The sequence below is a fragment of the Balaenoptera acutorostrata genome, chromosome 5 (genome assembly GCF_949987535.1).
Source record: "Balaenoptera acutorostrata chromosome 5, mBalAcu1.1, whole genome shotgun sequence".
In the NCBI taxonomy this organism is placed as follows: Eukaryota; Metazoa; Chordata; class Mammalia; order Artiodactyla; family Balaenopteridae; genus Balaenoptera; species Balaenoptera acutorostrata.
In genome coordinates this window covers 100,541,265-100,613,353 of record NC_080068.1, presented here as the reverse complement: position 1 = coordinate 100,613,353, position 72,089 = coordinate 100,541,265, and the positions used below count along the sequence as shown (strand labels likewise).

At 41.6% G+C, this 72,089-nt stretch overlaps 1 protein-coding gene and 1 long non-coding RNA gene across 2 annotated transcripts; one reads left to right on the top strand and one right to left on the bottom strand.

The window, feature by feature from the left end:
* Positions 1 to 19,255: 19,255 nt before the first annotated feature.
* Positions 19,256 to 31,078, bottom strand: LOC103020821 (uncharacterized). Its single transcript, XR_449760.2, has 3 exons — positions 30,990 to 31,078; positions 21,112 to 21,223; positions 19,256 to 19,746 (listed from the first exon to the last, which is right to left on the bottom strand). It is a non-coding gene; the product is annotated as an uncharacterized LOC103020821 (long non-coding RNA).
* A 455-nt stretch (positions 31,079 to 31,533) lies between these two features.
* CD38 (CD38 molecule) lies at positions 31,534 to 68,082 on the top strand. The gene is made up of 8 exons (XM_007167331.2): positions 31,534 to 31,777; positions 50,335 to 50,464; positions 52,136 to 52,271; positions 58,126 to 58,211; positions 61,134 to 61,207; positions 63,418 to 63,510; positions 63,864 to 63,950; positions 67,251 to 68,082. Exons 1-8 carry the CDS (start codon positions 31,563 to 31,565, stop codon positions 67,303 to 67,305), a joined length of 876 nt encoding a protein of 291 aa, XP_007167393.2. The 5' UTR covers positions 31,534 to 31,562; the 3' UTR covers positions 67,306 to 68,082.
* The last annotated feature ends 4,007 nt before the right edge of the window (positions 68,083 to 72,089 follow it).

The following is a 72,089-nucleotide window of genomic DNA, read 5'->3' as shown; positions in this document are numbered from 1 at the left end:
GGGATTACCACTTGATTAAATATATAATAGCCTACTGCCTTCTGACATAATCCATCTAGTGTTTGGTTTTTGCAGGGGCTAGACTGAATTAAATGAGGATATGGTGGAATAATCCGCCCTGCTTTATTTTTTTGAGTCTTTGAGGGTGGTCTTAAGCTCTTGCATTGCACCTGGGATGTGGTCCTGCTTCTGGAATGGGGGTCAGTTTCAGAGGCTTCCATTTGGTCTTTCCTACTGTAATAGCGATTACAGGTCAAGGAACCAATGCGAGAAGGGCTAGGGAAATGACCACTGGATGGGTCCCTGGACAGTGGGACCCACTGTGATAAACTTTGGCCAGGTGTCCATTAGTTACCTGGCCTCAGTAAGCCCTTATTTAACTAAGGGGGGCCATGACTGTGTTTTAGGTCTTCTAGTTGTGACAGTCCAAACTTTATAGTCAGTGGTCATAAGAAGGTCAGAATATTTCCATTCTTGTAATGTGCAATAACTCAGATAAATGACCATAGGTCATTTTGAAGGATAGGTTGAGAGAATCACTATTTTATAGGCTTGCTGTGGCATTGCAGGGCACTTCCTCCCCCTTAAATGATTGGATCTAGGTCTGAGATTCCAGATACAGGTCTGGGGATTGGGTGAAGGATTGTGGTCCTCCACTGTAATAGTGGACATCAGCCTTTGGCTCATTTGCTCTTTATCACTTTTGAATGTAAAGGTCAAGCAACATCCTCATTGATTGCCCACAGCCATATCTTGCTCTAAGGAACTATAGGATCTATTAGCCTCTGTCTCAGATTCCTGCCTGCCAGGCCCCCATTTGCCATGTCAACTCATTGCCATATGGCAGTCATATCTGCCTTGCCTATGCCAGTTAAGTGTTGCCTCCCAGTCTCTGCAATTCTGGAATCCTATTTTTCCTCTTGGCACTAGGAAGCACAATCCCATGGCAACATCACTCCCACCATCCCTGGCCTTCAGAACACAGCCACTTATGAGCTTCTCCGTGAGGACAGCACCCCCATCACTAGCACATTCTTTACTGTTTTAACAAAGCGCGTTTCTGGGCCCTCTGAGGGAACATAGTCCGCTGGATGTGTTACACATTCTTTCCAGCATGCCCATCTCTCTGAGCCTTTAACCCCTTTCTTACTACTCTGCCAAAGTAAAGTAATAAATAAATCTTATCTCATTTACTTCAGGGCATCTTTTATTCCAGATTTCAAAGAACCATTCCAACAATGTTATTAGGACTAGGTCCTAGGTGTCCTTGTCAGATTGTTAAATTTTGAATTATGGGAGAGTGGCCCCTTATCAATACATTCTTTTTTTTTCTTTTTTAATTAATTAATTAATTAATTAATTTTATTTGTTTTTGGCTGCGTTGGGTCTTCGTTGCTGCGCCCGGGCTTTCTCTAGTTGCAGTGAGCAGGGGCTACTCTTCGTTGTGGTGCACAGGCTTCTCACTGCAGTGGCTTCCCTTGTTGCGGAGCACGGGCTCTAGGGCGCTTGGGCTTCAGCAGTTGTGGCACACGGGCTCAGTAGTTGTGGCTCATGGGCTCCAGAGTGCAGGCTCAGTACTTGTGGCACACGGGCTTATTTGCTCCTCGGCATGTGGGATCTTCCCGGACCAAGGCTCCAACCCATGTCTCCTGCATTGGCAGGCGTATTCTTAACCACTGTGCCACCAGGGAAGCCCCGAACCTAGTTATGATCTAAAAGCAACGAAGGGAGGCAGGTCCTGAAGAGGGCAAGAATCATCCTGCCATGTGAAGCCTGTGCACATCTTCAGGCAAAGGGAGCTGCTGTCCTCCAGAAAGGAGGAGAAAGCCAGTCCTACCAACTCTGGGGGTTCAAGGTTTTCAATCACATATACAAAGATGTGCCCATCCTGAGTCTCAGGGTCTCACTCCTTCCCTAGAAGGGATGTAGACCTACCAGGGCTATGAATTCAGATTTCTTGTCACTCTGCTCTGCTCACAGTGAACATACTGGGCCCGCATGATGTTCAGCACAGTCTGCCCTGCAGCTGCAGGAGGTGAGTGTCTCCTTAAATGCACCATAGAGGTCTTCTAGCCTCCCACCATACCTTAGTTGATAGCTGGCTGACCTGATTCTGTCATTTTCTTCCCTTAGCACTTTGGGGGTAGCAGAAAGCAACAACCTACTCCACATTCCTTATAATACTATTTTCCTTACATCTCTCAGTGGCTCAGATAGTATATAAATGGATGTATCCATTTCCCTGAGCCCATGAGCTTCCCTCCTGTGATGGTCCTAGTGATTGTAATGCCACTGTATGTCAGGGGAGGGGGACATTGAGACCAGGGAGGGAAGAAGCCAATAAACGGTGGATTTCCAGGCAAATTGTCACTGAGGGCAACTGGAACTTAATCCTGCAGGCAGCTTTGGGTTGACAGGGTAGAACACTTCAGAGGCACATGTGAGCTGAGGTCTTTATTCTTCATTCCAGTCAGTCATTGGTTGAGGGTTGCTCCCAGGGAGGGTGTGAATTCCTGGGCACTTTCAGGCTACCCTGTGTGTGGATAGAGCAGGTATTGGAAGTCAGAGAAAGCTCCCAGACAAAGAGTTGCAGGTGCCTCCCCTGGGCAGTTGGACAAGTGCCCAGAAACTGGCCAAGGGGGTAAGCATCATGCACCAGCATTATCTGCTAGGGTTGGGTTTTTTTCTCACTTGATTTAAATACTTCCCAGTTGAGATAATGGATTTTATTCAGGGATTCTTTCTGGGATCCTTTCAATTTTGCCTCTGCCTCAAAATCTCTTCTTGCTACAGTACTGTCTAATTCATGGCAGACTTCCTACTCTATCACTTTCCTGGTCACTTTCTTATTTTTCAAAGCAAAGGATACCTTTGAAAATAAAGGTATTTATTTCATTAAAATGACGGAGCTTCCTTGTTTAAAACCAAAACAAACCCAAAATGTAGCAGATGTGGCTTTCTGTAGCAAATGACAGTGAGGAGTAGTTAGCAATCCATTCCTACCCCTTCCGGTGAAAGAATTTTAATATGTATCTCTGCTCAAAACTAGAGAGAGGTTCATTTATTATTTGTAAAAGACAGCAGGATGAAGAAGATACAGATCTTAACCTCAAGGAACTACTATTCAGAACTGTGCTGTCCAATATGGTAGCCACTAGCCCCTTGTGTCTACTGAGCATTCCAACTGAGATGGTGTTATAAATATAAAATAAACGCCATATGTCAGAAACTTAGTACAAAGAAAAAAGAATGTAAGCAATCACATTAATAATTCTTATATTCATTGTATGTTGAAATGATGTTTTGGATTGGTTGAGTTAAATAAAATATATTATTAAAATTAATTATGCCTGTTTCCTTTTGCTTTTTTAAAAAATATGGCTACTGGAAAAATTAAAATTACATCTATGGCTTACATTATATTTCTACTGGACAGTGCTGATCTAGAAAGAATTATCACATGGCCCGCCATGAACTACAATGTGAGTCAAAAGTCCACAAATTTGAGCCCTCAGGACAGTTAAGCTATTTCTGAATTCTTGAAGAGGGAACAATTAATTAAAAAATGAAACCATTGTGCACTTCTCACCAATTTACCTGTCACAGCAAATTATTTGATTCACCAATTAGGGCAAGTCATGTAATCTCACCAAATCTGTGTCCTAATTGAAAGGGAACAAAATCCAGTATTAAAGATTGGTGACATGTTGATAACTGTTTAAGTCAGATGAAAGGTGTAGGGAGGGTTCATTCCTGGTCTCTCTACTTTTGTGTGTTTGAAAAACTAAGTAAAATCTAAAAAGAAGCAAACAAACAAACAAAACAAAACACCAAAACAAAATGAAACAACAACATAAAACCCCAGCAGGGTATTAATTACCGTCCTAAGAGCTCCAGTTATATTGCTATAAAAATCCCAGCCCTCTATCCTAAAGGTTTTGTGAATAAGCTAGAAGACCAGAAATGACTGGACAATATTAGCTAACAATGATGAAGTATTTGCTGTGCGTCTGGAGCAGTTCTAAGTGTTTTCCATGCAGTACCTCATTTACGCCTCGCACTGCAATTTATAGTTAATAATATCCCCCCCCCCCCTTTTTAAGGTGAGAAAACTCAGGAGTGTAGAGCAGGAAAATAAGTCAGCGAGATACCACATCTAGGAAATTACAGAGCCAGGACTCAAACCCAGCGAAGTAACTCTAGAACTTGTACTCTTAACAACTATGTTGGATCGTCCGTGTAGTTACTATTTGCCAGAATCATCATCATCATTATCAACTTCTATCTGCAGGCTCTAATTAATGTATTTCTTTAATTGCCAAAAAATTAAGAAATGTATTAAGTGAAAGTACCTTTGCCACATTTCATTCACTAGAGATAACTGGTCTGAGTGTAGTGGATATTTTTCCAAATTTTTTCTATTTACACATAGCTTATATTCGAGTGCTTGCTCAGTGCCAGACAGAGTTCTAACTGCTTTACATGTATTAACTCATTAATCCCCACATACATGTTGATTTCAGGGGTGAAGGTCTGAGACTTTCGTTAGTGACCAGTTAGTGTGAACCCTGGCTGCAAGATTCCAGAAACCTGTACTGGGGCTCAAGTGCTGCCCTGCAGCCCTGGTCTGCTCCCTCTTGGTGTGGACTTTCAGGGACGGGCTGGGGCCCAGGGAGAACAGTCCCAGCATCCCACACAGCCCCTCCCAGGGCTCCAGGAGACCAAGCAGCCCCATGTCCTCAGCTTTAGGTCCCCGATTTCAGGAGCTTCCTTCCAAGCAGTGAGACTGACTTCACCTGGTGAATAACTTGCCTGTGAAACCACATGGCTTATTTCCTCCTGCTGACCCTGCCCAGAGACTCTGGGAGAAGCATCTGACCAGTGACAAAGATTCTCCTTGACCTCACTCTAGTGAAGCTCCTCTAAACTCTCAAGACCCTGACCTTGTGCTCTGTTTATGAACTCTGTTCAGTCCAGTTTGAGCAAAGACTCTTTTTTTTTTTTTAATTAATGATACTAATATGTTATTATTTCTGCTTTTAATTTAATTTATTTATTTGTTTATTTATTTATGGCTGTGTTGGGTCTTTGTTTCTGTGCGAGGACTTTCTCTAGTTGTGGCAAGCGGGGGCCACTCTTCATCGCGGTGCGCGGGCCTCTCACCATCGCGGCCTCTCTTGTTGCGGAGCACAGGCTCCAGACGCGCAGGCTCAGTAATTGTGGCTCACGGGCCTTTTTGCTCCGCGGCATGTGGGATCTTCCCAGACCAGGGCTCAAACCCGTGTGCCCTGCATTGGCAGGCAGATTCTCAACCACTGCGCCACCAGGGAAGCCCCTGAGCAAAGACTCTTGCTAAAGCAGAATGCCGCCGGGTCAGTTTAGCCAAAGTCCCCCACCTTTGATGGATGGTCAAGTTCATCGTCCCCCACCCTCAAAATCTTATCACCCTACCCTGTGAAGGGGAGTAGAATATGTCACCCCAAAATATGCCTCTTGGGGCAAAGGATTACTTTGAGCTGATTAAGAAACAGCAGACGCTTGAGAAGCTCTGAAAACTGAGGGTTTAATTACCCTTTTGTAAGGGAAATTTACATTTATAAAGGAAATCTCCACTTGTAAGGGTGTCTCCCACTCTGTACCAGGAAGAGAAAAGCTATATCTTTGGTTTAAGAGAAAAAGGATTAAAAAAAAAAAAAAACACAAGAGTTTTTAATACCACCAGGAATATTTACTATTTGTTCCAGCTGAAATCTGATAATTAGATATTTGAAAGAATTTTTAAAAATAGCTCTATGGGGGCTTCCCTGGTGGCGCAGTGGTTGGGAATCTGCCTGCCAATGCAGGGGACACGGGTTCGAGCCCTGGTCTGGGAAGATCCCACGTGCCGTGGAGCAGCTGGGCCCGTGAGCCACAATTACTGAGCCTGCGCTTCTGGAGCCTGTGCTCCGCAACAAGAGAGGCCGCGATAATGAGAGGCCCGCGCACAGCGATGAAGAGTGGCCCCCGCTTGCCGCAACTAGAGAAAGCCCTCGCACAGAAACGAAGACCCAACACAACCATAAAAAAAAAAAAAAAAAAAAATAGCTCTATGGTCAGAAGTTAGCCACATTGGAAGTTGATATTCAGAGGCTGATAGGAGCTATTTTTTAAAGGTCTCTGTTCTGCCTGTTTTATTTGATGCTGCTCCTCCCATGGGAACTTCTCAGTCGGGAACCCCTTCTCAAACTCCTGCTGACTCTATGCTCCGTCAACTCTGTCCAGCTCATTGTTAGCCTGATTTTGCTGAGGATAATTAGGAACTCCCTTGACCTCTTTGGGAAACTTAAGTGCTCCCCAGAGTGGCTCCTCTAAACATCCTTCCTCTGATGTCACCTTCTGTCTTCCATCCAGCTCCCTCGAGTCGTTTGATACAGGTCTGTTCAAGTGAGGCAGGAGATAGACGTGCCCCTGGCTGAGCAGCTGGAGTCCGTCCCCTGTGGATAATGGGGACATTATCTACGATAAGGATAATGGCAGGAGCAAGGAGGAGCTGAGTCCTCCCCAGATAAGAGAGAAAGAGTCCAAATATGTCTCACTCTTGAGGTCAAGGAGACCTCCCAAACTACGCATGCACAGAAAGGTTCCTCAGAGGTCAGAGAAGGGGGGGGGTGCCAGACCATAATATGTTCTGCCAACTTCCCAGAAACCCTTGCACTGGAATCCATCTTGGCTAAGAGATGTGCGTGCCCACAGGGGAGGACCAAAAATGGACTCAGAGCCAGACAAAGCAAGATGATTGGCCAGAGGAAACCCAGAAGAACTGCCCCCGCATAAGTGATTTAAACAGTTCTCTCTCTGAGCCTGACCGTGTGTGTCTATCCACACATACTTTTTTCCTCCTAATGAACATTTTACTTGTTTCACTACTTTCCATCTCTTTGTTGAAACTCCTTTTTCTCCAAAGCCGACGAGCCAGGGCCTTGTTGCTGGCCGCCGGCCCTGGTCTAGTGATTAGCATTAGGTGCCCTCACTGCTTCGGCCTGGCTTCAACCTCTGGTCAAGGAACTGAGATCCTGCTTCAAGCCGCCACAGGCCCAGGCCACCAAAAATCACAGCCTCCTCCATCCTCCTGTCCACGCCTCCCAGACTTTTCCTTCTCCAGCCCCTCAATTCCTACAGTCACTTGAACTTTGGCCCCCATTCTCCACTGGGAGCAAATGAAAGCAAATGAAACATCTTAAAAATTGAACCCACCAGCTCGGCTTAGCTAGGTCACCTTGCCCGAGAAAATGGGACCTGGAGTCGTCTAAGGAAATCCCTGACCTCCTAGCCAATCATGCCCTGTTTCCATGTTGCCTCTTCTAATATTGTGTAAAACTTCCTCTTGCCCAAGATTTTTAGAGAAGATTGCTCCACAGCTTGTGAGGCACAGCAGTCTCCCAATCCATGGATTGTCTTCCCTTGATAAAAAGACATCAAACTCCTTACTAAAGTGTATTATTTTTGTTATTTGACAAGGTCCTTGCCACAAATATTAGTTAAAAGTTTTGGCCATCTGAGTGGGTAAACTTAACATGGTCCATCTGCCAGAATCACAGTTTGGATCTAACTGTTCTTTTATAAATCAGTGACTTTTGTATCATTGTACCTGTCTCATGACCAAAATTTTAGAACGAAAGCTGTAGTATCTCTGTGTCTGTCTTTATATGTATGTTATAGATGTGTGGTGTTTTTCTACCTCCAGATGATGTTGCTGGTTCTTTAATGTTTTACATTACTTTAAGGAAGCATTTTTCTCTTTTCTCTTAAGCTATCTATAACTTACATTAACTTGGTAAATCGTACCTCTGTAAAAAGAAATAGAAAGCAGAAAAGTGGTTGCCAGGGGCTGGGGGGAGGGGAAAACAGGAAGAGGTTGGTAAAGGGGTACAAATTTTCGGTTTTAGGATGACTATGATCTGAGGTGACTATAGCTGATAACACTGTATTGAATAATTAAAATTTGCTAAGAGAATGGAACTTAAATGTTCTCACTGGAAAAAAAAAAGGGAAATTTGTGAGGTAATGGTGTGTTAATTAACTTGATGGGGGGAATCCCTTTACAATGTATATCAAATTATCAGGTTGTACACTTTAAATATCTTACAATTTGTCAATTATACCTCAATATAGCTGAAAACAAAATCACAAGAGAATCTTATCAGTGGAGAAGGCACTGACTTAAATCTGCACAACAAACCTTGCCCTTGTTTACCATGTTTTTCCTGATAACCTCCCAGAACTGTCTCCCCTTGACTCCCCTTTCCCTATTAAGGTAGAATTTAATCCTGAATGCTAAGCCACCTCAGGGAGTTACTCATTTTTTTCTCTGGGTATCTCCCATGTATACATGAGGTATACATGTTAATAAATCTGTTTGTTTTTCTCTGTCTTTTATTACAGGGACCTCAGACAAAAACTTAAAGGGGTAGAGGCAAAATTATTTTTTCCTCCTCTGCACCTGCCTTTAGCAAAACCCCTAAAGTCAGTTTAGCCACAACCTCCCCCATTCTTGATGTCTCCTGTTGGTAATTTTCCACTCACTGACCTCCCCCTATGCCTTGGCTATAAGTCTCTACTTGTCCATGTTCTATTCAGATTGGAGCCAGCTCTATACCAAGCTCTCTTTTTCCCATACTATAATAGTTCCTGAATAAAATTTGCCATTGCTGTTTTAACTTCTGTCTGATTCTGGTTTTCTTTGAACCCAGTAACATCTGGAAGTACTCTCTTTCCTTCTCCCCAAGATCCATTGACTGTCTTTTTTTTCTCCTGAATTTACTCATTTAACTTTTTCTATTTCCAATTGTGCTGTTTCCCCTCACTCATTCAGCAAATATTTTCTTTTTAATTTTTATTGGAGTATAGTTGATTTACAATGTTGTGTAATTTCAGGTATACAGCAAAGTTAATCAGTTATACATATACATATATCCACTCTTTTTTAGATTCTTTTCCCATATAGGTCATTATAGAGTATTAAGTAGAGTTCCCTGTGCTATACAGTAGGTCCTTGTTAGTTATCTATTTTATATATAGTAGTGTGTATATGTCAATCCCTATCTCCCAATTTATCCCTCCCTCCCTTTCCCCCCTGGTAACCATAAGTTTGTTTTTTCTACATCTGTGACTCTATTTCTGTTTTGCAAATAAGTTAATTTGTACCGTTTTTTTAGATTCCACATGTAATATTTTTATATTTCACATATAATATTTTCTATTCAGAAGAGAAAAAGCAATGCTTTAGAAGAAAGGTCGTGCTGGTCCAGGAAGGGAGGAGTGCTGAGTAAACTAAATAATACATGGACCATTCCATGTATTATTATGTATATAACGGTGAATATTATAAATAATGCTCACCATTTCCTTAGTCATGTTATGTTTACATCCTTGCTTCTCTTTTCTCAACACAACACTGAAAACCCAGAATTTCTCACTTTTCACAGATCATCCTAGTTCTTCTCTTACAACAACTCATGGCAATGGGGGAGGGAGGCTTGTGTAAGACCAGAAGTGAATTGCTGCCAGTTTACAAGTATGCTAAAAAGCTTTAGTTTTGTCCTTAGAGAAATGTGGAACTATTGAAGATTGAAAAACTTGGACAAGGGAGATGGATGATCAGATCTGTGCTCCAATCATGAACTCATCCAACAAATATTGTGTGTCTATAGGTTCCAAGCACTAACTGCTAAGATTACTTCAGTGAGCAGACAAAAATCCGTGCCTTCTTGGAGTGCATATTCTAGTAGGTGGGGGAGATGAACAATAAGTAGTCTTTATAAAGAAGTAAATTGTATTTTAGAAGGTGATACATGCTATCAAGAAAAATATAGCAGAGAAGGATGATAGAAAGTGTTGGGCTGGGGGTTACTGTTTTATATAAGGAGGTCTAGAAAAGCCTCCCTGAGAGGATGCTATTTGAACAAAGATTTGAAGGAGCGGAGGGATTAAGCCAAGCTGATCTCTGTGGAAAGAACATTTCAGGCAAGATCCTCAGGAGCAAAGGCCCTGGGGGGCTGTGTCTGCATTACTCGAGGAAATGCAAGGAGACCAGGATGGTGGGATCAGTGTGACAGAAGGAAAGAGGCCAAATTGGGTTGGATCTTGCAGGCCATTTTGCAGACTTTTCTCTGAATATGATGAAAAGCCATTGGAGGCCTGTTGGAAAGAGCCTTCTGGCCACAGCATACTGATGTCCCAAAATACTGGTTGAGGATATCAATCAAATACCAATCCCTAAGGAGGTGACGTGCTATTCTGGTAGAGTTTCATCTGACAATGGATTACTCTCTACCTCTGTGTCTTTGAAATAATGTCATATCTAAAATACAAGACACTCTACTCTTCTTCTAAAATGTCAGATTACATGTTTTCGAGCTTTTGTCAAAGCTGTGTCTATCCCTGGGGTTCAGATAGGTCTGGGCTGATGGCATGGGGCTTTTGGAAATCCACTGTGGGAGGGGTTATCAGGTAACAAAGGAATTCTGGAAAGTGGAGAAGAATTAGAAGGTTATCATTATATCTGTAGTAGAGATTTGTTGTGTGTGTGTGTGTGGACATCATACATCCTGTTTGGCCCGCAGTGCCAATTGGTTTCCTTTGTCCTGGTGTAATTATTTAACAGCATCTCTCTCTGGGAGGGAGAGCCTTAGGGACAGAACGCACTGTGAGACACAGAGCCACGAATAGCATCGTGGGGGGACCGAGCTACCAAAGAGTGACCCAACTATGGCATAGATGCAGGTTGCCAGTGAGAGTGGTCATCAAAAGCAACGATGGGGCAGAATCAAAGTGCTTTGCAGGCAGGGCCAGTCTACTCCCACAGGGTCCTAGCAGGACCCAGATGACACTCAAATTTGGATAATTTGGGGAAAGTTTAACAAAGGACCATTTACAAAGATATTGAGAGTGCTCAGAAACACTGCCTAAAGGGACCAGCGGATGAAGTGGCCACAAGAATCTGGAAGGAAGGAGTCCCATGGAGAGGTCACCTTGAGAGCAGCAGTGACCTTCTGTCAATGAATCTGGCAGGTGTGAGGTCACCCTGCAAGGAGGGAGCCAGCTGGGGTAATGGCTGTGGTCTGAATGTTTGTGTGCCCCCAATTCATATGTTGAAATCCTAACCCCCAGAGATGGTAGTAATAGGAGGTGGGGCTGGTGGGAGGTGCTTAACCATGAAGGTGGGGCCTGATGAATGGGATCAGTGCTTTATGAAAAAGACCCCACAGAGATCTCGCTCCCCTTCTGCCATGTAAGGACACAGCGAGAAGGTGCCATCTGTGAGCCAGGAGGAGGGACCCCACCTGAACACGGCCATGCTGGTGCCTTGATCTTGGACTTCCCAGGCTCCAGAACTGAGAAAGAAATTTCTGTTGTTTAGAAGCTACCCGGTCTTTGTGTTTTGTTATAGTAGCCAAATGAACTAAGACAGGAAATACATAGCTTTCTACTTCCTCCCTCTGGGAGAGCCTGCTGGGGTAGGATGGGGGCAGAGAGCCAAATGGAAGTGGGTGGAGAACCTGGAGGATCAAGTGGGAGGTGTCCAGCCCTCAGCCTTTTCAGTACATGTCACCAGTGGGGGCTGAGCAAGAAAGGAAAATCCTGACAGAAGCCACCGGCTGTAGGCAGACATTGTGACCAGAGATGCAGTATTCCCCATGAGGACCCATAGAGAGAGTGAGGTGGAGACTCTTGGAAAGGAGCTGATATTCTGCAAAATACATGGAGGCTTCAAAAGGCACTGAGATAGAGGTTCTTAAGGTTACGGTGACCCCACTGTGAACTCTGGCCTCAAGAGACCCTGGGAAATGGTCATGTGTAGCTTGGAAAGATTTCTGAATTTCCAAATAGTCTTTTAGTCATGCATACATCTACCAGGGCTGCTCTCTAAGAGCACTTCCGGTCTGCTGGCTCTGTTCTCAGGGTCCCTGGGGTGGGTGTGGAGGGGCCAATGCCTAGAGGAAGGATGTTGTCATTTACTCTGTGTGGTTTTGAGTCATATGAAGAAACAACAAAGGATGCAGCTGTGTACAAAATTTTGTTGATTTCTCAACTGGAGGGTGATTTGATAAGCATGCTTGATGAGAAACACATGCTGCCTCAAGGGTCCATTTTTCTAATATATTATAAGTTGTTTTAGATTACATTGGGTGATTTTTATGTTATTCCTGAAAAGGCAATACTTACACATAGTTCAAAAATAAAAACAACATAAAAAGCCTCACTCCCACCCTTGTCACCTGTTTTGTCCCCTTCCTTTCACTCTGATAACCACTTGTTTCTTTGTAAAAATACAAGAACATATGAATGAATATTATTACTCTCTACCTTTTCTTACACAAAAGGGAGTGTTCCATAAATAATACCTTGTATCTTGCGTTTTTCTGCTTACTAATATATCCTAGAGATTACTTTATATCAGCACATACAGCAATTCCTCACTATTTTTTTTTTACAGCTACATAATATTCCATGGGAGAGATGTTTCATAATTTATTTAACCCATCCCCTGTTGGGGACATCATTTGGTTTGTTTGCAGTCATTTCTCTTATTAACAGTGTTTCAGTGAGTAATCTGGTATACCCATCATTTCTTATGTGGGCAGGGATATTTGCAAGATAAATTCCTAGAAATGGAGTCAGTGCATTTGTAAGACTGATGTATTGATATATTAATTCTTTGCTGGCTATGGTCTAGCAGTGAATTGAACAACCACATATTATTTCCAAATGAAAAGTTCCAAAGATGAAAATAAATGCTGAGTCCAGATAGAAACTTCAGTCAGTGTAGAGTGCTGCTTCTTAAGAAGGATGAACATCTCAGAGTGTTTATGTGTCCTTGAATGCAAACTTGGTGTGTACTCCGAGAATCCAATTTGAAGAAAATCTAGACATTTGGTTATTACTGCAGATAAACAGTACACCCCACCTCCAAAGAAACAAATTTCTTAATTATTTAAAAGGCTCCAGCTTTTAATTCCAATGGTCTAGAGGTTTCAGAGGACAAAGGTAAGGTAATTTGAGAGCTGGGAATTCCTCCATCAGGGCAAGTATTGTGTTGATTGATAGATGCCCTAGGGTTCCAAAGATAGTCTGAAAAATCCTCTCATTCCTTGCAACAGAGGCATACACTTCAAAATTACACAGTAAAATAAATCTTTATTTTGCAAGTAACCATGGACTTTGAAAAAAAAAAAAAAAAGGAAATCCAAACAAAACATACCACTAACAATAACAACCAAATGTGAAAAAAAATCACTTTCCAGTGTTTTTGCTAATACACAGCAAGGTGGGTTTTTAAACGACCATGGGACCTTCTCAGGACAGACACCCCAGTCCCACCCCCCCACCATGTTCTCTGCCTGCCTCTTGTTTGTAGAACACCTTTAGCTTCCTAGGCCTTCTTCAAGTTCCAAAGAGTAAATTTAATCAGGGAAGTGAGAAAATGCAGAAACAGAGGAAAACACTCAAGCGAGACAAAATAAAAACAGTTTAGCCATTAAACAAAGTCGAGCATATTTAGTTCCTCTCCAGGGGCTCTAGATAATATTCTGAGCCATGTCCTTTGAGCTGTTTTGCAGAGACTGAAACCCCCACCAGGTGGAAGAAGTTAACTGTATGCTGCCCACAAGCCCATTGACCCCAAACCAGTTGGAACCAGAAGGTTGATGATATTGACTCCCGATTACCTCACCTCCAACCAATCAGAAGAATGTCCATGAGCTGATCACATACCCTGCAACCTCCTCCCTCAATCTGTCCTTAAAAACCTTTCCCTGACAACCATCAGGGTGTTTGGTTCTTTTGAATATTAGCCACCCAGATTCCTTGTTTGGTGCTTACAATAAATGCTGAACTTTCCTTCACCACAACCCAGAGTCAGTAAATTTGGTTTTGCTGCACAAAGGTGAGTGGATCCAAGTTTTGTTCATAACAAGTCGAGGGAAGTTTTTCTCATAAAAGAAAAACACAAGAAGTCCTGGCCTTTTAAAGGTTGTGAAAATAGACTGTGCAGTAAAACTTAGCTATTAAAGACCCTCAGGAGAAGAATGGGTTTAGCCCCATGAAACACCCAGTTAGCTGAGAACTTTTCTTACCAATCTCCAATATTTTGGTTTTAGCCATTTTTGTTTGTAGCTAAAGGTTTGCACTTCAGGGCAGGGCTGGTGTTGGGATGTATTTGAAAAAAACATATTGAAGTTATATTTTGAGTACAAGCTACACCCAGGAAGTGACAGTCAACCATTTTCTGCAGCTGAGTGGAGATGTGGTGAGAATGTGGTGGATAGTTTAAGAAAGACTGAAAACCATTCTGACTTAAGAGTGTGTTATGTACTTCCTGGCCTTGTGAAGCTGGTACCCTGAATAGAATGTGAATCCTTTCTGGATGAGTCAGGCCATCACCATGAACTTGGGTTATTGTAACGTCCTGCAGGTGTGTCAGGTTGTTATTCCTGTTGGTGGCCTCAGAGGATGAGGTTTGGAGTGAATTTCACAGTTTTTCTGTGTGATATACAGTTGTGCAGTGGCTGATCAGGTCTCTTTCCATGATGGTCCGTCTTCACAGTGCCTTTCTGGACCCCAAGATCCACCCCAGTTCCACTATGTCTCTGTCTTGTAACCTTAGCTAACAAGATGGAGCTTCTCCTGTCTGTCAGAGGACAAAGCACACAGCTCCAGGACTGTTGTAAACAGTGGTCCTCCTGTTAAAACATCTCCGCAATCTCACCCTCTTTTCAACACTTCTTCCTGTTAATATTAATATTACAGAGAATCATTTTCATTTACAGGGAATTCATTAGAGAGTAAATGTTCAATTTTTAAAAATATAATAGTACCAGCATTTTGATTAATTATATTCAATATCAATTAATGGTTTTAATATGTATAAGGTATTTGGTGTCATTCTTATAATGAAACAGAACAAAGTGTTTCCCACCTGAGTCATGTATTGTCCATCGCAAGTGGTATGCTGGTCTTCACTGTGGGTGGCACCATGGAGCTACAGTCTTCGCAGTTCAATGACTTTTGTACCGTATTGTCTATAGGAGTCAATGCCTTGAACTGGATGGGTCTTAAGTTACTTGGTCTCTGCCACAGTCAGCGTTCTTAGATATGTAAAACAGAACTATCTCCCAATAGTACATTATAAGAAATTAAGTTCCAGAATTTCTAGGAGGGTGAAGGAATTAAGAAAGAACCAGGAATAATATCCAGATTACACCACTGGTCCAGTAGAGAGCTTACTGCCCAGATTTCTGCACAAAGGAACTGAAACCTGGACCATGAGGTATGAAATGGGCTGGCTTCATATCAGATCCAGGAGCAATGGGAGGAAGCTGCACTAGAGAATGTAAATGCCATGGGGGGCAGGTTTTTTTCAAAACATTTTTATTGAGATATAATTCACATATCATAAAATTAATCCTTCTAAAGTATACAATTCAATGGATATTTTTAGTATATTCACAGTTTTGCAGCAACCTCAAAATCTAAGTTTAGAACATTTTTATCAGCCCCAAAAGAAACCTCACACCCATTGGCAGTCACTCCCCATCGTCCCTACAATCCAGCCCTAAGCAACTGAAATGAAGCACGACCCTGCGGGACCCTCCCTGGTACAAATCTTTTCCATGTCCCCTGTCTCTTGTTTGTAGGAAATAGGCTTCATTCGGCCTCCTTGACCTTCCCTGAGTTCCAAAGGGCGGATTCAAATAGTTGCTAATCAGGGAAGGGAAGGAATGCAGAAACAAGGGAGGAACAGTCAAGAAAAAATAGTACAACCTTGGGGCAGGGTCCTGGTTCCTCCTCAAGGAATGTGTCTAACAATACCTTTGAGTTATTCTGCTGGAAACAAGGCCCCCACCCAGGTGGAGGATGGTGACTTCAGGCTGAGCACAAGATTCCTGGACCACCACCCTGTTACCTCCCCACCAACCAATCAGAAGAAAGTCACTACCCTGCAGCCCTCACCCCAAATTTTGCCTATAAAAACTTCTCCCCGAAAACCATCAGAGAGTTCAGGTTATTTGAGCACGAGCCACCTTTTCACCTTGCTTGGTCCTGCAATAAACCTTTTTCTGCTCCAAACTCTGACGTTTTGGTTTGGCCTCACTGAGCATGGGGCACACAAACTGGCGTTTGGTAACACAACCACTAATCTACTTTCTGTTTCTATAGATTTGCTTGTTCTGGACGTTTCATATAAATGGAATTATACAATATACGGTCTTTTGTGACTGGCTTTTTTCACTTAGCATAATGTTTTCAGGGTTCAACAATGTTATAGCATGTGTTAGTACTTCATTCCTTTTTATGGCTGAACATTATCCCATTTCATGGGTATGAAACCGAACAGGACACTGTGGGACTCCTGGGCATAGAAGCCTTTCTGTGTCCCCCATTTCTTGTTTGTAGGGAACAGCCTTCAGCCTCCATGACCTTCCCGGAGTTCACAGGGCAGGTCCAAACAGTTGCTAACCAGGGAAGGGAGGGGATGCAGAGATAAGGGAGGAGTGGCCAGGAAACAATAGTGCAGCCTTGGGGCAGGATCCTGGTTCTGCCTCAAGGGATACACAGAACAATATCTCTGAGCTCTTTACAGAACTAAAATCCTCAACAAATGGAAGATGTTAGCATTCTTCACTCCAGAGAAGACCACCTGAGGCCAGATTAAAGGAGTGCAGGCCCTGCACGCACCCTAATCCTTATCAGCAACCCCACCCTTGAACAACTGCCATAAAACTCCTCACCAAATCCTCCCGGGTTGGGACACACAATTTTGAGGGGCACGAGTCTTCGGTGTCCCCCTTTGCCTGGCAAAGCAATAAAGGTATTCTTTTCTCCTTCACCCAAACTTTGTCTCCAAGATTCAATTTGGCACCAGTGCACAGAGACCAAGTTTTCAGCATCAGGTACATGACATTTTGTTTATTACATTCATTAGTTGATGGACATTTGGGTTGTTTCTACTTTTTGGTTATTATGATAATGCTGCTATGAACATTGGCTGGGCAGGGATTTTCATCTGGTTTGTTCACTGCTGATATAGTAGTGCTGGCATATGGTAAACGCAACACAGGTATTAATTAAGCAAATTGAAAAAATGAATGGATAGTTGTCTGATGAAGACATAAGTTTTCCTTATGTAGTAAGCATGCATAAAATATTTTTGTTTGAACATTAAATATGGCATACAGTTTCTTTCTTCTTTCCCTTCCTTCCTTCCTTCCTTCCTTCCTTCCTTCCTTCCTTCCTTCCCTCCTCTCTTTCTGTCTCTCTGTCTCACTCTCTTTCTTTCTTACTGAAAAAAAAGACCCCTATCTTACACTACTCACAAAAATTAATTCAAAATAGATTAAAAACTTAAGTGTAAGACCTGAAACCATGAAGCACCTAGAAGAAAACGTAGGAAAAGGGCTCCTTGACATGTGTCTTGGCAACGATATTTTAGATATAGTACCTAAAGCACAAGCAACAACAACAAAAATAAGCAAATGCAGCTACATCAAACTAAAAAGCTTTTGCACAGCAAAAGAATCAATCAACAAAGTGACAAAAAACCCTATGGAATGGGAAAAAATATTGGCAAACCATATATCTGATAAGGGGTTAATATCTAAAATGTATAAATAAGTCATACAACTCAACAGCAAAAAAAAAATCAAATAATCCAATTTAAAATGATTTCACTTGTATGTGGAATCTAAAAACAAAAATAATAAACTCATAGAAGAAGAGATTAGATTTATGGTTACTAGAGGCAGGGTTTGGGGGGAGAGGGAATTGGAGAAAGGTGGTCAAAAGGTACAAAATTCCAGTTACAAGGTAAATAAGTACAGTTGACCCTTGAACAGCATGGGTTTGAACTGTGAGGGTCCACTTATATGCAGATTTTTTTCAATAAATATAGTACCTATATTTTCATTTTACAGATCTTTAAATTAACTACGTATGGGGAAAATTTGTGTTCAGAGACCACAGTATGGAGAATAGAAAGAACCAGGGTTTGAGTGCTGATTCTATCCAAACTATTTCAGCTTCCTGCCATTGGGTGAGTCTTTTATCAGTTCATTTGTTTTACTTCAGAGATAGCAGTATGTGGTTTTTTGACTACATGGCAGTTGATCCCTAACCTCCACGTTGTTCAAGTGTCAACTATACTAGGGTTGTAATGTGCAGCATGATGACAATAGTTAGCACTGCTGTATGATATACATGAAACTCCTAAGAGTTCTCATCACGAGGAAATATTTTTTCTCTTTTTGCTTTCTCTCTCTTTTTTTTGTATCTGTATGAGATGATGGAAGCTAACTAAACTTACTGTGGCAGTCATTCTGTAATATATGTAAGTCAGACCATTATGCTGTACACCTTAAATGTATACAGTGATGTATGCCAATTATATCTCAATAAAACTGGGAAAAATAAAGACAAACACACTGAAAAAAAATGGGATTTTGAAATTCCACTCTGGCTTGTGTAATTCTGAGCAAGAGCTTTTTTTTTGGTGTCCAGTGTGCCACCCTATCATTCTAAAAGGAAAAACAATTAACTGAGTGTGAAATTTAAATGAGATAATACTGCATATAATAATGCACGTATGGGATAATATAGGCACACATTAAAGTGCTAAAAAAAAAAACGGAGGTAGTTTCTTTACTCTTACCTTTAGGCTGTTCATAGCTGGTAGCTGGAAAACCAAGCTCTAGGACTGTATGTAAAATATGATAAAATAATTTATGAGTGAGGACCTAGTGAAATTCTAATTTTAGTTTATTCACTATTCACTCACTCCTGCTACTACACTTCTGTCAATGAGCTTGTATCATGATGTGCATAACAATCAATTATCCTTAGTTAATAAGAATGCTTTCTCCAGAATAGAATATAGACCTGTACAGGGCAGACACCTTGGCTTTAAAGTCTTTATATTCTTAGAATATAGTCCACAGCCAGGTGCATAGAGTAGGTTCAATGCATAGTTTTGAAGTTTGAACATGAATGAACAAGTAAATTTTTGTGACATTAACTTTAGTGTTTATAGACCATTTTCTTTTTTGTGAATCGTTTTGACTAAATTATAAACTATGCATTTATATATATGTGTGTGTATATATACAACTGTATATATTTTGTCTGCATCATATATACAAAAACATATGTACAATCTGCTCAATATATATATGATTGTACCTGTACTTTTAGCAGAAGACTTAAAGCAAGCAGTGATACATGTCATAAGTAGTTTAATAGCTAGGAAAAGATAGTAATACATACTATGACAATGACAATCATCTATAAAGCAAAGCAGAAAAAATTGTCTATTCCTGAGGGGAGCTAACTGAACAGATCATTTAAAGGGTCAGTTTGTCTTACATCTTGTAACCATTTTATCTTTTGGGAAATTTTTTCTAGGTGAATTTCAACTTCTCCAGAGGTATGGATACAAATGCAACAAGTAATATGAGCAATAGCACAAACAACTGCTTGTTTAGCCAGCATAGAATCTAAGGCAACCTTGTTATCTAATATTACTTGGGCTAAGGAGTTTAGGCATGTCTGTTGTGCTGCAATGCTTTTTGCAGTCTTCTTGGCTATTTGACCAATGGTGATGATAGATTTCTAATCATATTTTTCTTTACACATACTCCTGCACTAGGAACCAAGATTCTCAAAAGACTTTGCCACCAGGTATCTTGGTGTCCTGCTAACATGGATCTCTTGACTCTGTAATGAAGAGAAAAAGGAGGTTAATCTGTTTCCTTATATACAGACAATGCATAACATAAACCCAATAAAAATAAACCTTCTATTTTCCAGCTGTGAAGACATTTATGTGCCCATCCTTGGGAAGGTGTGTCAATTTCAGTATCACACGTGAAGACAAAATCTGGGGAAGTGCAGTGACCCCTCCCAAAGTGCTCTTATTGGAAGTTTTGTCAACACAACATCAAACCATGGGTCATTTCTCTTGCAAGCTTTCCAAAAGTCATTTGTGCGGTATTTAACATGCGGGAGTTGCTGGCATGATTTACTCACGTTTTACTCTTTAAGACTTTATTCAGTTTAAGTAAGGGAAAGAACAAAGTAGTCTGGGATTATTGTGCTTGGTCTCTAAGGATTGGGGATGGTATCAGACAAGGACTGGACATATTAATCTGTTGAAAAATTTGAACCTGAAAGGTTAGGGAGGTCGGTCTAGGTGCATGGTAACATTAGGAAGACCTGAAAATTTGGTGACAGGTATTATGAGAGGCTTATATCAGTCTTGTATTGACCTGGGAATTTGATGACAGATCTAACAATTGGTTAGACTGCCCTCAGTAGCTATACTTTGTGACAACGTTACTAAAGAATTTTCTTTCCATCCTGTATATTGGGGCAAGAGTTAGCTAGAAGTAAAACAATAGCTTTCAATTTTGATAGGGAGACAAACATTTGGTAAACAGTTCAACTGAACTGGTAGGATGGATCATAAAGGCCTGGCCCAGATTCTTGGGTTACAGTTGTCTACTACTGCTGTCGCCTTCTCATCTTGTGATCCTTAAAAAAAATTAGGCTACTTCATGTTACGTTTAGAAATATTTAATTCGTAAGCACTTGTTTTTAATTCAATCAAATACAGCTCTTTTACCATCCAGAGGTAGAAACATATATTTGTAACTTACATACATACATCTAGATAGACATAGAGATCACATAGTTTTCATTTTAAAACTTAGTCATGAATCACGCTTTACAATATATAAAACTCATTTGCTCATAAATAATAGTAAGAATAAGTTTACTTGCTTGAGTTTTCAAAGCCCTCCCCCAACCCCCGCCTTTTTTTTCTTTTAGTTTTAGGTTCTACTAATTGAGTCAAAGCCATAGTCTCAGGCAATGTGGGATGTGTTTACATTTCAAGGACATGATAAAAGAGTTACAGCTTTAATCTTTCTCCTAGGAATAGTTTTGTTCTCTCAGGGTGAGAAGTTTGAAAAACTGTTTTATCAAGCTAACTTTCTCTAACTGCATACACAAAAACCAGTTTGGGAATATCAAAAGAGCCCCATCTTGGCCATTTCAGGGTGAGAGAATTATTGTACTTACAAGTATTGGGTCCATCTCAATTGTACATGAATTCATCTGGAGTTCCAGTGGGTGGCTGGGAGATGGTAGGCTTTAGAAACACAATTTTCCATTTTCTTTCCGTTTCATTTTGCTGTAAAGTACAAATCCTTCCAATTTTAAGCCACATTAAAAAGGATTAGCCAACTCAGTTCACTCCAAAGTTCCCTCTAGGTCTTTCCTGCCTAGAAATGCCCTCTAGGTTCCTTGTTTAGAAATTCCCTTTACATCCTCTGCCTAAGAACTTCCTCCGAGGTCCCCTGCTAGGAACTCCCCTCTAGGTCCTCTGCTTAGGAAATTCCCCCTAGGTCCCTTTCACCTAGGAAATATACTGGTACCCCCTTAAGACTCTAAGTCTTAAGATAATAGCTCAAATAAAAGTTTTGGAACATTACCCAATACAAGGAGATCCAGATATCAGGAAAACCTCACTGAAGCACCTGAAGAGTGATGTGAAGCTGGGGGTAGGAGGGGCAGGGGTGCTCACAAGGGGCCCATGCTTGGTACCAAAGTAGACTCCAAGTGAGTTTTTCTGATAAGCAGCAGACTGTATCAAACAATGTCTATGGAAATAGGCAATAAACAATCTATAATAGGAATAGGAAAGAGTCTTATTTGAGCCAAACTGAGGACTATAGCCCAGGAGACTCAGGCTCAAGAAGTAGTTGAATTGTGTTCCATTGGACTGCAAAATGGGGGAGTCTTATAAAGGCAAACCCCCCCAAATTACATGTCATTTGTCAAGAATCATAATTGGAGCTGGCAAGAAGTAAGGATGCTTGATAAGTAAGGATTGGTTGGGGTCTGAAATGGTTGCATAGTTACAAGGGGAGACCTTGAGATCATAAATTTGCAGTTGGCAGCTGGCAGCAGATGTTGTTTTGAGAATAGTTGGTGGTGTCCTTGAGTCTGAATCCGTTCAGAAAATTCAGTTCTCAGTGTTGCAGGACTGTGTCTGAAACCACAGTGGCCACCAAGCTTCATTTTGGATGCCTGGACCACAGTTATTCCATTTTGATTTTTAAATGCATTCTTTTCTTTAATGGTTAAAGCAAATGTACAATGTATGTTATGATAGGCCACAAAACAGGCTGTTCTAGTTAGCATAAAGTTTAAGTTAAATCGTGTATAAGACAGAATGACTTCCTCATACCTTGATATGGGAAAATTTCTTCCAACCAGTTTTAATGATTATAGGTTTAAAATATGTCGTAATTCCCAGTTCTTCGGATTTTTGTCCTTTATCTTCCAACATCAAGAATAATATTTTATTCAAATTCCAGAAGTTATTGTAAGAAAATCTTAAGAGATGTGCCCAGAGGACTTTTTTTTATCATAGCATAGCAAAAGATTGGAAATAGTTGAAATTGAGATAATGATCAAATAAACTATGGTAGGACAATACTATGGAAGACTATGCATTATTAGAAATACTACTTATGAAGAATTTTTGGTTTTATTTTTATTATTTTTAATTTTGTGGCCGCACTGCGCGGCTTGAGGGGATCTTAGTTCCCTGACCAGGGATCAAACCCACGCCCTTGGCAGTGAGAGTTCAGAGTCCTCATCACTGGACCGCCAGGGAATTCCCTGAAGAATTTTTAAAGAGGGTAAAGTATCTGTGTTAAAATCCTAGGGTATAAATGTTAGGAAAATCATATATATATATATATATATATATATATATATATATGTATACATATACATAACAACAAATTGTTAATATTAATGATATTTATTTCTGAGTGAAGTTATGAGTAATTTTATTTTTGTCTTCATAGTCTTCTTAATTTAGAAAATTACATATGAGCACAAAGTTGATATTATAAAAAAAATTATTTGTAGAGCTGTTACTTTTCAAGAAGGGATATCTTTCTAAAAGATAAATTTGAACTTTGCTTAGACTACTAATTATTAAGTAAAATAATCAGAATTTTACAATTTATTAGGTTGAAATAAATTTAGTCTCAGAAAACAAAACAACCAAGATGTTCTTCAGTAGTGGAATGGAAAAATAAACTGTGGTACATCCAGACAATGGAATATTATTCAGTGCTAATAGCAAATGAGCTATCAAGCCATGAGAAGACATGGAGGAAACTTAAATGGAGGTTATTAAGTGGAAAAAAAATAATAATCTGAAACGTCTATAAGCTGTATGATTCCAACTATATGGCATTATGGAGAAGAGAAAACTATGGAGACAGTAAAAAGATCAGTGGTTGCCAGAGGTTAGGGGGAAAGGAATGACGAATAGGGGAGCACAGAGGATTTTTAGAGCAGTGAAATTATTCTGTATGATACTATGATGGTGGTTACATGTCATGTATTTGTCAAAACCTGTTCAGTATACAACACCAAGTATCAATCTTAATGTAAACAATGGCCTTTGGGTGATTATAATGTGTCAATGTAGGTTTCTGGATTGTAACAAATGTGTCACACTGGTGGTGGAGGTTGAGGGTGGGCAAGACAGTGGATGTGTGGGAGAAGGGGGTATATGGGAATTCATTCTTTTCTGCTCAGTTTTGCTGTGAATCTAAAACGGCTCTAAAGACTCGTTTATTAAAACAAAACAAAACAAAATTAGAAAATCAGTGAATGATTTTCAGTACCCTTACTTTCAATGAATTCTATTTGGTGCTTTCTTTTGAGTGTTTTGTTTATTTTGTTTTTAGCCTGCTCTGAAAAATGCTAGATTGAGAAAACATCATTTCACAGTTGCCTCTTAGATATTCAAGAATGTGTTCCTCCTCCCAGCTGAGATATTTGACCTTTAGCCTCTCTGTGTTGGAATATAAGAATGGAAAGCACAAGTGTCCCAGGGAATCAAGTAAACATCTTATAAGAAAATCCGTTGAGAAAATTTTGGCATGACTTTTGGGGTATTCTGGGTGGTTTGAAATGCATATGCGGAATGACTAATGTATAAACTTCGCCCAAGTTGCTATGAGTGGGCTAAATTTGACACCAATGAGTGTGCTTTCCTGTTGTCTTCGAAATTCAGCATCTATTCACCCTTCTTCTGGGGATGATATCCTGATTGTCCTGTGGAGAACTTCCCCTCATGTGGGGCTCTACCCCCCCAGTTCAGGCAGCAGGAGATTCAGACCTAGTCTAATAAGAGCATGCCAGGCCCTGGCCACAGTGATCAGTTCAGAGCTAATGGCAAGGATTTTCTTAAGTGATTGGAATGAGGGATGTGTGTGTGTGTGTGTGTGTGTTTTCTCAGCTAAGAGGCAGTATGGTGTAGAAGAGCATGCATTCTGCACCCCATGGCTTGGGTTTGAATCCCAGTTGCCCAGTTCCACTACCCCCTGGCTTGGTGACCTTGGGTAAGTCACTCATTCTTTCTGAGTCTCAGTCTTCCCCTGTAAAATGGGGCCAAGAATGCTCCCTATCTCATGGATTGTTACGGGGATTGAATGGGTTAATATTTGTAAAGCCTGGCATGATGTTTGTCTCCTCGATGTTTTCACTTGGGCATGTGATGGGCATCTCAAATTTAACACTCTCCAAATGAATTCTTCTTTCATTGTCTTCTGCAGCTCAGTGAATGACATCTCCAGCCTTCCTGCTGCTCAAGCCAAGAATCCTTGGAGTTGTCTTTGACCTCTCTCTTTTTCTCTCTTTCTCTTTTTTTTTTTTTCAGCTGCACTGCACGGCATGTGGGATCTTAGTTCCCTGACCAGGGATCAAACCTGTAACCCCTGCAGTGGAAGTGCAGAGTCTTAACCACTGGACTGCCAAGAAAGTCCCTCTCTTCGTCTCTTTACTCCATAAACAATTCTCAGTTCTGCCTTCAAAATATATCCACAATTCAACCAACATCCGCTGAAGTCAACCTGGTTCAAGCCACCATCATCTCCCGTCTGGATTACGGCATCATAGCCTCCTAAACGTTCTCCCTGCTTCTGCTCTCACCCACTTTAGTTTATTCTCAGCAAGCAGCCAGAGTAAGCCTGATAAAAACCAAGTCAGATAATGTCACTCTTCTGCACCGTGAGTGTCCATCTACCCCCCTACCCCACACACATGCCATCACATCTCCAGCCTCTTCTCCCACTTCCTCCCACCTTGCTCTCTCTGCACCTGGCACCTCTTATCTGACCTTGATCTTTTCTTCCCTCTGCTGGGACCCTATTTCCCCCCATATCATGTGGCTACCCCACCTTCTTCAGATCCTTACTCAGATATCATCTTCTCAGTGAGACTTTCCTTAGTCATCATTCCAATGTTGCAATCCTTCCTCCCACCTCCCTTGTCCTTATCTCATTCCCTGATTATTTTGTTTCCTAGCTCTCATCGTTACTTCACATGCCTTATGGTTTACTTACAGATTTTGTCCATTATATGCCTGCCCCCTCCCGTTAGAATATAAGTTCCATAAGGATTGAATTTTTTAAACTGCTGTATACCCAGTACCTCAGACAGTTCATGGAAATGCCTTCAACGTATACAGTGATGTATGTCAATTATTTCTCAATAAAACTGGGGAAAAGAGGTAAAAAAAATGAAACAGTTCATGGAACATAGTAGGTGCTCGGTGAATATTTAATGCATGAATGGATGAATATATGAATGAACGAAGAAAGATTTGCACTGAAGTGTGATATTCATCAACATGCAGTTTTGTAGTGTCTACTAGGCCTCAGAGACTTGCTAGTCATTGGGATCATACCTGAGAAAAAGACTGCTTCGAATTAAAGTCTAGTGTAGGGCAAGAGGAATGAGGAAACTGACCCAAAACAAACAAATGAACAGAAAAAACAACCAGGAAGTGTAGGGTGCATATGGAAACTCATGACAGGAATGTGAGAGCTTGTAAAAGACTCTAGACATGGGGTGTGTAAGCTGTCATCTGAAAGTTCAGGAAACAGCAAGGAACGAGATGAAGGAGGTGGAGTGTGGGGAGAGCTGAGAAACTGCCGAATCTGTTAGGCTAAGGTTAGCCCTAACTGAGGAAGTGGCTGTGTTGATTTATCATAACAAGCCAGCCAGGGCACTACAAGAAGAGCAGACAGCTCAAGTGAATTAAAAGCAATCCAAGGCATTCTGCCAAGTCTTATTAAATCCGTTTCATTGAAAATACAGAATAAAGAGTGAATGACGTGGCCTTGTTATGTTTCAAGATATGGGAGGAGAAATCATGCAGCTTTCCTTTTCGCAAGACTACGAGAAGAAAAAAAACCCAGATGACAGGCTGTGCTGTGTTTGACATCAATGAGTGGGCGTTTCTGTTTTTGACATTCAGCATCTATTCACCCTTCTTCTGACTTGAAAACACGTTAGGGAGACAAACGCCTTCCTAGGAAAACAAGTCCACCCTGAGCTTCCTGGAGATGCTCAGAGCCTCATGGCTGCCATGGATGCATGCCCAAGAACATGCTTCCAGAAGTTCTCACGCTGGACCACAAATCCTCTGTGAGAACAAGTTGAGTCTGTCAACTCTGGGCCAGCACAGAGTGAGAACCCATTAACTATCTGCTGCCTAAGGACATAGAGGTAGGGTTGGTAGGACAGGCTTGAAATGAGATTGTCTCGGTTCAAAACCCTTCTTGCTTAACTAACTTTGGCCAAATTGCTTACCTTTCTAAGGCTCCGATTCCTCATCTGCAATATGGGAATAATAAAATATTTACATGATGACAATACTGTAGGCTATTGTACACAAAGTATTCGACACTAATTGATGTTGGTAATTATTACTGAAGGAGGAAAAAGAAGAATTATGTAATTAATCATAGCCTCTCCCCTCCCCTCCCTTCAACACTGCACTTTACTTCTCAGATGAACAACAGATGCCCACTGATGGGTGGGTTTTAGCTGGTGAATCTGATGGAGAGGGAGTTGTTCATTTTGCAGGCATTGCTTGAGTGCCAACTGCATACTAGGCATTGTCCTGGTGCTAGGACAAAACATGGGCTCTTGTGGAGCTGGGCTTGTGGTGAGAGGCGTGGGGAGAGGAGGAAGCCCCTTTTCTAGAGGCTGTACCGCGCGGAAGTTGGCTGCTCTTTGCTTTATGCGTACACTCCCAGGTTCTTACAGCCAGCTGAACACTGGGAGAGTACCAGATAAGATGTGCAGCTCCAAGAGCTACCTAGGGATGGAGAGTTGGGATTTGAGCCTGGGCTTAGTGTTTTGGGAAAGGATATATATGGCCTGCCAGGGACCACATTTGCACAGTGAGGAGGAAAGAGAAGAAATTTAAATAAATAAATAAATAAATATATATAAAATATAATATATAATTATATAATATATAATATATATATATTAATATATATATTAATAAGATTAATATATATCTTAATATATAATATATATATATAATTATATATATAATATATAATTAATATATATCTTAATATATATATATTAATAAGATTAATATATATCTTAATATATAATATATAATTATATTATAACTACTTTTAAAGCTGTCAGAGATTAGTAAAAAAGGCTGGAAGGAGAAATACCAAAATGCTAATGGTTGTTGGGTTAGGATTTTGGAATGGGAGTAGAGGCAATGTTCTTCTTTTCTCTATTTCCAATTTTTAAAATGTGATTGTATTACTTGCATGATTTAAAAATGACTAATGAATCTGACCAAGGAAAAAAAGAACTTGAAACCCACATTCTAGGACCAGCACTTCCACTAACCAGGTGTGTGGCCTGGGGGTGGTCACTCCTCTGGTGCCCCAGACATCCCAACGTCTGCCCCCAGTTCACCCTACAGCTCTGTTTCCATGTCTCTCCCCCTTTTGCAAACCTTCCTTGCCCTTCCACAGCCTCATCTAGTGTCACTGTCTCTCCAAAGCCTTCCGAATATCTACTCTGACTCACCGCCATCCTTCCTGTCCGCACGCAGCTCCCCTCTTATTAGTGCTTCTTTGTTGAATACTTGCTAAGGGGTCACTCAGCTATTCTCTCTATATGTTACCTGATTCAATGCTCAAAATAATTCAGTGATGCATGCAGATAATTTTAAGCTGACTCTATAGAAGAGGAACTTGTCCTTCAGAGAAGTTTTGTTACTTGCCCATGTGGCAGGGATCGCTCAGGTCTACCTGATCAGAGAGACTGTGTTCTTTTTTTCTTTTTATAAAATTAACTTTTTGATCATGATTTCTATTGTTATAATATTATGGTTGAAGAATATGGGCAATTAAATTTCCACTTCGGGAAATATGTTGAGGCTTTTTTTTTTATTGAAATACAGTTGATTTACAATTTTGTGTTAGTTTCAGGTGTATAGCAAAGTGATTTGGTTATGTATATGTATTTCTTTCAGATTATTTTCCATTATAGATTATTACAAGGTATTGAATATTGTTCCTTGTGTTAATTGTTAATCCTCATTGCTTATCTATTTTATATATATGTAAGTATGTATCTGTTAATCTGTAACAGTATGTATCTGTCAATCCCATACTCCTAATTTATCTCTCCCCCCTCCCTTTCCCCTTTGGTAACCATAAGTTTTGTTTTTGATGTCTTAATTCCTGCAGACCTAGTCTCAAGCAAACCCTGGTCTAGTTGGAGAGGACACATTGAAGAAATTCTCTGGTCTGGGTGATCCACACCAGAGCTTTTGGGTTCTGTATTGTCCCAGGAGATCCACTGGCATCTGTGTTCTTCTGCTAGGAAAGTGTACAACTTGGAGACCTAACTCAGTTTGGGAGCTCAATGGGGTCAGGAAAGGCTTTCTGAGGAAGTCACATTGAAGGAGATCAGCAGGGGTTGGGTAGGGGTGGGGACGAGTTGCGGAGGTAATGGCATCTGTGAAGGCTCAGCATCAGGGAAGAGCTTGGGTTGGTTGGAGACAGAGAGAAGGGCCCCAGGACTGGAGTGCCATAGGGGCTGGGGGGCGAGGTGCCCCTGGAGGCTGGAGGCTTCCATGCCTGCTTTCTGTGTCTAGAGCAAGCAGGGAGTTGGTGTGGGTAAAGTATCCAGAGTTAGGTTTCAAAAGCTACATCTTCACAAAGCGTGGCTTAAAAGAAGGAAACCCTCGCTGACTGGCCTCTTTTTAGATTCCTGACCCCTTAACAACACCCTGGGAACCTCTGATGTCCCCACCCCATCCTCCCTCCTGATCTCCTGAGCTGCACTGGCCCCACCCACTTTCAGCAGGTGACTTTCTCTATTCACTGAGAAGCAGTCAGAAGCAACTGTCCACGCGTCGTCGCTGTCAGCAAATCCACCAGCCCTCCTCCCGTAAAGCCATGTCCTCTACCTTCCTTCCTTGAGGGTGGAGCACCTGCCACACCAGCTCATGCCTGGGATTCCTCTCACCTACACGCGAACTTTTCTGCTCCAGCAATTTCCCCTCTCCTGCATTATCAGTTGCCTGTTCACTGGGTTATACTGTCATCCTACAAACACATTATACAGGTCTCTGCTCAATATCATGTCCTCAGTTCCTTTCGACAAAAAAGGCTCTTCCAAAAAAAGTCAACCAACTTACTGAAGCCACCTTCTCTTCTCACATACTCTCATCAACCTACCCGCATCCGGCTTTGTCCTTGACATTCCTCTAAAACTGCTCTTGCCAACTGCACCAGTAACTCCCAAGTGGCCCTCCCTCTGGTGTCAGGGGTCGCTCCGCCCAGTTCTTTTTGCAGGAGCTCTCCTCATCTTTCTGACCTCTCTACACACATGCCCCATGGTGGAACCCTTTCCTTCTGTGTCTGCAGACACTCTCTACATGATCTCATTTATCCTCTTGGCTTTAAAAACTAATTATATGTGAAAGGCTCCCTTATTTTTGTCTCCAGGGCTGACCTCTTGCCTGAATACGAGATACTTATACCCAATTAGCTACTCAGTGTCTCCTCTTGGGAATCTAATAGGCATCTCAAACTTAACACCTCCAAAACCAAATTCTTGCTTCATGCCTTTTCCCCCAAACCAAATCTATTTCACCCCTAATTCTCTCTTTGCTATACATGGCAATGCTGTCCTTTCTCTGGTCAGTTACTCAAGCCAAAATTCCTGACATCATCTTAGACCCCTCTCTTTCTGGTAAACCCCACATCCAACTCATCGGTAAATGCCATTGCTTATGCTTTCAAACTACATCAAGAATCCAACTTCCTTTTTTCTTTGTTGCTCTTATTACTACTCTCCTGGTTAAAGTCATCATAACTGGTCTCCATCTTTCTATCCTTGCTTTCCCACATTTCGTCCTCAATGCAGAAGCCAGATTGAGCCTTTAAAATGTCATGCCTGATCAAGTCACTCAGTGACCTTGAATAGGTTAAAAATAAAATTCACAGTCCAAGAAGTCCTATCTTGTCCTACAGGGCCATGGGTGACCTGGCCTCCTCCTACCCTCTGAACTTCTCTCCTGCTCTGCCTCGCTCACTCTTGCATCCCAGCTCCAATGGCATGCTTGCTGCTCCTGGAACAGGCCAAGGGCTTTTCTGCCTCAGGGTATTTGCACCTGCTCTCCCCTCTGTCTGGAAACTGTTTGCCCCAAGAAGTCTCTTGGCTTGATCTTCCACTTGCCCTAGGTCTCTGCTGAAATGTCACAGATGCTCCTAGTGCGAGGAAACCCTGAGAGAGGAGATGCAGGGGGCATCTGGGAAAAGCTACTGGATTATTTATTCAACCACTACTTTGAGTACTTACTGCATGCCAGACACTTCCCAGCAACACCTCATGGATTACAAAACTGCATCCCCTCCGCAGCCTCAGGGAGCAGGTAGGAATAGCTAACACTTAGTGAGTGCTCACCACGTGCCAGGCTAAACACTTCCTAAATATGAGCTCATTTAATCCTCCTAACAACCCCATGAAGTGAGTACTGCTATGGTGTCCACTTTACATCTGAAGCACAGAGAGGTCAAGTAACTTACCCCACATCACCCAGCCAGAGCTCAGTTTGAACCCATAGCTTAATCTGATGCCGATGGAGAGAAGGCATAAGGCTTAAGTAGAGCCTTTACAGGGGGCTGAGCTGGTCTTCCTCAACGTTATAAGTAGAGGTAGAGCCTTTCTTTGCGGGCAGAAGGCATTGCATGTACACAGGTGCGGAGGCAGACGGTCGCCTTGACGCTGTCCAGGAAGCAGGTGTGGGTAAAGTGTGAAGTGCGGCTTGATCAAGGGAGCCAGCTGAGGAGTACAAGGCTGCACTCCCGCTGTTCTTCGAGCGCCTGCCAAGTAAGGTCAAGGTGGTGGCTCTCTGCTCAGTGAGCGGCTGTAGTAGGTGCTGAAGGCTTTTGAAGACCTTGAAATCCTTGTTGGTCGAGCGACCGCGATCGAAGAACTTTGAAGGGGGGGATAGGGGTGGGAAAGGAAGCGGAGGAAAGGCAAGTGAGAGATAAAGGGGAAGTGCAGTTTCAGAACCGGGCTAGCTCTCTCCTCCCTGCCTGCCCAGCCTCCAGCAGCCTCTTCTCCAACTTCCCCCCGGGCGACCCGCGTTGGACCCCATGGCCGACCCCAGACCCAAGAAAGCCAAGATCTGTCTCTGCGTGTTTCTATGTCTTCTGGCGGCGGGGGTCATCGCGGTGGTGGTCGGAATCCGGATGCGGCGCCGCTCGTCCGAGCACATGAAGTGGAACGGGACGGGCAGCACTGCCCATTTTCAAGAAATCGTCCTGGAGCGATGCTACAACTACACGCAGCTGGTGCAGCCGGCGCTCAGGTGGGTTGGCGTCTTCGGCGCATGGCGGGGCACCGCGCGCGGTGGTGGCCGGGCACAGCCGCGCACAGCCGCCCAGGGCGCTCCGAGTAGCCGTCTGGATTGCCTGAAACAAAGCATCGAGTGTTGCGAGGCAGCTGAGAGCCCGCGGGGCAGTGCTGAGTAGGGACCCCGGGCTCGCGACTCCGCGCGCCAGTCCCCAGAGGTGCGGGCGGGCGGGGGCGAGCGCGCCGCTCCTTGGCCCTTCCGCTCAACTGGCGGACACCTGCCAGAGACGCCCGGCCCCCGGCCCCATGTGGGACCGCAGCCCCACTCGGCCGGGAAGCCGGGGAGTTGCTGGCGTTTCCTACATTTCATGGGGTTTGCGTTCGCCATCTCTGACCCAAAAGTGCCCCGGACAGTTACAGACAGCTGGTGAAGTGGCTTGCGGAGCCTGAGGTGGGAGGATGATGTCTGAAGGGCCCGATCACTGAAAGTAGTTTCATTCATTACTATAAAACAGCATCCCGATTCTTTTTGTGGCCCTGAAATGAATGTGACCACAGCATCCAATAACAAATCAAAACAAAGCTGTAACAACTTAACATTTTTTTAAAGATAAAACACACGGTAAAGCGCATCTGCTTAATGAATCCGTTCAGAGCCTAGAAACACCACCCACATCAGTCTACGGAACCTTTCCGGAAGGTTCCTCGGGCCCTCTCCCTCCTAGCTTCTAATCTCTCCCCATAGTGAACCGCTTTCTTGACTTCCGTTCTCAGGGCTTGGTTTCACCCGGAAAACTCATTTTTCGAAGTTGTACATAAAGCAGAATAAGCTGGGAAGTAAAAAGTTGCTTCTCAGGCTGTCAAAGGCGGGCAGGGGAGCCGTGATTTTCATCTGTGTGCCTGAGATCAGTTCCGCCTCCAAACACCCGCGATCCCAGGGGATGAGCCCTGAGACGCATCAGGGAATTCCTAAATTTTATGTTTGTATCTCTTTTCTCTGACACTAAAAAGCTTGGTTCCTAATAACATTAATATAATTATGTGTTCGCTTTCATATATACAAATAATTATAGGTATGTATGATTATTATTATTATTATTATTATTATTATTACTAACAAAATGTCTAAATGTCTTTATGGTTCTTTTTGTCCTTAAGATATAGGATATATCCACTAGTAATGAATAAGGATGTATAGAGCATGTACCACTGTCTGACACCTTATTTAAGGGATCCTTCTGGCTGCGGGGTTGAAAATAGATGGTAGTGGGGCAAGGACAGAAGCATGGAGGCCATTTAGAGTTCTTGTAGCAGTTCAGGTGAGAGGTGATTGCGACTTGGATAGTGATGGATGGTGATGAGAAGGAGAAATATTCTGGATACATTTTGAAAGTAGATTCCTTGTGATTTGCTATGGACTTGTGTATGGGATGTTAGAGAAAAAGAAGAAACAACAAAAACTCCAAGATTTGTGGGCTGAGTTACCAGAAAAATGAATTTCCCTTTCCCTTTTGTCAGAAAGGGAAAGACAGGGATGAAACAAGTTGGGAAAGGAACCACTGGTTTGGCTTTGTACATATTAGTTTTGCAATGTCCATTGTCATTCAAGTGCAGGTATTGAATAGGAAGCTGGTTTCTATGAGTCTAGGGTACTAGGGAGAGGTCTGGGCTGGAGATATAAATGTGGAAGTCAACTGTGCATAGAAATTCAAGCAGATGTTTCATAAGGAGGAAGTGTTAATTGTCTTATTCAAGTGATTCCGACTGGTTAAGTAAGATGGAAACTGAAAATTGACCAATGGATTGATGACTTTGACAAAATCAGTTTTAGAAGAGTGGTCATGGTGAAAGCCTGCCTGGAATGGATTCAAGAAAAAGATGGGAAGAGAGGAATTGGAGACTGTACATAGACAGCTCTCGCCAGGGGTCTTGCTGGAAAGGAGAGCAGAAATAGTGTGCTGGTTGGATGGATAAGGAGGGATTCAAGATGGAAGAAATTGGGGCTTGAGAGCCAGCTTCTTTAAAGTCCACTGAGAAGTTGTCTAAGTAAAGAATGCTTCCTGGGCTTCCCTGGTGATGCAGTGGTTAGGAATTTGCCTGCCTGGGCAGGAGACATGGGTTCGAGCCCTGGTCCGGGAAGATCCCACATGCTGCAGAGCAACTAAGCCCGTGTACCACAACTACTGAGCCTGCGCTCTAGAGCCCGTGAGCCACAACTACTAAGCCCGCGTGCCACAGCTACTGAAGCCCGTGTGCCTAGAGCCCTTGCTCCTCAACAAGGGAAGCCACCGTGATAAGAAGCCCGCGCACCACAACGAAGAGTAGCCCCCGCTCGCAGCAACTAGAGAAGGACCAACTAGAGAAAGCCTGCATGTGACAATGAAGACCCAACGCAGCCAAAAATAAAATAAATAAATTTATATATATATATATAAAAAGAATGCTTCTAGATTTCTACAGTTTCCTAAGGTCTTTGACAATTGTCCTACCAATATCAAATTCAGAAACATTTTTAAAGTGACTACCTGGGTCATTTTTACCAAAAAATTCAACTTAGTTTTCATAGAAAACATGTTTTTTCTTTTTCCACTTATCCAATTTATTTATGAACAATTTAATGAAAGCATATAATTAAAGCAAAAACAACAAGCATAAACATATTCAAGAATAGGTAAATAAACAACCAAGTGAGTGAAAATGAAAGTTCTTGGGGATACTAGAAGTAGCCTATTAATTGTGTAGAAGATAGGCAACTTGTACAGAGAGAACAGAAAGTGGTTCAGTTAAATACTGGTCAGTTAAGAGATTTTTTGCAATAAATGAATTTAGAAGTGGTCGTGCATTTTTTCTTGCCGTTAAAGATCTATTTCTTGCCTTAGACCTAGATCAGGTTAGAAAACAACCAGGACAAAATTTTCTTTAAATGAGCTGTGGTGGAAAGAACAGATGCAAGATGGTGAGAACAAAACAGGAAACTGAATGAGAGATGAATCAAGAATTGTTTTCCTGTGTGTTTGTTTGTGTGTGTGTGTGTGTGTGTGTGTGTGTGTTTCAAAGACTAAGGGCTTGGAAGGGAAGGATTGATTATATTCACGAGTTTTCATAGATGATATGAGTGGGGAATAGGGGCTCATCTTTTTCAAAAAAATATCACTAGTAAATACCTGCTCTGGAAGTGGGGGGATGATGAGAATCTTGTTATTAAAGACAAAAAAGAAAGTGAAAACTGAGGTCAGAAACTTGAAGAATAAATTGAGCGTGAGAATGACATTCTTTTTTCTTCCAATGACATTTTTTTCTAATTATAAAAATAAAACATGCCCATTTTAGAATACTTGGAAAAATACTTTTAAAATATAGCAAAGAATACAAAATCACTTACCCCCCCAAGTGGAATTCTAAACAGTGGGGCATACCACATTTAAAAAAAAAAAAGTAAGGAGCTTCACAAAAGAAAGCTATATACCTGCTTAAATGAATGGCTTCAGCTTATTAGTTTTATAGACATAATTCAAATTTCTTCTACAATGAGGCATTTCAAGAATTGCTAAATTTAGTTCTCCACTTCTTACCTGCTGTATCAAACATGACATATCCACATAGCAGAAAGCTGCCTACATCTTTAGTCTTTGGATGTTTTGAAGCAATTAGTAAAGCTTGATTTGACGAGATATTAACAATTCCCCCAACACAGTTACTTGGCCATGGTCCATATTTGTCTTGATATAGTTCAAAGGTTTGTTTTCTCTTATTATGACTAATAAGCCAATGTTATAAAGTCATTTCTGGTTTTGGTACCTCATGGTGTAAATATTGTGAAATTCATAATAAAATTGCTTCCTGCATTATCTTGGTTTCTAGGAGTAAACATCTGTTTATGAATTAAGTTGTCTAGAGCAGTAATGAGATCTCCTTGGGGATTCTTTAAGAGTAAAGAAAGACGGAAGACATACAGTTGAAACTGGGAGAGATTTAAAACTACAAAGGAATATGTGAGACTTAGATGAAAGACAATTAATCGCATTTTGGGGATGTGATTTCATGTTTTAATACTTCTTGGTAAAAATTTTAAAAGGTGCTTTGGAAACCAAGGTTATGAACATATCCCTTTACAGCTAAAAATTGTACTTTTTGTATTTGACAGGTCTAGTTTTCTTCATTCTTCCTATTCAAGGGACCACTTTCTCCTTCTTCAATATTCCTTATTCCCCAGTTCATATCTCCTCTCCATTCTTTTCTTTAAAAAAATTAAACGTGTTAAATTATGAAAGTGTTAAATGCACTGAAGTATTCATGGAACAATGTTACAACTAGCCATTTACACATTGTGCAGAATTAACAGACAATAAAACTTTTGTCATATTTCTGTCAGATCTTTTATTCCCTAGTTTTTAAAGAAATAACATGCTATAGATAAAAATCAAAATACCTCTCCCCTCAATTTTCTTTTCTTCTTTCTCAGAGGCAAATACTACTTGTTTCACTTGTATCTTTCTAGAAATGTTCTCTGACTGTATAAGCCTATATTCATATATTCTTTTTTTCTATACACATCCTCTCTTCTCTGTCTCACTTTTTTTTCACTTAACAGTTTATCTTGATTATCAGTGTAGTTCTGTCTCATTCTAATAATATTCCACTGTATAGATTTACCATATTCTAGACTTGTACTGATGGACATTTAGGTTGTTTTAAAACTTTTGCAATATATTTCAAACCATGCTGCAATAAAATACTTGGAGATGTAAGATAGAATCCTAGAAGCAAATCACTAAGTCAAAAAATATGCCATTTTACATTTTGAAAACGTAGCCAGATTTCTCTTTATGAGGCAATTCTCTTCATGAGGCAATGAGAGTTTATTTCCTCATACATTCACTACACAGGATGTTTTCAAACTTTCTGATTTTTGCCAATCTGATAAGGGAAGATGTTACTGAATTTTAATTTTAATTTGTATTTATTTTGTGTTTTTGCCCTGTAGAATAAACTTTGCTTTTTCCACTTACCAATATGTTTTGGTGATTTTGATTACATTATTTTAGAGATTTATTCATGTTGCTATATAAGCACTAGTTCATTAATTTTAACTGCTGTATAGTACCCTGCTGAATGACCGTATCCTACTTATTAATAGATTCCCTTATTCTCAGTTTTTGCTGACATAAACGTTGCTAAAACATACATGTCTACTTGTGCTTATGATTTTTTTCTAAGATGTTTACCTAGAGGCAGAATTCATAATTCTAATTCATAGAGTATGTCATTTTCACCTTTACTGGGTGTATTAATTTGCTAGAGCTGCCACAACAAAGTACCACAAACTGGGTGGCTTAAACAGTGGGAATTTATTGTCTCACAGTTCTGGAGGCCAGAAGTCTGAAATCAAGGTGTCAGAAGTGTTGACTCTTTCTGAGGGCTGTGAGGAAGACTCTGTTACCTGACTCTCTCATTTCTAGAAGCCTTGCGCATTCCTTGCCTAGCAGATGATGTTCTCTCTGTGTCTTCACGTGTTCTTCCTTCTGTGTGTGTCTGTCTCTGGGTCCAAGTTTCCTCCCTTTCTAAGGACCCTGGTCATATTGGATTAAGGGTCACCCTTACTCTCACCTTAACTTGATCTTCTGCAAAGATCTTATTTCCAAATAAAGTCACATTCTGAGGGACTGGGAGTTAGGACTTCAACACCTTTTAGGGGACACAATTTAGCCCATAACAATGGGTGTACCAATTAAGATGCTTTTGGCTGCAAGTAAAAGAATACTCAACTGTAAGAGGTTTAAAGCAAGAGATTTTTTATATATACACATAACAAGCTATCAGAAGTGGGGTGGTCCTTGGGTAGGTTCAGCAGCTCACTGATGGCCCAGGACCTTTCACTCCTCCATCTCCCTAGGGTGGCTTTCATCCTTGAACTTCTTGTCACAAGATGGCATCTGCAGTTCCAGGCATTATGTCCTTAGAGAGTGATACCCAGGAACAGAGAGCAGGAGAATGGGCAAGAGTGCCCTCCTTGCAAGTCTCTTTATCAGGAAATAGCATCTTTCCCAGAAGCCCTTCCTCAACTGCCTCTGTGCTTCCCCTTGAATCTCATTAGCCAGAATTGGCTCACATGGCTGCCCAAACTGTAGAGGAGGCTTGCGAAGTGAGTATTTGATATTTGGAATCACTATGATAGGAGACATGCTTTGCCAGTAGGGAAGAAGGGTGAGGAATATCTATTTGGGTTGGGAAGCAACAGTGTCTGTCACATTACATATGGCCAAACAGGTCTCCAAATTTGTGGTATCAATTTCCTTTCACAAAAGCAGTGTGAATTTACTTGTTACTGTACACCCTCACCAGCACTTGGAATTGTCAAACAATTTTGCTCATCTCTTTGTGGCTCTAATTTTTGTTTCCCTGATTACTAACATAATTGATCATTTTTTTAATGCATTTATTGGTATTCTGGTTTCCTCTGCGAATTGCCTATTTTTGTCTTTTGCCTTTTTTTGTATTGAATTGTTTTTCTTCTTTATACGTTCAGGATTCTAATTTTTTGTCAGTTATGTGGATTGCAAATATGTTCTCCCAATCTGCGGTGTGACTCTTGACTTTATTTATTGGGTCTTTTGTCTTAAAGAAGATTTTAATGTAATCATATTTATCTTTTATAGTTGTGCCTTTTGTGTGTTATTTAAGAACTTATTTTCTACCAGAGGTCACAAAAGTATCACATATAATCTAAAAATTTGTTTGATTTTCATTAAGCGTTTTATCCATATGGAATATATTTTTGTGTGTGGTATAAAGTAGGAACCTAATTTCATTTTTTTCCCTACAGATGGATAGTCAGTTGTGCGAGTACTAATTGTCAAATAATCCATCCCTTATCAAGGGCTTTATAATGCCATTTCTGCTGCATATCAGGTTTATCAGTTCATTTCTGGGCTCTAATCTGTTTTATGATCTATTTTTCTCTATATCACTCCACATTGTTTAAATTACTGACGTCTTGACATTGAGTAGGGTACCTCTACATTCTGTTAGTAGACATTAGTTTACAGTTTTTTGGAAGTTTATATAAACAGAATCACATACTATATACTCTTTTGTCTCCGGCTTCTTTCATGGTTTTAGCATAATATTTTTGAATTCACCCATGTTGTTGTATGTATTAATAGTTCCTTCCCTTTTATTGCTGAAGAGTAGTCCATTGTGTGTATATACCACAAGTTGTTTATCCATTCATCTGTTGATGGGCATTTGGCTTGTATTCACTTTTTGGATACAGTATTATGAATAAAGCTCCTATGAATATTAGTATACAAGTTACTGTGTGGACACGTGGTTTCATTTTTCCTGGGTAAATGTCCAAAAATGAAATAGCTGAACCATGTAGTTTAGCTATTTAAGAAACTACTAAACTGTTTCACAAGGTAATTGTATAGTTTTATGTGTTCATTATCAGGGTATGAATATTCTAGTTGTTACACTTCCCTGCTAGAAGTGTTCTGATGGGTTTGCAGTGGTATTTTAATGGTGGTTTTAATTTGCATTTTCCTCATGGCTAGTGATGTTGAACATTATCTCATGGGCTTAGTGAAGTATGTATTCAAATCTTTTCCCAATCTTTAAAAAATTAGGTTTTTGTTCTTATCATTGAGTTGTAGGTGGTTTATGTATTCTGAATACAAGTCCTTTATCAGATGTATCCTGAAAATATTTACTTCCACTTTATGACTTGCCTTTTCCTCTTCTTAAATGGAGTCTTTTAAAAAGCAAAGTTTGTTTTTTAAATCTTTATACGGTCCAACTTGTTCATTTTTTCTTATATAACTGTGCTTTAGGTCTTTGATCCATTTCCAGTTAATTTTGTGTATGGTGTGAAATAAGGGTCAATTTCATTTTTTTCACATATGAAAAACCTATTTGCTGTAGTATCATTTATTGAAAAAGCTTTCTCTTCCCCACTGAATCTCTTTGACTCCTTTCCTGAAAGTCAGTTGACCATGTCTGAGTCAATTCCAGGTGCCATAACAGAACACCACACACTGGGTGGCTTATGAACAACAAATTTATTTCTCACAGTTCTGGAGGCTGAAAGTCCAAGATCAAGATGCCAGCACATTCAGTGTCTGCTGAGAACCTACTTCCTAGTTCAAAGGTGGCCACCTTCTCTCTGGGTCTTCACATGGAGGAAGGGAGGAGGGAACTCTCTGGGTCTCTTTTATAAGGATGCTAATCCCATTCATGATGGCTCCACTCTCATAACCTAATTACCCCAAATGCCTCATCTCCAAATGCTATCACCTTGGGAAATAGATTTTCAACTTACAAATTTTGGGACCCACAAAATTCACTCTACAGTACCATGTATGTATGGGTTTCTTTCTGAACCCTCTGCTCTATTTCCTTGATCTGTAGCTATCCTTTCACAACTCTTATATTGTCTAGATCACTGAAGCTCTTTAGCAAGTCTTGAAGCCAAATAATGTAAGTCCTCCAGCTTTTTTCCTTTGATTGCTTTGGCTAGCTTGTATTTTCACATAAATTTTAGAATCAACTTGCCAATATTTTTAACAAAGCATGCTGAAATTTTGATTTGTGATTTGGTAACATCTTAATATTGAGCCTTCCAACCCATGAATATGGGATATCTCTCGATTTCCTTAGTCATTTAAAAATTTCTCTCAGCAATGTTTTGTTTTCAGAGTACAAGTCTTGCATATATTTTGTTAAATTTATGGCTCAATATTTCCCATTTTTGCATTCCTATAATTATATATCCCACTTTGATATAATATGTAGAATATAATTTTAATATATAGTATATAATATGTAGTATTTCATATATAGCATATGTTATAATATATACTACATAGTATATTATGTATCCTGATCAATACCTCGACCCAAAGCCTTCTCCATCTCAGTTAATGGCAACCCCATCCTTCCAGTGTCTCAGGCCCCAAACCCTGGAATTATCATTGACTCCTTATTTCTCTAACACCATGCATCCTATCTGTTAGGAAATTCACAATGAATCAAGAATCTATCACTTCTCACCATCACCACTGCTACCACCCTGGTCCAAATCACCATGGGCACTTGCCCGGATTACTGGTCTACCGTTCTCTGCCTGTTCCCTCTTTCAGACTATATTCAACAAAGCAGTCAGAGAAATCTTTTGAAACTTAAGTGATATCATGTACCTCTTGTGCTCAGTATCCTCTATGGCTCCTCAGTGAGTAGAAGCTTATGAAACTCTGCTCAGTGGGGCAACATCACCTTTTTGACCTCATTTCTATCTACTGCCCACCTTGCTCACTCTGCTCCAACCACACTGGCTTCTCTACTGTTTCTTGAACACACCAAGCACTCGGGCTGTTGGGAAGGTTGTTCCTTCTGCCCAGAACGCTGTTCGCTTGGATGTCTGTATGACTAAGTTCTTTGCTTCCTTCAATTCTTTGCTGAAAGGTCATCTACTATCCTCCTTGTTTAATGCCAAAACCAGACACCTCCTCCCCCATAACCTCTAACACCCTTATCCCATTCTATTTTTCCTTTTCTTCATAGAATTTATAAATTTCTAGTATACTCTATAACATTCATTATCTTTATTGTCAGTCTTGCTGAAAATTGGTTTATTGTCAGTTTTGCTATGGTAGAATGGAATTCTCACAGGACAGAGACTCTTGTGTATTTTGTTCAGTGGTGTATCTTACTTACTCATAAATGCGCTTGGAACATAGTATATGCTCAATAAATATTTGCCAGATTGATGAATTAATGATTTCTGAGCTTTCCTTCAGCCGGAAGAGTCTGATTCTAAGACCCTACTTAGGGAAGTCCTAATTGCCTCAGTGAACGCCGACCATTACTCTCTTCTTCCACTAGGTGGCAGTCTTCACCTTCAATGCAGGCTTCCAGTAGCCTCAAATTTGAGACTTCATAGCTGAGTTAACCTGCACGTTTTCTTTGGTCCAAGACAAGCTGCCCTGCCGGACATAACATCAGGACAATTCACAGACTGAGTGTAATTACCCCTTGAGATTCAAGTGCTTTTAGGGAAGAGGATTTGGGATGTGAGCACTTTCCCCGGGGAGCAACACGTTATGAAGGTGATGTTGCTGCATTGATGGGGACTTTGAAATATAATTGTCACTTATGGGAAGGATGTAGGTTTAGAGAGAGGTGACATTACAGAGTTATAAAGCCTCAAGTAGGCTGACAACATACAAAATGGATTTAACCACCAAATATATCTTTTTTGTTTGTTTGTTTGTTTGTTTTCTTCGCTTTAGCATAAGACTTTTAACACTTTCTGCCCCATCCCCTCTTACTCCACTTACTTTCTGTTCCTATTCTGGTCTTCAAATTCTCATGGGACCTACAGGGAAACGACAACCCCTCTGGGGTCTTGGGTCCTCCTTTCTGTTAGGACCCACTTCGTTCCGGGGATAGGTAGGGACATGATTTAACATTTCCTGTGGGACGCAGCATTGTTGAGCAGGAAGAGCAGAGTTTGGACATAAGGCAGCTGTGCCACTTTCTGACTGGCTTTGGGCAAGTTACTAAGCTCTGAGCCACAGTAGCAGGGGATTGTACCCCTGCCCCCCGTGGGGCTGGTGTGAGAGTTAAATTGGATGCATACAGGTGAGCACCGAGCTCAGCGCCTGGCACATGGTGAGTGCTCTGTGGTGTTCGTGCCCCCTCCTTCCTCCTTCTAGCATGACTTCTGGGCACGGGAGACAACCTACCTAGGTGGGTCAGAGGTAGGGAGAAGGGGTGAGAAGTGAACAAGAGGGAGTACTCTCGGGGGATGGGTAATGGCATCTGCTGGAAGGAGCTGAGTGGAAGGAAGGGGCAGGACATCCCAGTGACCTTGAATCCTGACATCTGTGCCCAGCCTGCATGCATTGACCCTCAGGTCACCAGTTAAGGAGGCCAACAGAAAACAGCTATCAGATTGAGAGTCCAGCTCAACACGGAAAGTCGCTTATTAACAAATCATGTCTTTCAGAAGCTGCTCCCGAAGCTTGTCAGGCATAAACACTGATGAAGGTGTGATGATTTTTACAGGCCTTTCGATTCTTTAATGTCCCATTCAGACTGCGGGTTACCGTCAATACCTCCCCCAAGCCCCAAGACCACCCACTACACTGTGGTTGAACAAGGTGGGTGTATCGCTCTTTGCAAGAAGACTGAGCGCTCACCGTAGGGACCCACAGGGGCAGGGGAGGGATCTGTCTGAGGATGATAGAAAGGACTTGTAAGACTCAGGCTTATTTTATGAGATTTGGCAAAGGTTCGAGGAGGCTGGCTTTGCCTGGGTGCTGCCAGGAAGCAGAGGGGAAGGGGGTAATTCTGTGATAGGGAATCTTAATAAATCTTATCTATCAGGCTGGAAGAATGAAGCAAAGCTGAAGCTGTAACTGGTAAAGAAGCAGCAGTCACTCATATGAGCTACAATGAATGGATATTGGGTCACTTTATTTGTGTGTGTGCGGTTTGGACATTGCTTTTGTCTGTTCACATGGCGTGCTGTCATGGTCACACAGTGGCCTTACCTGATGTCACTGTCCTGGAGTTGTGGTCCACAGGAGAACACCAAGGCCTTCCTACCATTGCCAGGCCAGCTCCCACGTGTCAAGGGCTGAGTTTCTCTTTTTTCATCACCACGGTCTCCACACACATACAACCTGGTGCACTCTGGGACCCAGGGAGGAAGGAGCTAAAGTAGCTAAATTTACTTATTTAGGAAGAGGAATGCCCCTGAGGGAATTAAAGGAAGGCAAGTGAGCTGCTGGGATCTCCTTGACAACTGGCCCTCTGGGCAGATACTCTAGTGATATTCGTTAGAATGAAGAGACTTTTATCTCTTGAATGCCCTCAGCAGGATGTCCTTGGTTAAAGGATCACTGATAGAAAATAAATGCAGTGTCTGTGAGGTGTGAGTCCCTAAAAAATCATGGAAGCTGTAGAGTTCTCCAGAGAATAAAATGGAGATGTCTCATCACTTCAGTGCTTCTGGCTGTGTGAGGAACCTTGCAAAACCTCATCTGGTAACTTCATCTATCATTCTGGGCCAGCAAGGAGGACAGAATGGACCCTGGGGGCTATACAGGATGCCACGACCTGTCCTTGCTTTGTCTGAGCTTCTCAATGACCCGTCTCCTTGACATTATTCACAAAGTTTGATTCTGGGTGCAATCTGGGATAAGTGAGAGTGTGATCTGACAATCCGATTTTGCTTAAGGATGCAAGGAAGTCTTTAAAGTGGAAAGAAAGATGCCCTGGAAGAGGTGCATGGCCCTAGCCCTCACCTCACCCCGTATTTCACGTCATTAGGTCTTGAGAAATGGGTCTGGGTCACCAGCACTAAGTCTCGCCTGGTGTTGAACTGAACTAGATGAGGAATGAGAAATGTCACCTTTTGGGCCAGAGATGTGGGAGACGGCACAGAAATGGTAGGTGGTGACCACGGGGGTTTGGACCTGAGCTGTTCCCATGTTCTAAGACCTTCCAAGAGTCTCAAATGCTTGGTCTAACAGCTCAAGCAACTTGAAAAGAAAATGAAAGTTTTGCCATGCCTCCCATTGTAATATATGCTTATTATAGAAACATTCAAAGTATAGGGAAGAAAAGGTCACAAAGCAACCTTTACACTCCTAGCAACTAGATATTACTATTTTTAAGACATGGTTTGATTACTGTGGGTTTTTTTCCACTTTTTAAAAATTGATTGTAATCGTACCGGATCTTCAGTTAAAAAAATGTAACCTCTTCTTTTTTAGGTTACTTGCATAATACAAGAATCCATTTCTGTTGTAAGCCAACAGAAAAATATAGGATGAAAGAGGAAATTCCCCTTTATTTCTCTTCCCAGAGACAACTCCAGTGATCAGTTTGATGCCATTCTTTTTCTATTTCTCTAAGTTTAGGCCTACTTTTCCCACTTAATGTAAAATAAACATCACCCAAACTATTCCAAGCTCTGTATAAAAACTTTGTTCAAAGACTGCTTTATATTTCGCTGAGCACAGGCGCCCTATAAAGCATCTCCTTTTTGTTGGCTGCAAATCACTAATCACTCTGGAACCCACCAAAGAAAGCAAAGCCAGCAGGTGGTCAAAGAGAAACCCACCGAGGTTATAAACATGTATCGATTTTGCGTGTGTCACAACAATTGGGGGAGAAAACAAAGAAAAATCATTCTCAAAATGAGGATACTGATTCACATTTAATCAAGTTTTTGTTTTTCTTCTTTAAATCTGTTTCTATCCTGGGTAGTAGAAAATGAGAAAATGTTCTACTCTCTATTGTGTTTGCAAATTTTAGTGCCTTGGGCAAGCCACCAGTGCTTTAGTTGTAATGAGTTTTGTTCTTTGTCTGCTCTAGACCTTGACATGAGTGTCTTGAAGATAGAAATGGTGTGTATTTATCTTTTTAGCCCTGTGTCTGTTGTGAAGCTAGCAGTAGGCCCTCGGTAAGTATTTGTGGAATGAAAGGATGGGTGGAGGAAGTAACCCAAGTGCCCATGATGGGTGAAGAGATAAACAAATTGTGGTGAATACCTACGATGAAATGTTATTCAGCCTGAAAAAAGAAGGACATTCTGACACATGTTACAACATGAACAGACCGTGAGGTAATTATGCTCAGTGAAATAAGCCAGTCACCGAAAGAAAAATACTGTCTGAGTCCACTTATAGGAGATAACTACAGTCTTCAAATTCATTGAGACAGGCAGTAGGAGGGCTGTTTCCAGGGGCCTGGGAGGAGGTGGAAATGGGAAGCTTTTGGAAAATTGCAGGTTCTGCTCTCTTCCCCTTCCCTCATCCTGCCTCGGTTGGTCCAGAGCCAGGCACTGTGTGTTTCCCAAAGCTCTCCAGGGGATCCTCATGTGTGGCCAGAGCTCACAGGACCCGGTGATATCCAACAACCCTTCTGGGCCAGGTGACCATGAGCCACAGGCATGGCCTGAGCTCTCAGGAGCAGCTGCTGGGCTCACGATCCCCTTCAGAGGGAAGGGCAGGCCGTCCTAGAAGTATCATAATTAAAGCCTCTAATTTTGGAACAGAGGAGATATTGAAGAGAAGAAAGATACTGAACTCTCAGAAATGGTTCTTACTTCTCCCACGCTGCCTCTTTAGCTAGAGACATCTGCTTCCATCCCCGCAGGATGCAGGGATCCTGAGGCCCTCTGTTTCCTCGAAACCAGCCTGCTTGCTCGAAACAGCTTTTGCTTGGCTGCCATTTGATTTGATGGAACGGTGCTCTACCCAGGGGGACAAAAATGAGGACTGTGGGCCTTGCAAATAAAAATAACTAAATTAAGGGCTCACATTTTTACAGCCACACTTGTGAACTTGAGGTCCATGTCTGCAATGACATGTATGATTGAGTACTGCTGACATCTCTGTACCCTCTGTCCTAATTTCTTTTTATTTTTATCTATCTATATTTCTTTTCTTTTTTTTTTTTTTTTTGTTGGCTGTGCAGCGTTGTATGCGTGATCTTAGCTCCCTGACCAGGGATCAAACCCGCACCCCCTGCAGTGGAAGCGTGGAGTCCTAACCACTGGACCGCCAGGGAATTCCCTCTATCTTTCTTTCTATCCATCTATCGTTCTATCTATCTACCAATTAAAATGCTTATTGCTCATCCACGGTGAAATGTTTACTTTCGATTTTTAAAAAATTTTTGTTGAGGGCTTCCCTGGTGGCGCAGTGGTTGAGAGTCTGCCTGCCAATTCAGGGGACACGGGTTCGAGCCCTGGTCTGGGAGGATCCCATGTGCCGCGGAGCAACTAGGCCTGTGAGCCACAATTACTGAGCCTGCGCGTCTGGAGCCTGTGCTCCGCAACAAGAGAGGCCGCGATAGTGAGAGGCCCGCGCACCGCAATGAAGAGTGGCCCCTGCTTGCCACAACTAGAGAAAGCCCTCGCACAGAAACAAAGACCCAACACAGCCATAAATAAATAAATAAATAAAGTAAACAATGGGTTAAAAAAAATTTTTTTTTGTTGAAATATAGTTGATTTTCAATGTCGTGTTAGTATCAACCATACAGCAAAGTGATTGTTTATATATGTATATATTTATAGATACATATTCTTTTTTAGATTCTTTTCCATTATAGGTTATTACAAGATATTGAGTATAGTCTCCTGTGCTATACAGTAGGTCCCTGTTGGTTATCTATTTTATTTCTAGTAGTGTGTATATTTTAATCCCAAACTCCGAATTTATCCCTCCCCCCAGATTTTAAGGATGAAAAGTGGCTTCATAAAGCCTGCCCCCAACCTTCTCATCACCACTCCCCATTTCCTCTTACTTTTGGGGCATGTAGGAGGCTCTGGTCTCAGACAGTGAAAGGGAAGATGGATGAGTTATAAACTCTTCCAAGGTCTGTTTCAACTCTGATGTTCTAAACTCTGCTCCTCCTAAACAAGGAACTCTGTTTAATTTTTAACCTGGGGTTTCTTGAATTCTTAAGGTAATGTGTCTTGAAGGGGTCTATATACCTAAAAAGCAAAAAAATCTTCTTGGAGGTCTGTGAGTTCTCCCGTTTTTGGTGGTGAAAGCATCTGGTATATGGTAGGTGCCCAGCACGTGGTGATTTCTCTGAACTGCCAGCTTTTTTGTGGTGGAAAATTCTCTTGTCCTTCCACGTCAAGGAGATGTCTCTCCTCTTCCACTCTTTGTGGCTGAGGAGGGAGGCAGAAAAGTTTACGAGGGAGTTGGGATCAGAACAGGAAATTCCTGAGAGGGCCACTGCATTACATTAATTGAAGTAAAACATGGTCCTCCAAAGTAAAACAGCCGCCAAACACCTTTGCTCTAAACTTCCCGTGATGGTGCCCCGTAAACGTGGACTGATGTCGAAGTACATAACGTAAGAACGTTTTTCTCTTAAATATATAATGTATGGGCAGAGCCAGGTGGATAATGGTTTCCCGGCAGAGCTTTCGCAGGCCAGCAGTGATGCAGACGAAAGGTCCCATGCATGTTGGGGAAGGGGAGGGGCGTCCATGAAAGAGCCGGGGCCCGGGGGACATGCCAAGTGTTATCTCATTTAATCCTCCAAAACTTCCCAGGCATGGGAAGTTCTTATCTCCCTCTTACAGATGAAGATACCAGGCTGGAGCAGTTTAATAGCCTGCCCGGTAAGGCTGTAGCCATGTGGGAGGCTCCCACAGATTTGGGGTCCAGTCCCGCTTTACCACTTACTGATCATGTTACCTCGGGCACATTGGTTAAATTCACAGCCTTAAAGTTTCCTCTTTATCAGTAAAACGGGACAATGGTGGTACCTTCCTGGGACAGAGCCTGCAGGCCTGCCCCTTCTCTAGAATTAAAACTGTACTTTCATGATTTTTTTATTTTAAATTTTGTGGGGTTTTTAATTTTAATTTTTTATACAATTTTTAAAGGTTCCTTTCCATGTACAGTTATTATAAAATATTGGCTATATCCCATGTTGTACAATACATCCTTGAGTCTACCTTACATCCAATAATTTGTACCTCCCACACCCCCACCCCTATATTGCCTGTCCCTCCACCCCACTGGTAACCACTAGTTTATTCTCTGTATCTGTGGGTCTGCTTCTTTTTTGTTGTATTCACTCGTTTGTTGCATTTTTTAGATTCCACATATAAGTGAGATCATACAGTATTTGTCTTTCTCTGTCTGACTTACTTCACTTAGCGTAATGCCTTCCAAGTCCATTCATATGGCTCCAAATGGCAAAATTTCATTCTTTTTCATGGCTGAGTAATATTCCATTGTATATGTATACACCACGTCTTCTTTATCCATTCATCTGTTGATGGACACTTAGGGCCTTCCATATCTTGGAACTTGTAAATAATGCTGCTATGAACACTGGGGTGCATGTATCTTTTCAAATTAGTGTTTTTGATTTTTTTCAGATATATCCCCAGAAGTGGAATTGCTGGATCATATTGTAGTCCTATTTTTAGTTTTTTGAGAAACCTTCATACTGTTTTCTGCAGTGGCTGTACCAATTTTCATTCCCACCAACAGCATAGGATGGTTCCCTTTTCTCCACATCCTCACCAACATTTGTTGTTTGTGTTCTTTTTGATGATAGCCATTCTGACAGGTGTGAGGTGATATCTCATTGCAGTAAAACTGTACTTTTTCATGTGGAACGGCCATCAACATTAAAGGCTGCATTTCGCATCTTTCCTTGTAGCAAAGTGTGCCCGTGACTACATTTTACCAAATATGATAAGAGCAAATAGCAAGAACATCTTCTAGCACCTGTCCTTAAAAGGCAGCTGGCACATGCCCATTGCTGCTCTTACTTTTCCCTTCTCTTCCTTCTCCTCCTTTCTTGTCCCCTTTCTTTTCCCTAACCTTTCCTGCTGGCTGGAATGTAGTCATGATGGCTGGAACTGGAGCAGCTATTTTGGACTGAGAAGATGAGTCTCCAACATACACAGGGTGGCTTTGGTGTAAGGGCCTGTGTCTCACAGGTATCCTCTGATTCCTTGGCTTATCAGGAGGAATAATCCACTCGACTTGGCCAACCTGAGTTGGGAAGGCAAAAGACCCTCTGGAATGGCTGCTTTGTTAGTGCCCTGCAGGGCCAGGGCAGGCTCAGAGGGAATAGAAAACGAGGGGCTCGTCTTTACTCCCCCAGGTTTAGCTGCCTGACCTGGTACTGTACTTGGGATGCTGGGTCCAAAGGCTGGAGTTTGTCCTGATAACCGTGTCTGAGCACTCCCAGTGGAAACCCACTTCCTTCCCCCCAGGAAATGATGGGCTCAGGTGCACTAGTTAACACAGACACAGGAGGGAAGGTCCAGCTGCAATCTTCTCCAGCATCCCTCCCTCCCCTCCATCTCTGCTGCTTCGCCAGCCTGCCTTTTCACTGCCAGGGGCTGTTTGGAGAGGACGTGGGGTTGGGATTCCTATTTTAAAGACTGCTCCATCTTTGGGGCTGGCACAGAGTTTTTCAGAGTGACTTTTTCAAAAACAAAAATCAGATGAGGCCACTTCCATGCTTAAACCTATCCACTGCCTTCCCACGGTAATTAGGTAAAATTTGAAATCGTTTCTTTGTCTGAAAGGCTGACGATTTTTGTTGATTTCTCACCACTGCTCCCCTTGTTCTTTTCTCACTTCCTCAAAATCAGCAAGTTCTTTTCTGCCTCAGGGACTTTGCACTTGTGGCACCCTCTGTCTGGAATGCACTCCCTCTCAACATTTATTCTCAGGGAGCCCTCTCCAGACCAGCCTCCCTAAAGTGGTCATTGCTTCAATATTCCCCACTGATTTCCTGCATACTTATCATAATCCATACTTATTTCATTAGCTTATCTGCTTGTTTGTATACTCTCTGTCTCTCTAACCAGAGAGTAAGCCCCATGAGTGCAGGGACCTTGTAGGGCAGGGAGGGTGATGCTTATCTCATAAAACTGTTGTACACATGAGACGTGATGATGTATATGAACCACTTGGCACACAGATTTTTTGGGGGGTAATTATGCTCTAAACATATGTTTGAAATCTAATTATTCATCTTTTATTTTATTTCCCATGTTTTACCTCACAGAGATAGAGACTGCCAAAAGATCAGGGAGGCATTCAGGAATGCATTTATCTCTAAGGACCCCTGCAGTGCGACAGAGGAAGACTACCACCCACTGATGAAGCTGGTGAATCAAACTGTGCCTTGTGACAAGGTAACTGGGTCAAGTTATGGATTTAAAAACTGAAGATAAAAGCCAAAGGGAAGAGGTCATGGGACCACATTTTGACCAGGATGAGGGAAGAGGAAAATCTGTATATTAGGATGTAGGCATGGTTGGCAGGGAGGGAGCTTGGGGTCCATTGGGAGACCAGGATGTCACTGGGATTTAGAACATCTGGGGACTGGAGGTAAGAGAGAGAACTGGGGACAGAGAAAGAGGAAAGGAGAGTCAGCCAAAAATCAGGCAAAACAAACCTAACACAAACCTCAGCCCAACCCAAACAAAAATAATCCACCTCATAGAATTGCAAAACTCTCCCTGACCTCCGATGATGATGATGATTATGATGATACCAACAATGCCATTTTGCATTTGCTGAGTGCCTTGTTTTGCTTACAAAGGACTTTCTGAACCCTTATCCTGTTACGTTTTCACAGTCAACTTGTGGAATAGGCAGGTCAGACATCAGCAATCCCATTTCACTAGAGAGAAAACTGAGGCTTGGCAAGTTTAGGTGACCAGTGATTACTCAAGTTTGATGGTCTTGAAAGCGACCAGTTGAAATGTAAGTGGCCCAAGATTTAGAGCCAGAGAGGCCTGGGTTTTAATACATTAATTATACTGGAAAAGGTCTGTAATGGAGTGCATCTTTTCTAAAGTCAGTGTTTAAGGTGAAAATTCAATGTGCCCCAAATCATCTTCACGAAGCCCTTAAGCCAGCCACAAATTACAGAGTCTCCTCCCATTGTTAGAGCTGGAGCGACTATGGAGCTCTGGTGGGTACACCAAGCTCAAAGCCCTACACAGAGTAGCTGCTGGTAAATCATCACCAGCGGACACTAGCTGAATAAGTGACTGGCCACAGATACGGGACAAGCACCTTATTTGCATTGTCTCATTTCATCTCAGCATCTCAGGAGTTCCTTACAATTATTGTCGATACCATTTTACAGATGGGGAATGTGAGGCTTAGCAATTCTTTGGTTGTCCAAGGTCACACAGCCAGTGAGCAGTGATGCTGGGTTTCATAAGGCAGCATGACTCCAGGGCCCCGGCTTCAAACCTCCACTGCCTCCCACTAAGAATGATTAGATCCATGCAGCAGGAGATTGTTCTGAAATTTGACTTTCTGCACCTTTACACAGGACCCTGCAAAAACTCACTGTATTTGTTCTTTTCCTTTTTTTGTAAGGGGATAGGGGAGATTTCGGGAAAAAAAAGTAGGGGTTATGGAGCTGTTTAAGAATCAAAGGACACTTCTCCCAGAAAATAGCACTTAGAAAAAATTGTTTTGCCGAGAACTTTAGGAATTTGGAACTACCTAATGCCTCCCCTAGATGTGTTTGGAGCTTAGATTTATTATAAGATTTTGATCAGTGGCTTATCAGACTTTTTCCCTGCAATCCAGAATAATAACTTCATTTTACATCGTGACCTAGAGAACACACACACACACACACACACACACACGCCCTCCACACATGTACTCTCTCTCATTCTCACACACAGAGATCCGTGAAACCCGCAACACTTACTCTTACTATAGGTGATTTCTTCTGATGTTTCCTATGTTTTATTTCATTTAAAAAGATGCAAACTCAGTGGAGTTTTTTTGACTTAGTGAAGTGATCTCAATAACAGATTGTGTTTATTCTCTCTTAGACAGTCTTTTGGAGCAAAACAAAGGAGTTGGCGCATCAGTACACGAAGGTCCAGCGAGAGATGTTCACCCTGGAAGACACACTGCTGGGTTACATCGCCGATGACCTTAGCTGGTGCGGAGATGCAGGCTCTCATGGTGAGGATCTGGTCCATTTGGGGTCGCCTGGGGACGTGCAGGGTGCAGGAGCCCTGAGCTCTGCTAGGGATCACGGAAGATCAGTGTGGAGGAAGGAGCCACAGGTGCCCAGCCTGATGGCATCTATACCCTTAATGACAACTCAGGCTCATGTAAAACAGCCTTCTGTAGACCAACTCATGTTTTCTAGAAAAATTGACTTCAGAGTTTAGGGCTGTTCATGCTTCCTGATTCCCTCCTTTCTGAGTGCAAGAGTCGCCTGCTTCTGAATTGTTAGTGTTTTACTTTCTATAAGGGCATCATTCAGGACCAAAGAATTCTAGAACAGAATGAGGCCTCCGAGGGAACCAGGCCAAAGTCCTTGTTCCACAGAACAGCCGTAGGGACCACATGCTGGGCTTCTCTGTGTCTAGGACCAGTGTGTGGCTTTACCATTGTTCAGAGGTCACCTTCCTTGCCCAGAAAGACCCAGAACACCTCACTGTGGGAAGATGTTTTCTACTGAGAAAGCCCAACTGAGCTCATTTCACTTCTTTTTTTCTTTCTCTTTTTATTTATAATGTGGATATTTTTACTTTATATAATTTTATTCTTATTTTTATTGCTTTTGACTATTTAAAAAAACTTATTGTAGTAGCTTCTTCAACCCAGATTTGCATTATTTCCAATTACAAAAAAGATGTACTCTTAATTGAAAAATACTTGCATATACAGAAATGCATCAAAGTAAAACATAAAAATTCCATTTCCCCCACTCCTCAATTTTCATGCTCCTTCCCAAAGGGGGACTGTTGTCAACAATTTGGTACGTACCCTGCATTTCCCTGTGCTCATATAAATACATACAGATCTTCCTTATGTCCCCATAAACCCATCATAAGTTGAAAATATCATAAGTCAAGAATGCGTTTAATCCACCTAGCCTACTGAACATCGTAGCTTAGCCTAGCCTACCTTAAATGTACTCAGAACACTTCCATTAGCCTCTAGTTGGGCAAAATCACCTAACGCAAAGCCTATTTTATAAGGTGTTGAAGAGCTTATGTTATCTGTTGAATACTGTACTGAAAGTGAAAAGCAGAATGGTTGTCTGGGTGTAGAGTGGTTGTATGTGTCTTGGTTATTTACCTGCCGGCTGGCGTAGCTGACTGGGAGTTGTGGCTCACTGCCACTGCCCAGCATCACGAGAGAGGATCAGACCCCATATCACCACTCTGAGAAAAGATGAAAATTCAAAATTCAAATTATGTTTTCTACTGAATGCATATCGCTTTCACACCATCAAAAAGTTGAAAAATCCTAAACCCAAGCGTCGCAAGTCGGCGACAGTCTGTATATTTGAAATGTACACATACTGTTTTGCAACTTGCTTTATTCATTTAAAATTAGTAGGTATAAATACAGCCATATTTTTTTAAAAGGCCTCATCTTAAGTGCTCTATGGACATATCATAATTTATTTGAACAACCTCCGATTGATGGACGTTTAGGTTTTTCGGATGTTTTTCCTGTTACAACCACCGTTGCAAGGAGCACTTTTGTACGCGTACATGCGTGCACACACACATGCATGCTTGTGGAAGTATTTCTGAAAGATAAATGTCTACAGGTGGAATTTCAGTGTGGAATAAATTGTGGTGGAAACTGACAAATTGTTATTCAAAAGGTGGTAACAATTTATACTCTCAAAATATATGAGATAATCTGTTTACCCAGACCCTCACCAACACTGGACATTAATACTTTAAAATGTCTTGCCATTTTGATAAAGAAATAATACCTCGGCTTATTTTTGCATTTCTTTTACTGTGAAGCTGAGTATATTTGTATATTTAATGGTGGATATTTCTATTTCTATTGTAAACTGGCAGTTCGTATATATTAATCCTTTTTATTGGGATGTCTATTATTTTCTTATTTATAGAAGTTCAATATAAATTAACAGTAGTAGCTACTACTTATGGGCCGTTGTTCTATGTGCTGTATGAATATTCACTCATTTAATCCTCCACAGCCCCTGTGATGATCTCATTGTACAAAGGAGGAGTCTGAGGCACAGGGCTGTTAAGTAAGTTGCCGGCTAGTGAGTGGCAGAGCTGGGGGAGACCCACGATTACTGGCTGGAGAACTCGTGTTCTTAACCACGTGTCATCCTGCCTGTTTTCTGGCACAAAGGTGGCAAATCTATTTTTCTCAGTTTCTGTTTTTCTCCTAATACTGTTTATATTGTCTTTTGCCACACAGAAATGCAATAAATCTGTCTATCCTTTCCTGTTTGGCTGCTGGGTTTCATATCTTGCTTAGATTTTCCTTACTCAAGATTGGAGAGTTTTCTATATTTTCATCTCGTGTTTTTCTTTTGTAACTTTTCAATTAATCTTTAAACCAGACTCTTTCCACCTAGAAATATGGCATATAAATATATCTCTCCATTTACTCTTTTTCTTTTTGGTTAACTTTTATAATTTTTGCCATATTTCTTGCTTTCCTTTTTAAATTTCCCTTATTGCAAGTTAGCTTTTCAAGGTCATTCATTTAACCCTTTTAGCTTATAAATGTGTTTCCTATAAACTTTGCTTTTAGTTTTATTTTTCAATATACCATGTCAGTTCTTTCTTAGAATAAATTGGAGAAATAAAAAAATCTATTTCTCATCAGTTTACCTTTTAGAGTTCTTTATTTTTGCTTTCTTTTCAACTGAATCCTGTATAGGTTGTTTTATTCTGTCTACTTCCTTCTCCTTTGGCCTCAATTTTTATTGATTTTAACCTCTTTTCCTTATTTTATTTGTTGTCTTTCTGGTTCCTAATTTTTATATTTTAATTGTTCTGTCTGGCTTTTTCCTTAATTTTTATTTTTCCTTAAATTTCCTTAATTTCCTTAACACTTTTTCCTTAATTTTTTCTACCTTAGTTTTGCCTTGTTTTATTATGAAAGTCATAGTTTCTGTTATAATCTTCTAATCTCTCTCTTTATAACTTCTTATTCCACTTTTTTATGTACCTAATTTCTCTTACTTTATTGTAAAATTTCTCTCCCTTTCTTTTTCTCTGTGACTTTCAAATTTTATTTAATGGGCAGGTGGCAAGGGGGAGACATCCTGGTGGGGAGAGGGGAGGTGAAACTCAGAGACTTCTCTCCAGATATGGTTGTGAAGATAAAAGAGCTTTATGTTCATGAAAACCTATGAACAGGGGCACCCTTGTGGCACCTTACAAAATTATGTTCAGTTCATCATCGTCAACATTTTTGCCTCTATTGGAGATGATTCAAATTTATCTTTTGACTCCGCAGTAATTATTTACATCTGTACATGGATTTTTTTTTCTAATTTGTGCTGTTTTGTTTTAATGCACTTAATTATTATAAAAACTCCCAGGATTACTTCCTCATCCCCGGAAGTGTTTCTGATCTAGAACTTTCTTTCTGGTCATTGGCAGTCAAACCCACGTCTGTGGTTATATTAGTTTCCTGCGGCTGCCGTAATGAAGTACCACATACTGGGTGGCATTAAAACAATATAAATTTATTTTCTCACAGTTCTGGAGGCTAGAAGTCCTAGATCAAGGTGTTGGGTGCGCTGTGCTCTCTCTGAAGGCTCCAGGGGAGAGTCCTTTGCCTCTTCTAGCTTCTGGTGTTTGCTGGCAACCCTTGGTGTTCCTTGGTCCACGCCAATCCCTGCCTCCATCTTCACATGGCTGTCTTCTCCCTGTACGTCTTCACAGAGCCTTCCCTTTGTGCTTGTCTATCCCTTTCTTATAAGGACAGCAGTCTTATTGGATTAGGACCCACTCACCCTAATGATCTCATTTTGACCTGATTACATCTGCAAACACCCTTTTCCAAAAAAAGAGATCACATTCCCAGGTACTGGGGGTTAGGACTTCAACATATCTTTTGGGGGTACACGATTCAACCTATAACAAAGTGGAAGTAGAAAGATGGGCATTTGTGCAGGGTCAGCTGTACACATACCCACAGAGGAAATAGGTGGTTCCCGCATGCCTGACTTCTGGGACACAAGAAGGGGTTCCAGGGCTTCTCACCCCACACTTCCCCTACCTGCTTGATGATGCAAAGTTGAGGGGAGACAATCCCAGACTCTGCCTTCATTCTCACTCCATCCTCCTCTGCCGTATCCAATCTGTCACCAAACTAGTCATTTACCGAGCAGTTCATCCTTTCTTTCCTGTTACAACTGCCTGAATCCAGCTCACTAACGCCCCCTCCTTTCTTGCTGGACTGTTGTCAGATCCTAACTGCTCACCCCTGACCCCTTTAGGTCAGCCTCCATCTGGCCACCACAATGGAATTGTTTCTGTCTCTTACTTAAAACCCAAATAGCTCTGTTTGCCTCTAAGATAAAGTCGGAATTCCTTGGCATGGCCTGGCCTTTGTCTTTCATATGCCTCATCTTCCATCAATCCCCTCCTCATCCCTTCTACTCTGGCAGTACAAATCTAAACCCGATGCCTTTGCACATGCTCTCTTGGCATGAAGCCCCTTTCTCTAGCTCATCTGTCTGAAGACTTCTATTCATCCTTCAAAACCAAGTTCAACATCAACCTTCCCTCATGGTGTTGCACACCACCCCCAACCCAAGTTGCTCTTTCTCTGATTTATTTGATTATAGTAGATTATGTGGCCTCTGAAGGCAGGGCCTTTATCTAATTCATCTCTCTATCTCCAGGACCTAACACTCAATAAATGTTTGTGTAGTCAAATGCAATGGATAAAGCAAATGTGATATATATATATATATATATACACACATACATACATATATGTGTGTATATATATATGTATGTACATATATGTAAATACACACACACACAACGGAATATTATTCAACCTTTAAAAAGAAGGAAATCCCATCATTTGTGACAACACTGTGAAACTGGAGGACATTATGCTAAGTGAAATAAATCAGACAGAAAAAGACAGATACTGCATGGTATCACTTATATGTGGAATCCGAAAAAAAAAGGTGGAACTCATAAAAACAGAGTAGATAAGTGGTTTCCAGAGGCTGGAAGGTGGAGGAAATAGGGAGAAGTTGGTAAAAGGGTACAAATTTTCATTTATAAGACAGATAAGCTCTGAGGATCTAAGGTGTAACATGGTGACTATAACTGTTAACTCTGTATTGTATAATTGAAATTTGCTAAGAGAGTAGAACTTCAAAGTTCTCATCAAAAAAAAAAAAAAAGAATATGCGGTGATAGACATATTAATTAACTTGATGGAGAATCTTTTCACAATGTGTATGCATATCAAATCATTACACTGTACCATTTAAGCATCTTACAATTTTATTTGTCAATTATACCTCGATTAAAAATAAATAAATAAATGCTGGTGTGTTAAAGCAGATATCCTTGGAAGAAGTAGCACAGAAACTATGTGTTCATGCCTTATGTCTGTGGTTCCTCACTGACAGCTGAGCCTGTCTGGATGGGGTGAGTGTAGAAAGACTCTGAGGGCATCTGAGCCTAAGGGTGTGGAGACAGAAGGCGGTGGGGGAGGAAATTATCTCTAATTCTTCCTGGAAGCGGGAATAATACGGGGGACTTGTCTCTGTCAGATGAACTTTGCTGTAATTTCCCAGAATGTTGACTCAAAGCTGGTCACTGTGTTCCTGTCTGGGATTTGGAGGGTAAGGTAAGGACTTGGAAGGGATTCAGGGGGCACTTAGTTAAATTGGGTTGAGATGTGTCCATTCTCCATCCTCCATCTTGGCAGTGATGCCACTGGAAAGCAGCTGCACTGTGATCCAATAGCCCGCAAAGAACAGAGATCAATTATACCTTTTCTTTTCCACTTTAATTACTTTTCTGTAAACTATATCTTTTAGAAATGAACTATCAATCTTGTCCACACTGGAAGAAAGACTGCAGCAACAACTTTGTTTCTGTATTCTGGGGCTTGCTGTCCAAAAGGGTAAGTACCACAAGTGAAATTCTAGAATCTTGGAGACCAAAGAGCTTAAGAGGTCATCCAGTAAGTGGTTGGTTTTAACTCACTTTGGGTCACAGATCCTTTTAGAAACAGAAGTTTAGGATTCTTTCCTCAGAAAAATGTTCATAAGCACATGCCAGAATATTTTCACGTGTAATTTGTGGGCATTCATTGAAGGTCGCTGGGCTCTATTTGAAGACTTCTTGCTCTTACCCATTTTTTGGCTTTGGCTGTCTGGCATCTCTGGGTTTTTTAAATCCTCTGATCCAGGTATTGGCCAATCTTAGGTTCCTGGGACAGTCTTAATAATCTACATTTGCAGACCATTTACTGTGTGCCAGGCACAGCCCTCAGGTCTTTACATGGATTAAAATCTTTCGTCCTCACCAGAACCCTATGAAGTAGGCACCATGAATATCACATCCATTTTATAGGTGACAAAATGGAGGTGCAGGTAAATAAGCATTTTACTAAACGTACACAGTAAGTGGCAGATCTGGGTGTTTATCCAAATTGTCTGACTCCAGATCCAGAATCCAGGCTGGGAAATACCATCTTCCCCACTATCTATTTCTGACCTCACTCTAAGCTGCCTTTGTGCATATTTATTTTTCTTGTAAGTTGCTTATTTGTAAGTGGACTAGGGAAAAAAAAGGGAAAGAAAGGAAGAAAGAAAAGAAATGAATGGAAAACACGGGAGAAAATGAAACTACACTACTTAGAATTCTCCAAAATTAAACTCAGACATCGGAGGAGCTGGGCAAAGTGAGAACTCACATATATTAAGTGCATATTCATGACAAGTCCTGGGCCAGTTGTGTCACCTGTGTCATTTTGTTTAGTCATCACAACAGGTGGCACGAGAAGGTACAAATGTCCATGTTCCAGGTGAGGAAACTTAAGAGGTTAAGTGACTCATTCAAATGGGCTAGTGATTAGCAGAGCTGAGAGCCTCACCTACCTTAAGGAGATTCAGGTAAACCCTGGTATGGTTTACCTGAATGCGTTTCTTTAACAAATATTTGTAGAGTACCTACTACATGCTGTGAAAATCAGAGGCACTGCAGAGTTTTTGGTTGTCGTTGTTTGTTTGCTTTTTCTGAGAATAGTTTCTATTTATGTTATCACTCTATGATCCGTTTGGTGGCAGTGCTGTTGCCGAAAACGTTGAAAGCCAAGTCACATTTTGTATGTGTCAAGCACCTACTTGTGTTCCTCACACTGTCCTTGGGGCCAGGAGTACAGGAAAATGAAGGAAGACGCTCTACCATTGTGAGCTCCCCTGGGACTGCACCTTTATCCTGGCCAAGTTCTCATAGATAGATGGATATACATGGGCTTCTTTCATCCGACTTGATCTTTTCTTTTTCTGACACCAGAGGCAGTGCTGCTTGGTGGTTTGGATTCCCCCCTGCCCCCTCCACCCCCCCACCCCGTCTCATTTCCTTGCTTCCAAGTGACGTGACCTTGGGGCAAACTGACCCAAGATTTACTCTGCGGGGGCTGCTGAGACTTACATAGGGCAGGGTTAGTGCTTGACACCCATTCTGTTGGGTTAGCGCTTGTGATTGATAGTAATTGGGCCTCTGTCCTCTGCTCATCACCCCCAGGAGAAAGATAGACACCGCACAGGATTTTCGCAATTCCCTTTCAAATCGTTCAGTAGTGTTTTATCTCCCGCGGAGTAAAGGCCAGATTCCTTGGCAAAGCATTCATGGCCCTCTGTGAACTAACTCATCTACCCAGCCTCAGCATCCACTGGAGTTTTCCCCCAAGGATCACTCCTCTCGCAAGCTCCTGGGCCTTTTGCTTTGCGTCTGCCTCACCCTCTACCAGGCAGAATCCGATTCATCCTTCAGGACTTGGCTTCTGTTGTCCTGGGTTCTTCCATACTCTCCATCGCAGAGTATTTGGACTTCTTGCCTCCTCTTTCCCTCCGTCCCTCTTCTCCGTCCGTGGACCTTCCCTGGGCGCCCGCTCTGTGCTGTGCCCTAGCTGCGAGGCTCCAGCGCTGCAGTGGCGAGCGGGATGGCCAGGCTCACGGCTCTCACGGAACTCTTGGTACCGGCGGCTGACCCCACGTTAAGCTCAACCTCACAATGCGGTATAGTTGTATAATGTGTGAAGGAGACCTGAGGTAGTCCCAGGGATCTGGATGGGCCTCCTGGAGGAAACGAGTGTATTGCTTAGTTTTGTTCATCTTGTTTTCCCCAGTGCCTAGGGAAGATTCCAGCGGAATAAAACCCCTTGCTCAAAAATATCCACTCATTCATTCCCCATTTCCCTTTATGCCTTTGCAGGCTTCAGTGTCGCCATCTCTCCACAGTTTCTTTTTTCTTGGCATTTTCTTTTTTCTTCCTTCAGTTCTTTTACTCCTTAAGTGTCTACTCTGCTCCCACTAAATGACAAGTGCAGTGTCTGCAGTGCGTGGCCCCCAGAAAGTGCTCTTATCTTCCTCCTTCAGGGATTATGTTGCTCTTACCCATCTGGACTTCCACCCTTTTTTTTTTTTTTTCTTTTTTGGCCACACTGCGCGGCACGTAGGATCTTAATTCCCTGACCAGGGATCGAACCCACACCCGCTGCATTGGAAGCACTGAGTCTTAACCCCTGGACTGCCAGGGAGGTCCCTGGACTTCCACCTTCTGAACCACCAATTTAGCAGTGATGATGTTGAACTTCATTGTTCAGACACAGATTGGAGCAACTGCTTGCAGAACTCTCATGGGAAGCATAATCCCTCCAATGATTTGGGATGAAAATTACACAGCTCTGGCCTGACCAAGCTAGAGCCATACAGGCCGTTCCTCCTTCACCAGATGATGCTAAGAGCTGTTTGGGATGGAACTGCTGGGGCGTGGCACTTAAGTTTGCATGCTGAGGCATGGTGTTTTTGTTTTTAAGTTTGCAGAAAATGCCTGTGGTGTGGTCCAGGTGGTGCTCAATGGATCCATCAGTAACGCCTTTGATGGAAAGAGGTACTTATTTCTTTGCATCCTATTTGTAAGGGTTAGCACAGTCTCCTATTGGCTACTTCATCTTTAGAAGAATATGCTTTTCATGTTGAAGGTCAGTACTGAATCTGGGCTAAAAAAAGGTAAAATGTTTGTATTCTATGGAGAGCTTTGTCTTTCTAAGTCAACACTTTTGTCTGGTTTCTCCATTGTTTAAAATCCTCCAAGTCCTAATGGTCCTTGCACGTGTCCAGCTCCCCTCTGGGCTTTACGACGCCTGCTATAATCTTCTCAGCTCTCTCTCCCATGACACTCCATCCTGCCCATTTTCCACCCTTGTTCACACTGCTCCCCCATATGACCTGGCCCCTCCTTCCTTCTGACTGTCTAAAGTCTCACCATCCACGAAGATCTGCCTGACTCCTCTCTCCTCCCTGGACGGGGTGAATCCCAAGTCAGCAGTAAGTCTACTACTGGGAACAGCAGGAGCTCTGCTGGGCGTTTGACCTTCATTACCTCTTTGCAGACAGTGTCAACGGTTTATTGTAGTGGTTAAAAGCGGGGACTCCAGAGGTCATGACATCTTACCTATGTGACCTTAGCAGGGCCCCTGTAGTATGTATGTACCTGAGGAGGTGATGGTGATATGAAGATAAACTGGGATAATGTATGAAAAATGCTGAGCCCTGTGCCTGACAGAGAAAGTGCTGGATGGGTATCAGTTATTGTCCTCTCCTTTGTTTTTTATTTTTTATTAATTTTAAAAAATTACTTTATTTTTGGCTGCGTTGGGTCTTCGTTGCTGCATGTGCTTTTTCTAGTTGCGGCAAGTGGGGGCTACTCTTCGTTGTGGTGCACAGCCTTCTCATTGCAGTGGCTTCTCTTGTTGTGGAGCATGGGCTCTAGGCACACAGGCTTCAGTAGTTGTGGCACACGGGCTCAGTAGCTGTGGCTCGTGGGCTCTAGAGTGCAGGCTCAGTAGTTGTGGCGCACGGGCTTAGTTGCTCCACGGCATGTGGGATCTTCCCGGACCAGGGCTCGAACATGTGTCCCCTGCATTGGCAGGCGGATTCTTAACAACTGTGCCACTAGGGAAATCCCATATTTTCAATTAATTTTTATTAGACTATAGTTGCTTTACAATGTTGTGTTAGTTTCTGCTGTACAGCAAAGTGAATCAGTTATACATATAAATATACCCACTCTTTTTTAGATTTCCTTCCCATTTAGGTCACCACAGAGCACTGAGTAGAGTTCCCTGTGCTATACAGTAGGTTCTCATTAGTTATCTATTTTATACATAGTAGTGTATATATGTCAGTCCCAATCTCCCAGTTCGTCCCACCCCACCTTCCCCCCCTTGGTAACCATAAGTTTGTTCTCTACTTCTGTGACTCTATTTCTGCTTTGCAAATAAGTTTATCTGTACCATTTTTCTAGATTCCACATCCACTCCTTTAACCACTGACTCTGGTCACACTCATGCCTTCCTTCTCTAACCCCCTTCTGTACTTACAGTTTTTACCACGTTGATTGCCTTTCCAGTCTCTCTTCTTCAGTCTTTCCCTGGATAAGTCTGATTGAGAGGAGGGAGCATATATTAATGTGCCCCAGGCACTCCAGGTGCCCCAAATTACTTTTCCTTCTCTCCTCTTTTAATGTTTAATTCCACCAAGAAGCATTTGTCCTTCTGTCTTCTTCTGACCCCAACCTTGTAGGCTTTTGGGTACAAGTGTTAACATTCCAGAATTTTGTAATCTGATACTAGGGATCCAAGTACTTGTAACAGGAGTGGTAGAGACTAATGGAGAGAGTTTAAGGCTGGGGTTAGAGCAGGACATCGGGGTCTTTCAACGATGTGCTTCTCAAACTCAGAGAGTGAGTAGATCACCTGGAGATTGTTCGGCTACAGGTTCTGATTCAGCAGGTGGTGGTGGGCAGAGATTCTGCAGGTCTAATGAGCTCATTACATTGGTCTAAGGCCCACTCTTGGAATAGCAAGTACTTAAAGAATCAACATCAATGTACAGATTAAGAATCTTCTTTTGAGAATCTTACTCATTTAGGGTCACACTGAATGAGTAAAGATGCCTGATTCTAATGCAAATCATGGTTCATATCCAAAGGGTAAGTTCTAACCAATGGCACCCCGCCCGCTGGCTTTTCACAGGGGCTGTGGATGCCTGAAAAATTTAGTCTGGGGTTAACAATGTTCTTTGTCTCTTCCATCTTAGCACTTTTGGACGCGTGGAAGTCCATAACTTGAATCCAATGAAGGTTCATATGCTACAGGCTTGGGTGATCCATGACCTTGGAAAATTTCCCAGGTATATGTTATTACCTTGTACCCATATATTCTCAGGGTTATTTCAGGAATCAGTCCATGAAAGAATCCACAGTCACAGGAATGCATTGAGAAAGGACTGGCTCAGGAAATGAATGGGGCCTTACTCTACATTTACCCCATTCCAACAGTCTCTTAATTTTATTTCCATGGTAGGTATCTACCTAGTTCACACCTTTGGCTCCCCTGCTGACCTGTGAGCTCTTAGAAGCTACCTCTGCTTCACCTCTTTACCCCAGGACCTTGACCAGGACCTGCTACCTGGAAGAAACCAAGAGACTCAGGAAGTGTTTGTGAGCTCTTGTTATTTTAACACTTTCTTCTTTTTTTTCCCAGTGACTCATGCTCAGGTTCCTCCATAAATGATCTGAGTTGGATTATAAAGCAAAGGAATATCAAATTTACTTGCCAGGATAACTACAGGTAATTGATGTCTTCTTGAAGAAGAAATGGCTGTCTTGCCATCCACAGGCATCTTCCCTTGGGCCTTGATGGTGATCTGGGTGGTGACCTATGGTGAACTCTGCTCATCCCCCAGCTCAGCCCAGAAGGTGTTTCCAGCCAGTGGCCTTCTGCTGTCCACCTTCCCTCCTCTTCCTCTTCCTTCCACACCTGACTCAAGCAGTTATTTTCCTGTAAAGCTGACCCAGACTTTGAGGGCATCTTTCCTGGTTTCCCACATGAGAGGCCTGACCCAGAACTCCTAGCTTTCAGAGGAGTGGAAGCACATTTTGCCATATGCAAAGGATTTATAAAATCCTTGTGACTTGGCATAATTTTGCAGGTGAGGTTTCTTTAGTTGGGTCTCAGTGTAGATGCCTAACACTTGGTGAGTTGCCAAATGGCAGTTTACCAAGCTTTATCATTTTCTAATGAAAAAATGTAAAATCTTAAAAAAAATACTTACCAGTAATACATGTTTATTGGAGAAAAGTTTAAATTACAGACAGGTATATATTTTTAAAGTCACGGGCAACTCTGTTATCAAAACTGGGACCCCTCTCCGCTCACTATTTTTAAGAAGTTGTGGCCAATACTTAATAGAGACAGGGATCTTTGCTTAAAGCATCTTTGGAAATTTTCCCATATGTGATAGTTTGGAACAAGACAGATGCAGAGAGAAAACTTTTCTCAAAGAATGTAGAAGCTGAAACGCTAGGATACTTTTCCCATCACTTCCCTATCACCTCCCTTTCCCACCAACCATGTCAGAAAAACGGAAGGACAGATTCAAAGAACATTCACTGAGGCCTTTGTCTCTCAAATGACCTGAATTCCCCATCAGTCAGCTGGCTTCTCTCTGGAAACTGCCAGAAAATAACAGAAGCCTTCTACAGCAGTTAGATGGGAAAACAAACAGAACAAAGGAACAACTATAAAAGAAACATGGCAGACATCTGACCAGGTTAAGTTCCTCAAAGATACTTTGCATTGAGAAAATGGAACGCTAAAACCTAGGACAAGATTGGGGAATGTAGATGAGTCATCCCCAACACTCTTTTATCTCTTTTCTTACATTAAGCATTCCCCATTTTTTAATGAATGGCCCAAACTGCAGGCTCTGGGTAAGCTCATTCATTCTCCACCTGGGAAGAATAATTAAGCATACCTTCCCACCTGGGCTTGTATAGTGGCCCACCTAGGAAGAAGTGATTTGTAAGCCAGCACCTGTCACTCAGAGCACCAGCTCATGTGACCTTAAACTTGGGGATCATATTTGAAATCACTGTTGTTTTTCTCCAACCATGAGGTCATGATATACTCGGCATGCCTCCTTGAATTACCAGGACCCCTTGTTGTGTCTAAGAGTTCTGTGGCTTTGCAAGCTGCTAGTCTCTAGGGGAGCCCAAAGTGAATGTAATGGATATAGATGTAGACTGTAGTTTAAATCACTCCATCCCAAACATGCTTTCCAATTTAGCCAAATTTGTCCCGCTGTTTCAGTGCGATTTTTTTAATAAGCAAACAGAATTGCAATTACATTTACATGGATTAGACCTTCTACTGATTCTATTACCTTTTAATAAATCCCACTACTCAGAGACAAACACGATTAACATATGGCTGTATATCCTTAAAGTCATGTTTTCCATACACACACTCAGTTTTATAAAATATACACAGATTTTCTTTTTTTTTTCTTTTTAAAATTTTTGTCTGCATTGGTTCTTCGTTGCTGTGCACGGGCTCCCTCCTTGCGTGGGCTTCTCACTGTGGTGGCTTCTCTTGTTGCAGAGCACGGGCTCTAGACGTGCGGGCTTCAGTAGTTGTGGTTCATGGGCTCTAGAGCGCAGGCTCAGCAGTTGTGGCACACGGGCTTAGTTGCTCTGTGGCATGTAGGATCTTCCTGGACCAGGGATCGAACCCGTGTCCCCTGCATTGGCGGGCGGATTCCCAACCATTGCACCACCAGGGATGTCCCCAGAATTTATTAAGATATGTTTTAACCAGTGGAGTTAAAAGACTACTTTTTGGATTACTTTAAAAATAACAAATAGTCAGAATGCTTTTTCTGGCTAGTGTGTCCTACTGGCATATTAAAAAACCCTAAAGGTGCATTTCTCCTTTTATGTTATTTCAAGATACTCTGTCTCTATCCTCAATGTGTTACCCAACATATCACAAGTGTGTCCATTTTATTGGAACATTGGATGTGGATATTTATATATTATTGGAGAGAGATTATCTTAACAGCACAATTGCTGCTCCTTTACCAAAATTGAATTCCCAATAAATGAGAGACTAATTAAGAAATGTCTTCCTATTCTCTTCATTTACTGTAAAGCAACGGTGGCTTCAAAAATCCTAAATAGTCCTCTAAAGATTCCTTCTCAGAAGCATTATTTCCTTAAGGAAGAAGATACTTTTCCCTCCTAGAATATATTTATGTGGGGAATCTCAGATCACTGTATTGGTGAGGATGGCTTGACTCTCTACTTAGAGCCACTATACCCAACTGGTCATGACAGTTGGCTAGAAACGAGCCTGAGATGGCCTATCCTAGAAATCCAGGGGTACTGGTAGCTGCTTCTAAGGCTCTCGCTCTCTTTCTTGACTCACATTTAACAAAATCAGATTCAGCTGCAATTTAAGGAACCACTTACCCTGCTATCCACCCCTCTCCTCCATGTGCTAACCACTCCCATTGGACCCTGTTGCTTTGTTATTTGATTTTTATGAAAGTGAGAGTCATTCATCTGCTAATACTTATCTAGGATTCTTTCTGTGCCAAGGATTGTGGTCCTTTTGCTGATGGCCGCCAGCCATCTCCCAGAGAGTCTATGACCTCTTGCTGCCTGACGCTTAGACCCAACACTTCCTCAGGAAGTTTTTGAAGAGAAAGCAAATCCTCAACAGAAAATATGGAGGTCCCTCCTCTTAGGTTGCTGCTTCTGCTGCTTCCTGACTATCAGCTGACATTCATAGCACGTATCTGTGACTTGTGTGAGCCAGACATTTTCATCTCCACATATTATCATCAAACATCAGTTATTTATTTCTATGGCTTTACAAGTGAAATGAAGCTAAATTGGGCTGTACTTTCAGTCATTCATTCTTGGACTTGACCTTTCTCCTTGTTGTCACTGCAGGAAAGAAACTTGTGTGGATGCTAAGTGGTCCATGCATAGTTTTGTTGTTAACAAAGGGGCTTCTTTCATTGGTGAGTTGACCATAGGTGTATTGTACTGCCTCTTGATCTCCTTTTTTCCTTTCTCGCCCTAGCTCTGTCAAGTTTCTTCAGTGTGTGAAAAAGCCTGAGGATTCATCTTGCAGATGAGCCAGTCTGCGTGGCTGAGGCCGTGCAGTATACATCAACATGCACGACTCAGGAGACACGCTGGTGGAAAGCTGAGGATGCGGGGGAATTCTGTCATAATATCAATACCGGAGATGGGAGCCTTTTCCTCTAAAGTCTTAAAATAACTTATGTTATTGGCATAGTTTTTATTTCAATCTCCTAATAGTCAAGAAAAATTAATTATTGTATAAAATTAGAGTGGCAATTTTATATTATTTCATTTTAATTTTCATATGATGCTTTATGTTATTAATATGTTGGTAACATCCTTTCTGTTGAAGAATGACCACTCCAAGCCTCTTATTGGCAGGCCAAGAAAAGTAAATGCCCAGACTTTTCAGAAAAGGTTACATTTCCAAATGAATGACCTTGTCTCAGGATATATTTTTGTACCCTTCCTACAGATAAACTATAAATGCCATGGTTATGGGTCATGTTGGGAAGAATATTCTGTAGGATATAAACTACCCACGTGCTTGGTGCTTTACCTCTAATCCTTCCAATAACTCTATGAGGTTGATAGTATTATCCCCCATTTGTCAAATGAGAAAAAGGAAGCTCAGAGAGTTTATATACTTTTCCCAAAATCATACATTTAGTTCAAGGTGGAGAATGAATTTGAACTCAGCTTTATTCAACTCCAAAATTCATGTGCTCTCCCTTTCTAGACTGACAAAACCAGACGGACAGCGCTTATGTTCTCTTCCAATAAATGCATGTTGGATTAAATTAAATACAATAGAATCTGAAATGTGATTTTCTGGATGGCTTCAAAACAGATACTTTTTTGTCCTCTTCCTCTTCCTTCTCCTCCTCATTCTCAGTGTCTTATTTATGTAGGGGGCAGTTAAAATATATATATTTGTTCTTGATGTGACAATTTATTTCTCACTTGAATTTTACTTGATTAGTCTTGCTTGGGGATTATCACTTTTACTACTGTTTCAAAGAACCAACATTTAACTTTGTTGATTTTCTCTTTCTACTTATTTGGGTTTTGCTTTTCTCTTTATTATTAGAGATATAGATATTCCTTCTAATCTCTTTGGGTTTCTTTATTCAGATTCTTAAGATGGAAGTTTAGATCATTGATTTTTCAGTACATTTTCTTTTCTTATATGTGCATTTTAGCACTATAAATTTTTCTCTGAGTGCTGCTTTAGCTGCAGCTCTTAAAATTTTTGGATATGTCTCTTTTCATTATCATTTAGTTAAAAATATTTTCAGATTTAATTGTTATTTCAAAATGTGTTGCTTAATTTTTAAACATCTGGAGATTTTCTAGTTTTTTGGTTAAAACATAGATGCATTGAGTGAAGAATTAATAAGCTAATTTGAGAATCCTTCAGGGAACCCACTAGGTTTGTTGAAAACAGCATAAATTTTGGAGTCAGACATTTCTGGGTTCATATTTTGGCATCATTCTGTGATCTAGAATGAAGTACCTAACCTCTCTGAACTTCAGCTTCTTTGTCACTTAAATAAGGATTATAAACTTACCCTCATCAAAATGAGGTAAGAACCAAAAAAGATGACAAAAATTGACAGTCTAGCATAGTGTCTCATATGTAAGAAATCACTCAACCAAGGTTGGCTCCTTTCTGCCTGCCCCTGGTTGACAATCCTGTTTCCTTCAGCAGCCCTTACAGCTACAGCTTGTTCTCCACTTAGGCACATCCTTGTGGGATGTAGTCTTGGCTGGACATGAGAATGGATACTAGGGACCAGTTCTGATTAAGGTTCAGGCTTGCCTCCTGCCTACCTGTAGAATGTCTTCAGAAATAGCTCCCTGCTAATCCACTGGGTAAGCGGGCTGTTTTCTTCTCAAGACTCTGCCTTATTGTTGGGGTTGCTTGCTGAGTTCTGGATCCTTTAACGTACCTTCCTGTTCACCAGGGTACCCCATGAAGTGGCTCCCTGTGTTAGGAAAATTTTGTTCTTTATGTCCCCTTTCAAAGATGAAATGGATTTAGTAAAAATCAGTTTGTGAGAATCTCCCCCCAAGAAGACTCATTTAAGTGTTTAAGGTCAAAGCTAGTGAAGACCAAAGAGGAGGCTGGTCCCAAGGCTTCACACGATACTGCAGAGAGCCCTGAGGAGCCCTGGAGGTGGCTTGGGGCTGAGGTGCTATTTTCTTCTTGCAACACCTTTGTATCTTCATGACCATGATGTTTCATCCCTCCCTCCGCTCTCTCTGTAGTTCCAATTTTGCACCTTTGCCATTGACCATGCACCTCTAGCCCTAAGGACTTTCTGGCCTACATATCTAAATAGATCCTCCATATCCCTCTTCTTATAAGTGACATCTCTACTGAATTATTGATTGCTTATGAACCTCATATTTTACTCATAAACCTGCTATGCCCTGTCTCCCCACTTTATTCTTGTTTGCTCTAGGAAATCCTCTTACTATGCCAACTTGTACCCACCATCATACTCACTCAAAGGCTGAGTATGGGAATGACCCAGAACCTAATTTCCCTTTTCCAACTCCTAAAGGCTATTTTCCTTTTGTAATGGTTTATGAACTTATAATATTTGAGGCACACTTTCAAATACAGTTCTGATACTTGAAAGGATACACATACATACATATGTATGTACAAGTGTGTGTATGTGTACACACACTTTTGTGTTACAAAAAACAGTGTCTCTCAATCCACAGTGATGCCACATTCAGTGGGTCTTTCTTTAGCTCCATCTCCCTGATTATGTTGACCTGTTTCATGCCACATCTGGGTCTCTTATATACCTGGCAGACAAAGTCAAGTATATATCACATATTTTGGCAAAACACATTCTTTCTTTGGCTTGACAGCTTTCTGTGCATTTTAGCTCTTGTTGGAAACAAGCTCAAGCCAGAAGTGCACACTCCCCGATGGAAGGGATGCAGCAGGAACCATGTTGACTTACTTCCTGGCATCCCATTCCTCCTAAGAACAACTCCTAAGACTGTGACTTGAGCATCTCAGGTAGAATCTGTACTGCACAGAATGACTCTGTTTTTGTGGGTTTTTAAAAGGCAAGTACTTATGTATATAGATAAATGTTCTGTATGGCAAATTAAAATTGTATGAAGTAAAATGTTAAAGTAAACCTAGAGTATAACTTTAAGAGGCATTTTATAAATGCAATGTTAGCCTAACGTTTTTCTCACAGTTTTTTAAAAATAATGAAGCAATTTATTTTTACTACATGAGTCATCATTTTAATATGTGTTTTTTATCAATCCATCAGGGAGTCAGTTGCTACCCCGAGAGGCAGTGGTTGGCTGGCCCTCAGATCACACACACAAAGCACAGAAGGGTTGGAATTGGTCCCTGACAGCATTTATCCTTGAACTTGATTCACATGGGTTCACATTGCCTTTTTCATCCTTTAATCAAAGTGCAAACAGCACAAGGTAGTGGGATTAAGAGACAAGTGACGCAGTGAGCAAGTTCATTAACATCTGTGAATCTCCAGTTTGGAATATATTTATAACAGATATAAATGAGTTATACTGTAAAAATAATAAATGAGTAATAAAGGACTTTGTGGAATCATTCTTTTAACAACAATTGTGTCTGCAAATACTGCTTGACCTCACTTATATGTGGAATCTAAGAAAGTCAAATTTATATCAATAGTAACAGCAAGTAGAATGGTGGTTACCAGGGCCTGGCGGGTGGGGGAAACTGGGAGATGCTGGTCAAAGGGTGTTGTGAAGTTTTGGTTGTAAGATGAATAAGTCCTGGAGACCTAGTGTACAGCATGGTGACGAAGGTTAACAATACCGTGTGTGTATTTGAAATTTTCTAAGAGAGTAGATCTCAAGTTTTTTCCTCACACACACACACACACACACACACACACACACATAACTATGTGAGATGATGAATATGTTAATTAGCTTAATTGTGATAATCATTTCATAATGTACACATATACCAAAACATCACATTGTATGCCTCAAATATATATTCATTTGTCAATCATACCTCAATGAAGCTGGGAAAAAACCTGCAATAATTATCTATGGGTTTGGAGGAAGAATTAAACAAGCTGGAGATGGACTTCCAAAGGCAACACATCCTCTAACCTACCCCACCCCAAGGTCAAGTGAGCTGGGCAACTGGAAGAGAGGATGGATCGTCATCCTGGGTATGTCTCGTGAGTGGCAGAGGCGGGAATAGATGCCCAGAGGAGTCCAAACTCACAGTCTGTTGAAGACCTGAAAACCCTCACCCATTCCTCTTTGTCCTCGGAGACATCAAAGAAGGAATAGTGCTGTTTGCTTTCCAGCAAGAATCTCAGCTTGGAGAATCACATGATGACACACCTTTTTTCCGTTAAGAAAACTCACTTGAGACTTTCCAAGAGTCTATGTGATGACATAGTGAAATTTGTGATTCTTAATAAGGGATGTAAGTGTGAAACAACATTTAAAATGTTGATACACCATGCAGACTTGCAGAGAAGAGAAAACTAACACTTGTTGTACACATGTATCAACCAGTGACTTCAGCTGCAACAGCTGAATACAACTCTGGCTGGAAATACATTTTCTAGGGGATCTCAGAGGCTGACAGGTTCTCTGGGAGGGCAGGAGAGCAGCTTGGAAGCCACTTAGTCAAGAGCAGCACCCCAGGTGACTCCACAGACCCGGCAGGTAGAGGAGTCATTCTTGCCCTAAGGGCACTCAGCTGTTGCTTTGTTACTGTCAGACGTGGCCATTGTTGTTTCTGGGAGTAGAAATAACTGAAGTGAATGGTGCATGGTGG

What these genes read in the sequence shown, in the direction of transcription:
- CD38 (XM_007167331.2), top strand. Translation starts at nt 31,563, where the DNA reads ATGGCCGACCCCAGACCCAAGAAAGCCAAGATCTGTCTCTGCGTGTTT. An exon ending in AACGCCTTTGATGGAAAGAG is followed by an intron (nt 61,208 to 63,417) that starts GTACTTATTTCT and finishes CTTCCATCTTAG; the next exon opens with CACTTTTGGACGCGTGGAAG. An exon ending in GACCTTGGAAAATTTCCCAG is followed by an intron (nt 63,511 to 63,863) that starts GTATATGTTATT and finishes TTTTTTTCCCAG; the next exon opens with TGACTCATGCTCAGGTTCCT.